The 72,089-nt window shown below is 35.5% G+C and overlaps 1 long non-coding RNA gene across 1 annotated transcript; it reads right to left on the reverse strand.

Annotated features, from left to right (window-relative positions):
• Positions 1-29,878: 29,878 nt before the first annotated feature.
• Positions 29,879-43,441, reverse strand: LOC118978256 (uncharacterized). Its single transcript, XR_005064677.1, has 3 exons — positions 43,354-43,441; positions 35,482-35,492; positions 29,879-29,889 (listed from the first exon to the last, which is right to left on the reverse strand). It is a non-coding gene; the product is annotated as an uncharacterized LOC118978256 (long non-coding RNA).
• Positions 43,442-72,089: the final 28,648 nt, after the last annotated feature.

Genomic DNA, 72,089 nt, shown 5'->3' on the forward strand with positions numbered 1-72,089 from the left:
GTTTCTCCTTCATGATGTATTGGTTCTAGGCCCATGGTCCTTAGATTTTGGCACCTTTGTCCACAAGGCTTTATTGAACCACCTGTGCTTCCTCTCCAACTTGCCATGGCAAGATGCCAACCCAGAGCCATAAAGCCATTCTGAAAGTGAACCTTGAGTCCACTGTTCCAGGGAAGTGATAGCACATCCCACCATCCATGCAGACACTAGCATTCTTAAGCCCCCTGCCTTCCTTTCAGCAGAAATGAGCACACATTGATCTCTACATCATCATTTGAAATCATCGTTCAGTAGTACATGGGCTGGTGGATGGAACCCTTCTTAAGAAAAGAAAGATGCACTTGGGGACTTTAAAAACCAGGAAGGTAGATATTAGAGCTTCCTTGGACAGTTGAGAGAAACAAGAGGCTTTTTTTTTTTTTGGATTCACTGAATTTCTTAGAAAGTAAGACCATTTCTGGATGCTGTGATAATTTTGTTAGAGTACCAAGATCCAGGATCAGATATGTGAAACTTTTACATGCTAAATAGATCAAGAAGAAAAAAAATTGAGTCATACAATATTCTTTCTAGTGGATAGAACTAGGGCTTTCTATCTCATTAACCTCAGTCTGAGCAAGTTTTTCAATGTTTGAATCTAATACTCCATCTGGAAATGGGATGGTACTTACCTTGAAGAATTGTGAGCATTAGTAATGAGATAGGTTTGTTAGCCACGGGCTGCTGAAATTGGTGATGCTTGTTTTCTTCCTTCCTCTCTCCCTTCCTTCTTTCTTTTCTTTCTCTTCCTCCCTCCTTCCCTCTCTCTCTCTTTCTGTTACTAATACGAACTGGGTGAAGTGATGGGAAAATAAACTATGCTGGATGTAGAGGTTCCCAGATTTTAGAAATACCAGCTTTAAGGCTTCTTTCTTTGTTACTTTGGAAAAAAAATTAAGAGGACCTTAATATTGAACTTTTTAAAAAGATTTTATTTATTTATCTTTAGAGGGGAAGGGAAGGAGAGAGGGAAAGAAATATCAATGTATGGTTGCCTCTGGTGTGTCCCCTGCTGGGAACTGGCCTGCAACCCAGGCATGTGCCCTGACTGGGAATTGAACCGCGATTATGTGGTTCCCAGGCCCGCGCTCAATCCACTGAGCTACACCAGCCAGGGCTCGAACTTTTATTTTTGTTGATACAGAGATTGTATGACAACATCCTGGCTCCAGAAAAACATATGGATTAGGGGTTGGTCAAGAAAATATATGGCATCTGTTTTTATATTTCCTATAAATTCAGAAAATCAACAGTTTATATTTTGAAGGTGGAACACTCAATATGGATCTGCTTTTTCTGAATTTGTTATTTTTCCTTCCCCATCCCATAGTTACATTCCCTCTCATGAATGTAATACATTCTACATTTGGAGTGCTGCTTCATTTCTACTCAGAGCTAGAGTCCTTGAGCTGGAACAATGAATAAAAAAATATATAATATAGAATCACAGATGGTGCAAATATTTGAAAATAAGTAAATACAGTCTAGGATTAGCTGCCTGGGCTCTGAAATGTCAGCTTTGCATTGCTTATTGGTCACACCAAACGATTTTAGTTAAGGGAAAACCCAGAACAAAAGCATCATTGTATAAAATTGCTGCTTTGGAGTCTGCGGCATAAGCCCATAATTGTTGCATAAACTCCGATGTGAGCCACTCTATAACAAGTCAAGGTGCTTCAGAGAGGTCACAAAGTACCAAGAGGTTATATAGGGAATAAAAAGTAAATAGTTATCATAACATGGAACTGTGGTATAGTACCATCTGCTGACTTCCATTTAAAATTTTAAGGATAAAATGTCCATTCTTAAGCATGTGCTGCAGGTAGGCACATATTAAATGACCTGAGCATCAGAAATAATGGTCAATTTGCTAGCATAAAATCCGTAGATGGTGATTATTAGTAATGTGCATTGTTTCCCTTTTTCCAACTGAGAGATTTAATAACAATAGAATCTAATCTTCTTTCAGTTTTGCCCTTTAAAAGATGCCATTCTTTTCAGGCTGACAGCTGTTGGGGTGGATTTGGAGGGTGGAGTGATCCAGCAAAAAAGAAAACAAACCCATGGGCAGAGATAATAATGTGGTGATTGCTGGGGGGTGGTAGAGGGGCGTGGGTGGAGGTGGAAGAGGTTTTAGGGATAAATGCTAATGGAAGAAATAGAACAAAAAATGAACTATTAAAAAACTTGTAAAAAAGGATCTTAGAAATAACCGTAGTGATCAAGTCAACTGCTTTACTGATAAGACATCTGAGAATGATAAATACTGACTTACCCCAGGTTATAAAGCTAATTAATTTGGTAAATCGGAAACCAGAGCTCGTTGTCCCTAGGATGGGGTTGGTGGAAGGAGCCTCACTCAGTGGGCTCACAGAAACCCATTTTTTGCTGTTGTCGTTGGTATTGATGTTACAAAAAGGAAAAGTGGTTGAGTGTTACAATGGGAAGATTCTAGCTGGTTTAAAAGATGTTTTTCTTGTTTTTAGGTTTAGTTTTTAAATTTTTTTTGTAGGCAGTAGGTTTAATGGGATTAGAACTATTATGTGGATCCTGCCTGGAATCATCAAGGAGCAAGTTTTCCCGTGTGTAATGGTTGGGGTGAAGCCTAAATTTCCTGAAGTTTTTTATTCATCTAAGGAGGTGGCAGAGAATAGGAAGACCTGCTGCAGATCATATATGAAGTTCCGCAAGACCTCAACTGATGACTATCAAATCGTGTTTATAAATGAAAAATCCTGGCTCTCACATGGATATATAGTGAACGTATGTCAAGGACTTACCTTAGTAGCCAGGTTACAATCATCAAGACGGTAGAGTCTGTTTTTTAGAGCACTTGAGGGAGATGGATTTTTTGTAATCAGGACAGGAACAGCATACAATATTTTCAAAATTGGGTATAACCTGGCGAATATCCAACATTCGACCTTCAAGATTATTTCTTATAGCAAACAGAAAATTTTTGTGATATATCTATATTATACAATTTACATCTAATTTTACAGACTGTGGGCCCATGTAAATTGTAAATGGTAGATCCAAGAAAGGTACAATCTCCAAGGAGAGTCTGATGCTTGTATGGGCCGATTAGACAAGCCCCTCAGTGTGACACTGAAAAAGATGGATAGGTGGTCGTACTTAAGTTTTATTTCCAAGTTCTTAAAAACCTTCTTAAACTCCTCAACCTCACAAAAATTGTGCCGTCTAGGCCTACATTTGATGTCACAGCCATCTTCTTAAGCAGTTTTATCAGAGCTTTCTGTGGAGCTCCCAGTGTCACGTCTGTTTCTCCAGCAGTGAGATTCTGGAATGCAGCCAGTCAGCCAACTCTGCCTGTCAGGCTCCTTTCCACAAATTGGTCCAGATGTGTTTGAATGACAGAAAAGAACGACTTGGTAATCTCAGATGGCTCTTTGTGGAGAAGATGAAATGGAGTAATTGCACAGAAGGAGGTGAAAAGCTGTTCCCCAGGACCTAGCAAAATAAGGTTTCAGATCCAGATTCATGGTAGCTGTCCCTGGAATTGGTTCTGTCACAGCTGCCTATAGAAGGGAGGTGGTGCAGCCTCCCTCACAGCCTCATTTAAGACATGTCATAGGTTTTCCTTTGGTTGTCACTCAGTTTTTTGACTGCCACTCAAGAAATAGCTCATTGCATCTGTCATGGAGTGTATATCTGCATATAATTGAAATTGCACCACTGTTTGACTTGGGATATTAAGAGAAGAATGGGACACAAGCTAGGGGTTACATTAATAGAAATCAAGTACAGTTTTCAGTTTCCTTTACTTGATGTCGTCAAATGACCTAGATAGAAAAGATATATGAAATGACACCTGAAGAATTCCTGATTTTATATTATAAATACTGAGTGACTATGAATTAAAATGAGTTTTAACTTTATACTTACATATTCACCCATAAAGGCACTATTTGATTTTATGAGTAGAAATCAGCCCTCCTGTGTATTCTAATCCAGTGTCTTTTAGGTTAGAGTTATTGCTTTCCCAAATTAACTGGAAATCTCAGGTCAGTGATTGTGAGACGGAGCACTTGATTAGGAAGTCAGGATTCCCCTCCCCCCTGGAATGCTCCTGTGTGCTGTAGCACTGCAGACCTTTGTTCCCCAGTACTATTTGAGTCTCATGATGAAATGGATGAATTATAAGTTTGCTCCAGAAAAATCTAACTTTATGATTCTGTTAATAAAAATAGGTATATATATGCACACACACATTCAGGCTTATGCTTCAAAAATCCTTTCTAAATTCTTCCCTATCATCTTGGTATTTGCAGAGGTAAGTGTTTACGTTAGAAAGAGAAGGGTAGCTCCAGGCACTCTTTATTACCATTTTCTTCCTCCTTCCTTCCCCTCCTCCCTCCCTCCTGTCCTCCCTCCCTTCCCCCTCCTTCTCTCCTTCCTTCATTCTCTCATTTTCTTTCTTTTCAATTAGGGAAACAGAGGAAATGAATAAGTGAAAATCTTTTTATTTTTCCTAAAAATGTGTATCAATTAACAAAAAACATCTGTTTTGTTTTGACTTGTGAATAATGAATATTTAAAAGACAGGTTTTAACATGACACTACACTGCATTACACTAAGACCTTGCAAAGCAAATCTGTTCCTTTTATCTTGAACCTTGAAAATGATTTTAACACCGATTTTGCACAAAAATGCTTAAAATGAGCAGCTTGCATTGCTTTTAAGAAGCTACAAGGGGACGTCTGGTAAATTATCATGCTAACCTGTAGCTCTTCAGAAGGCATCTTAGGTAGACTGTTTCAACTATTACTTCATAACCCATTATTCCATAATTTGATGTCTTAAGACAATGACTGTTTTATTTTCTCATGATTTTCTTGGCCAGGATTCAGGCAGAGCTTTGTAGCAGCTCTTCTGTTCCATGTGGTGCATTAATTCAGCTGCATTCAGTAGTAGCTAAGCTAGGCTGAAAGGCCAGGAGATCTTCATTCATGTCGGGTTGGACATACGGCTTTTCACTGCCTTTCACCCTCTCCACACAGGTAGGTTGGCTTCTTCATAACATGATTCTTAGGACTTCTTATCATGCACTTGCCTTCTAAATGGAAACATTCAAAACTGTGAGGGGATAATTGCAGATCTCTTAGGAATCGGCCTTAGAATGTATAGAATGTCTCTTCTGTCACATTTTTTGGCTAAAGCAAAACACAACTCGGCCTAATCACAAAACAAGGGAAAAGGGACTCCTTGTCTGCATAAAACATGTGGTAAATAATTTTTAATCACTCAAATCCACCACAGACTCAAACAGCAGACCTATATCTGGGTATAAATATTCCCCAAATGAGCATGTGGAGAATTCCAAGGTGTTTTTGATGATGAAAATATTGTGAGGATAAAAGTAGTGCCATTGGCTCTACTCCATCAACATATGCCCCTTTGGAAAGTGAAGGCAAGTTGTAATTGACAGATAATAGTCCTTCAAGTGCAATGATGTTTAACAGACAAGAATTTTTATTTTTATTGTAAAATAGAAATAGATATAAGACAATCACTTTTATCTAGGCATAGTAATGAGACTCGATTATTTATGAATAAATTTAATATATTGTCTAGTTGAAAATATGTTCTAAATAAACCCTTTTTTAAAATATTTTATTTATTTATTTTTAGAGAGAGGGGAAGGGGAGGAGAAAGAGTGGAAGAGAAATGTCAATGTGCAGTTGCCTCTCATGTGTCCCCTATTGGGGCCCTGGCCTGTAATCCAGGCATGTACCCTGACTGGGAGTTCAACCGGTAACCTTTGCTTCACGGGCCTGTGCTCAATCCACTGAGCTACACCAGCCAGGGCCTAAACTCTTAACTTCAGAAAATTATGACCACCCAGAGTCATGTGGTGCCATGAAGGAAGACATAGAGTTAGTCTTCTGAGAAGGTATTCATTCATTGTAAAGTAAGGGACAATATGGTACTCAGAATTTGGTTATTATGGCTACAAGGATACTTAATTCTAAGGTATAATTACTTAATGAATCCTGCCACTATGAAATATTTTATGTGGTCATGTCTCATGCCGTAATAAACTACTATGCTGGGATTGGTGAGGTTCCAAAGATTTCACATAAAGTCTGCTTTTTCAGATGGGGGGAAAATTATCTCAAAAAGAGCTTTGGGTTTCTCAGGAATGTAGTATATTCTCATTCTCTGTGAGATATCTTTTAAGATTGATCTTGTCCCTTCTTAGACATCAACAGTGCATGGAAAGTACCCCACTGTCACTGATACAACCTTTTAAAGTGGACTGCAGTACAAAATGTAGGTAATGCTGTCCATCCTGTATGTCCCCATTTACAATAATTTTCTCCTTCATTTACCCTCTGGGTAAGCAAACATTTTTAACTAAGTGGGGAGTAGGGAACCATCTCAGAATGAAGACCCCTGTATAAACTGAGTGATGGGATGTCCCTTTCTTGTGCTCCCCAGGCCTCCGTATTGTCTTCTCTGATTAAAATACTGCATCATACCTCAATCTTCACTCATTTCCATGGTTTATGGGTGTATAGAAACTATGATGTCCCGAGTGGTAAACTGTGCTCTACCACCTCAGAAGACCGGTGTGCCGTACACATACACCACATGCATCACGCCACCAGCTCTTTTTGGAACATGGAAAACTTACACACAGTCACAAACACATGTGCACACATCAACTAAGGAAAACATAATAATTTACTTGAAGATGTCTCTTGGTACAATAACTAAGTTCTGCAGAACTAGTTGTGACCATAGTTTAATTTACTTTCCCTTACTCAAAGCACAAAAGAAGACAGAGGGGGATTATTCACCGCTATCATATGGTCTCATTGTACCCTAAAATGGCACATAAATAAGAATTGTATTTCATTAGTTAGAGATGGGTACTTCTATTAACATTCCAAACTCTATGAAAAACAATCCCATGATTCCAAATTGACTCTGATTTGTGATACTTGGCTATAAAGTCCTCTGTAGTGTTTTAAGCATCCCCAACTTGGGGGTTTGGGCCAAGTGCCCTCCAACGTAATCCTATACCAGGTCCCTTTTCTCAGCTCCATCATACTTTGTAATTGCCTGTTTTCTGTTCTCTCTTTAAATCAGGGTACCTTGTTCAGGGCAGCTGTATCTCAGACAGGGCTTTGTTAAATTTGGATTATCAACGAAGGTACTTTAAATAAATATTTATAAATTTGTGTTTGTAGTAGAAATAATTTGAATAAATAGGAGTCCAGCATTTTGGAGAAGGATCCATCAAAACCTTTGTTAAGTTGATTAGTATTTAGAATGGGCCCTGACTGGTGTGGCTCAGTGGATTCAGTGCCCACCTGCAAACCAAAGTGTTGCCAGTTCAATTCCCAGTCAAGGCACATGCCGGGGTTGCAGGCCAGGTTCCCAGTTGGCAAGTACACATTGATGTTTCTCTCTCTTTCACCTTCCCTTTTCCTCCTCTCTAAAAATAAATAAATACATTTTTTAAAAAAATATAAAATAAAGTGGCTTTCAGTCTGTGGATTAGTTTATGGGTGCTAGGCAAGCTGAACTGATAAAGCCTGGGTTAATTAATTTTGACAGGCGGAATAAATATTTAGCCTTTTGGCATATAACCTTACAGAAAAAAAATCTAGAATGAGTTGATGCACAGTGTAAGGACAAGAATTCCAAAAGCTAGATCAAATGGGTTTTAAAGAAAGCTGGGGTCTGGCCAAGATGGAGGCCTAGGTAGAAACCCTTCACTTCCTCACATAACCAGAAGGAGGATAATAACAAATCTAAAATTGATAAATAGCCAAAAGTTCTAGAAAATCAAACTGCATGGAACTCTGACAACCACGGAATTAAAGAATCAGTCAATCAGAACAATCAGACCAGTAAGGCAGGGGACAAAGAGAAACAAGAACCGGAGGCAAGGTGGTAGACCATGTAGACAGGGGTAGGTGTAGCGAGGTGACAGGCTGCATGGGTGGGGCTCAATTAAGGGGAAACTGAGATTAAGGGCTGATCATGGACTATGGTTGTTGCTGCACTGGGAGAAACTCCCAGTCTCACATGAGAGTTCATTGAAATGTGGGCTAGAGATAAACAGGGGAACTGCATTGTTCCCTCTCTGGCCTCTCTCCCACAGGTAGTGCTACAGCACAGCAAAAAGGGTTGCCCTGCCCTGGTGAATACCTAAGGCCCCACCCCCTTAACAGGTGCCCTGGACAAGGAAACAAGGCCCAAATGAAAGAACAGAGCAAAACTTCAAAAAGAGATCTAAGTGATGAGGAAATAGGCAACCTTTCTGATGGAGAATTTAAAGCCCTGGTAATCAAAATGCTCACAGAGCTGATTGAGCTTGGTTGAAGAATGAAAGAATAAATGAAAGTTACCCGAAATGAAATAAAGTGAAATATTTGGGGAACCAACAGTGACAGGAAGAAAACCAGGACTCAAATCAATGCTTTGGAACAAAAGAAAGAAATAAACATCCAAACAGAACAGAAAGGAATAACAAGAATTTAAAAAAGTGAAGGGGGTCTTACAAACCTCTGGGATGAGTTGAAATATTTCAATATCCAAATTATAGGGGTGCCAGAAGGAGAAGAACAACAGCAAAAAATTGAAAGCGTATTTGAACAACTAATGAAGGAAGCCTTCCCCAATCTGGTGAAGGAAATAGACTTCCAGGAAGTCCAGGAAGCCCAGAGAGTCCCAAAGAAGTTGGACCCAAAGGGGAATACACCAAGGCACATCATCATTACATTAGCCAAGATTAAAATGCAGGAGAGAATCCTAGAAGCAGCAAGAGATAAGGGGACAATCACCTACAAAGGAGTTCCCATAAGACTATCATTTGATTTCTCAAAAGAGAACATGCAGGCAAGAAGGGGCTGCAAAGAAGTATTCCAAGTCATGAAAGGCAAGGACCTACATCCAAGATTGCTCTATCCAGCAAAGCTATCATTTAAAATGGAAGGCCAGATAAAGTGCTTCCCAGATAAGGTCAAGTTAAAGGAATTCATCATTACCAAACCCTTATTACATAAAATATTAAAGGGACTTATTTAAGAAAAGGAAGATAACAAATATGAACAGTAAAATGACAACAAATTCACATCAACAAATGAACATAAATAATAAAGAAAACAAAAACTAAGCAAGCAAGATGAACAGGAACAGAGTCAGAGAAATGGACATCACATGGAGGATTTTCAGTGAGGATGTGGAGGGGAGGATGTGGGGAAAGTATAGGGAAGGAGAAGCATAATTGGTAGGCATGAAATAGATGGGGAGAGGTAAAAACTGGTATAGGAAACAGAGAACTCAAAGAACTCGTATGTACAACCCATGGACATGAACTAAGTAGGGACAGCTGGAAGGTTGGGCAGTCCAGGGTGGAGGGGGATAAAGGGGGAAAAATTGGGAAAACTGTAATTGCATAATCAATAAAATACACTAAAAAAAGAAAGAAGAACAAACAGAAGAAGCAGAATCCCAAAGGTGATAGCCTTGATGGGGACTGTGTTTCCTGTCAGTCTCTAACATGGTCTGTGGAGTATTGCCAGCTGGAGACTTCCTGTGGGGACAGGCAGCGATGAGCACAAGCTAAACTGATAGCCTTAGTTTTAACTTCAAATCTATTCAATATCTTTGGACTTGAGGCCCAGGCAGGGGAAGGAATAGACCGCTCAATTACTTTTTTGAATTAACAATTTCAAGGAAGTCTATAAAACCTAAGGAGAAGAGTAATGCCCCAAGGGTAGTAGCAGTTGTCCTAAGAGGCATCATGGGTCAAAAAGAACACAGTACTTTAAACTCATGTGCAGTCATGTGAATGATGTGAGCTTTGGCCGTTTTGTTTTTAACCATAATATAGTTTGCTGGCAGGAATTCTGTGCTGCCTAATGAGGGTTAACTGCACCTGAGCTGCCTATGCTTAGCCTGCATTGGGTAGGGTAGAAGAAGAGGACATTTCCAAAGGGACGAAGGAGATAAAGCCTTCATAAGCACCTTGAGATTTCTTCTGTTTCTTGGACTTTTACAAGATGATGGCAGCAGCAACCAGGGATTTGACAACAGTAGCATTCCCTTTGGACACTGCCCTGGAGAAATGTTTCCATTTATCACCACTGTACAGAGGTCATATATGGGAGAGCTAGAACTGGCAAAGCCGAGTCAACTGTAATTAATGGCCCCGGCCAATGTTGGTCTTTGAAGTAGTTGGTCATTGATAAACGTTAGATAAGAAAGTCAGCTATTTATCTCTTTGCTCAGTACACTTCAAGCATTTGTACAAGTGGTAGCTATCCTAATGTAAATATTTGCAACCTCATATATTGTTGGGATTTCTGAATTGTGACTGGTGACAGAAGATTGCCTAGAGTAATTGCAGTGAAACAATAATCTAGTAGAAGCCATTGTTACCTAAAATAATAGTATTCTGCTAAACATAGCTAAGAAAAATAAATACCAGTTTTTAGTAATGCATAATATGAAAGTCAAAGAGGACATTGAAAACCTTAAAGGATACTTCATTGCCAAGTTTGATCATTGCTTTACAAAAACATTGTAGCAGTCTTTTTTATGTTCATAAAATAATGAAATGTTATTGTATGAAAATAGCATTGCTTGATATTTTTATTTTTAGAATTATATCTGGACTATAAAATGAGGTAGACCACAGTTGGATTATGACTTTTGAGTTCTCAACTTTTATAAATGCTGTGACATTGTTTTGAAAGTATCTTATGCTTAGAATTCACAGCAGGTCAGCTGCCTTGTTCCAAGAGTTAGATTTTATTAATATGAATTTTTTAAAACTTTTAGACTAAGCATACAATGAGTTACAGGAGCCTCTGACCTTCTAAAAAGTTTTGTAGGCTGAACTGCAATGTATAATGAGGGAGAAGTTAAAGTCAGGTACTTAAAATTTCAATGACCATTAACATATACTTTGGACATTTCAGTAAGAAAATAAATGCACTGACAAAAGTTTAAAAGTATTATGATGGAGTCTGTACTAAAAAAGAACTCAGGTAGTATTAACTAGGCATTTTACCAAATTTAATATGCAGCAAAATTATCTGAATTTTGCAGCAAAAATTACGCAGCAAAAATTTATCAATTTTTTGGTAAAATAAAATATTTTACCAAAATTATTATGCAGGATACTAGTGTGCTAAAATGATGAATATTTTAAAATAAAATATATGTAATATTTACATAATTAATCAGAAATATTTTTATTTTGTGTCAATTTGTATTAAAACTGTGAATGTGCTAATTTATGAAGAAAATTGTGCTAATACTGTATGGACATTTTAGAGTTATGATTCACAAACCAAGAGGAAAATGTGATAAATATATATTTAATGTTATCAAATTGGGGATAGACAGATAAAGTGAATGTGGATCTAACTCAGTGTAGTGGAAACTCTAGGAAGCTGATTTTAGCAAAACAATGTAATCTAGACAATATTGCATATGAAGGGCACTATATTTAGAGGTAATTACTATAATTATCAACCTGTTAGTATAGACTGTAATGCAAGTGTGTCATACTGGATTTCTCCAGGAATTATCTTCTTTTCTGTGGTGAGAAATATTAAAACCACTAAAAAGAATAAAGCTGATTAAAATACAACAGAGTGATTCCCCACCGCCTCTGCCTTACAATAAATATACCTTATTGTGTTAGTTATACATTTCACAAAATTGTGAAATTGTATTACGAATTTAACAAAATTCATTAATTGGCTGAATTTTTTAAAAGTGTTTTATATGAACTTAATTATTTCAACTCTTTTGCAATTGAATGTTTCTTTTATTTCTTCCCGTATTCTCTTTCTACTTCTCACCACTCAGTCACTCCATTGTTTTTATTATTTTCTTTTTTTTTAAGATTTTATTTATTTATCTTTAGAGGGGAAGGAAAGGAGAGAAGGAGAGAAATATCAATGTATGGTTGCCACTCATGAGTCCCCTGCTGGGAACTGGCCTGCAACCCAGGCATGTGCCCTGACTGGGAATTGAACCACGATCCTGTGGTTTGCAGGCCCATGCTCAATCCACTGAGCTACACCAGCCAGGACATACTTTCTTTATTACTGGATTTAGTTCTCTTTTCTTGGTTCTATTGTATTTTTATTATGAACATATTTTACATGGAAGTTTTTCTATGTAGAGAGAATACGAGTGTATTTTATATGCTTGAAGCAACAAACATTTACAGATTGAAAGTAATGCCATGCACCAGGACTTCTGCTATTTACTGGGTTTATATTGCTGAACAAGGCATGATACAGCTCTCACAGCCTAAAGGGGAATATAGGCAGAAAGAGATCAGTGCAGTGCTTTGGTGAATGTAGTGTTTGCAATGAATACTATAGGTCTCTTGTTTACTACAGGGGCCTTGCTTAGCTTATCCTTGGTAGTAGAAGTAAGGGAGTCAAAGGAGGCTTCCTGGAGGAGGTGACCTTTGAGTGAAACTTGAAACATGGGCAGGAAGCAGGATAAATAAGGTATGATGGTAGTCATTTCAAGGCAGTATGATACACACGTTGTATAGACCTAGTCATTTGATATTGACAATGGTATTACAAGCAAATTTGTGTGAATGTCATATAAAGTTCAATAAAGTGGTGTGTGATGAGTTTGAGGAAACAATGCCGTACAAATCATTGTCCTTGTAGAATATTTATGGCAGCTTGGGCTCTCTATGCTGGAAGATGAGAAGCCTATTGGAAGGCTTTAAACAGGTGACTGACATGATGAATTATGTTTCATGTTGGCTTCAGTTTGTATGATAAACTTAAAATTGTAATACATTATCGTAAAGAGTCTAGCCAGAGGCTGACAGCAAAGTTCAGATGAGATAACAATGTACCTAGACTAAAATTGTGGTTTTAAGGAAAGGATAGAAGTAAAAACAATGAAAATGCAGCTTCAATTCATCCAGGCTTGCTAATCAAGATGGACAATTCATCATCAGGGCTGGGTATTTGACTACAGATCTATTTTGAGGGAGTAGCATGAGTCCAGAATACCTCTATATTTCCAGCTCTGTTGATTTATGGTGATAGTGTGAAACTCCTAAAATATATAAGGAGCAATAAATCCAGCTGAAGAGAAGTTGGTTTTTGATATATAAAGTTTGAAATGAAAACATTGTGGGTCTGAGACTCAATCTTAAAAAGAGACGGAAGATGACATGAATTTGTGAGCCATCAGCATAAGAGGGAGAACCCCCCAAATGGAATTTATTTATTAAAAACTGTGTATTTATTCTAATATGTTTAAACTTCAGTCACCTTCAAAGTACTCTGCATTTGATGCAATACCATTATTGAGGCATTTTTTTCTACTGCTCAGACCAGTTTTTGAACTCGCTGATTTTGATGCCTTTTAGTGCTTCTGCTGGTTTTTTTTTGTTGTTGTTGTTTCAACTCTTCAACATAAGCAAAGCATTTCCCTTAGTGTACCTTTTTCATCCAGGGAAACAAAAAAAAAAATGTTTTGGGTGGTATGTGGTGAACAGGAAGGGTGGGACGCAAGGGTCATGCCCATTTGGGTAAAAAAACTGCTGCATACCCAGCACAGTGTAGGCAGGTGTGCTCTTAAAACACCCATCATGAGATAGGCAAATATGTTGAAAAAATCTTTTGAAAATTCACTGAAGCCCAAGGCAATCTCTGACAACACCACCACTTGGTACACTGATACAGATGGGTTTCTAGAACATTCACCTAGTGGTGCAAGCCCATACTACAGAGGGTCCACCTTCCAGAAGATATATATATTTTTTACTTTGGGTCCCCTGTATATATTTGTGAAGACAATGAAAGTAGATATACTTTTTAGACTTAATGTGTATGATGGAAAAGTGGTGGTCAATGAAACAGGCTTAAGGAAAATAAAACAACTAATGAGCATATGGGGAAAGAGAAGTCCATGAAGACCACAGACTTCAAATGGGCAGAGCAGTAAAAGGAAAATCAAGATAAAGGCATCAAGCAACCCAAGGAAATATGGGATTTCAAGGGGGAAACTGGACCAGTATGGCTCAGTTGGTTGGATGTCCTCCTGCAAGGCAACATTTTGGTGGGTTAATTCCCGGTCAGGGCACATGCCTGGTTCGTGGGTTTGGTCCCCATTTGGGGTGTATTTGAGAGGCAGCAAGCAGATTAATGTTTCTTTTCCTCTCTTTCTCCTTTGCTTCCCCTCTCTCTACAAAGAAATAAATAAAATATTTAAAAATTACAAAGAAAAAAATTCAAGGAGGTATTTCAATGAAGCAGCAGAAATGCTTTGAATTGGAATCAGTATATTTTTGTAGCATTCTGGGAACTAAAAAGCAATTCAGTGGGTTGAAGCATGGAAAAGAGCAGATGGGAAGTAAAATTTCAAGAGTTCTGTTTAGCAAGGGAGGAGAAAGGCTAAGAGTGGAAGTGGCACAGAACTCAGAAGACTTCCCATTTTCTCAATTTTATTTTACATTATTTGTGAGTTTTCCCTTCTTATTTTTAAGACAAAAAGAATTGAAAAATGTTTATAGGCTGCAGGCAAAGAGCATTGAGATTATGATTGGAGATATAGGAGAAGAGAGATATAGGAATAATTAAGGAAGCAGGGTTTGGGGGGAAAGTCAGGGACTGGGTCTTTATATAAAATTTGGTCTAATAACTATGCAATTATGGCTGTTACAACTTCATTGAATTTAACCATGATTAAAATAATTTTAAGTCTACAGAGTTACATTGAAAGAACAAGTACTTTAATGTCTCTTTAGAAAATTTATGCCTTGGCTGGATAGCTCAGTGGTTTAGAACATTCCCCTGATATGCCAAGGTTGCAGATTTGATCCCCTGTCAGAGCACATACAAAAATCAGCCAATGAATGCATAAATAAGTGGAACAACAAATTGATGTCTGTCCATCTGTCTCTTTCTCTCTTCTTTCTTTCCCCTTCTCTCTTTCTCTCTTTCTAAAATCGATAAAATATTTAAAAATTTATAGACAGGGTTATAAAATGTAGGAAACCCAAGAAATGTCAATAATAGAAAATTGGTTGGAAAAGCAAATGCAAGTACTTTCTAACCATACATGAAGATGTTCATATTTTCTCATAAAAAGAGAAACAAATTTAATCTATATACTTTAATACCAATTATCACCTATTGCATCAACAAAAATAAAAAACTTTGGTAATATACAATGTTGATGTGTCTGTGAGAATTGCTGGTGGAAATGCAAAATGGTGCAATTCCATATCAAGAAAAAATTGTCTGTGCCTAGTAAAATTATGTATTATTTTACCCTTTGACCTAGCAAGTACATTCTTAGAAACCTGTTTCAAACTTAGGTTGGCAGAATATGAAAAAAAAAGTACACCCAAGGCTGTTCACCATATGTCTATTTATAACAAAGATTAGAAATAATCCAAATTTCTTTTAATAATATTGTGAATAAATGTTTTCAAAGTTTCTGGTAGATACCCAGAAGAGGGTTTGCTGAATCATATGCTAACTCAAACTTAATTTTTTGAAGAACCACCATACTATTTCTATAGTGGTTGTACCAGTTTACATTTTTACCGGCAGTGAGTGAGGGTTCCTTTTCCTCTAGAACCTTTCCAACATTTGTTATTACCTGTCTTGTTGATAACAGCCATTGTAAAAGGTGCGGGGTGCAATCTCATTGTAGCTTTGATTTGCATTTCCGTAATAGCTAGTGAATTTGAGCATCTTTTCACATATCTGTTGGCCATTATTTATGTCTTCTTGGGAGAAGTGTCTCTTCAGGTCTTCTGCCAAATTTTAAATTGGATTGTTTGTTTATTTAGTGTTGAGTTGTATGAATTCTTTATGTATTTTGACTATCAACCCCTTGTCAGAGCTATTGTTTGCAAAAATCAGAGCTATTGTTTGGTTGGTTGCCATTTTGTTTTGTTGGCATGTATTTTTTTTCCCTGTACAAAGGCTTTTTAGTTTGATATATCCCCATTAATTTATTTTTGCCTTTACTTTGCTTGCCTTTGGGATCAAATTCATAAAATCCTCTTAGAGGCGTAGGTACATAGATTTAGTACCTACATTTTTCTCTAAGTACTTTGTTGTTTCAGGTCTTATATTTAGGTCTTTGATTCATATTGAGTTAATTTTTATATATGGGGACAAACAGTAGTCTATTTTCTTTTCTTTTTTTTTCTAGTGTGGCTTTCCAATTTTCCCACAGCATTTATAGAAAAGGCTTTCTTTTCTCCGTTGAATGTTTTTGGCTCCTTTGTCAAAAATTATTTGTCCACATACATGTGGGTTTATTTCTGGGATCTCAGTTATGTTCTGTTGGTTTGCGTTATCTGTTTTTCTGCCAATATCATGCTGATTTCATTATTGTAACTTTGTAGTATAATTTTAATTCAGAGAGTGTGGTAACTTCAGGTTTGTTCTTTTTTTTCAGGATTGCTTTGGCTATTTGGTGTCTTTCGTGGTTCCATAAAATTCTGATTAATTTTTGTTTATTTCTTTAAAAATCTCATTGGGATCTTTATGGGAATTGCATTAAATTTGTATATTGCTTTGGGAAATGTAGACATTTTGACAATGTTGCTTCTTCTAATACATGCACACAAATATCTTTTCATTTTATTGTGTTTTTAAAATCTCTTTTAATAATGCTATTTAGTTTTTAGTATATATGTTCTTCACATTCTTCAATTTATTCATAAGTATTTTACTCTTTTCATTACAATTGCAAAATGATTTCTTTTTATTTTTTCTGACGTTTTATTTGTTAGTGTATAGAGATGAAGTGAAATTTTGTACATTAATTTTGTATTCTGCCACTTTATTGTATTTGTTTATTGTTTTTAATAGTTTTATGGTGGAGTCTTTAGTATTTTCCATATAAAGAATCATGTCATTTGCAAAAAGTGACACTTTTACTTTTTCATTTTCATAGCATTTGAAAATATTTACCAGTAACAAGAAGAGGAAAATACAGCCACTGATAAGATATTACATTATATTGCAATATACCAAGAATATACATTATATTGTGTAAGTGATTTTGGACATCTATAACTAATTTACATAATTTAATCATGACAAACTAAATTAATAAAGGAATCCCTAAACATTAAAAATAAGAGATACAAATAGACTAAACATGTATTTAGTAGGTAACATAGTCACACAGAAAGGAGCTATTTCAAGTAACTTTTAAAAACTTAATTTGAATATTATATGCCTAGTAGAATATTGTTACATTGAAAAAAGAACTTTCAGAAAAATAACTTACTTTAATTGTCATATATTTGAGTATTGCTCTTGTTATTCTGGGACTCTGTGTGTAATATGAACCAGACATTGCAATTTCTCATGTATGGATGAGAAAACAAGGCTTGGGGAAGTTTGTAAACCTGTTGATTATGACACACTGGTAAAGTCCACCTTCAAATGGTAGTCTGATTTTCTGACTAGTACTCTTCATTCTTCGTACTGCTCTTGTAAGAGGCTGGACTGATTTTCAAGTCATTGTAACCTACCTTGCAACAGTCTAGATCACTTGCTGTGATCTAGATGTCAGGGGACCAGAAAGAGTATTTATGTGTGAAGTTTAATATACCAATACAAGATGTGAATTCAACAGGAAATTGCTCGGTGCTTCATATGCTTGTCAGTCTTGGTAGACACAGTATCTCAGGTCCCCTCAGTGACACAGCACTAACTGAATAATTTTCCCTGTGCTATGCATTGGAGAACTGTGTTGGTCAGCTTCTTAATGTTACATTTTGACTGATAATTCTAAATTGTGACAGTGCCTGTTGAAGATTTAGGGGTATAGTTTGGACATTAATACATGTTAATCACCATCATTGATTGGGCAGGCTTATATTGGAGAGCAGCATGTAATTTTAAGATGAAGGATGCCCTTTTTTATACTCATGAGACAGAAGATTCTAATTCTGCTTCATGGTGGCTTTCAAGAAAGATGTAACTTTAAGATGATGTGGTTATTGTCCCTCTTATGTTTTATCATGGTTGTGTACTCCTAATGATGCTAAGTGTAAATTTATTTATGTTCTACTATGATAAAAACACCATACATATATATGCTTGCACACCTGTAAAGATGAATAGATGGATATTTTGTTGGTTTGGCAAATGCAGAGGGAAGAGGCTTACCTTAGACATTTGTCCTGTAAAGTGTGTATGTATTTTCAGATGTTAGTATGAGCTTTTGCTTTAAAATCTACCCATTTATTTACTTCTGCATTCAAGGTGTCTGCATATGTTCACACTCTCATGTCTACTTGTATTAATAAGTTTATATGATTGTTTTGTCACAATTGGTACTACTTTGGCTGTGTGTTCCCAGAAGTTACTGCTGTTGTTGCTGTTGTTATACTATAAGTTAGATCAACAGTCCTCAACCTCTTTTGCACCAGAGACCAGTTTCACAGAAGACAATTTTTTCATGGATTGGAGTTGGGGTGGGGAGACAGGAAGTGGAACTCAGGCCAGGGAGGGGTGATACAAGGCGGAGGCAGTAATGCAAGATGTGTCCACAGTTGGGGAGGAGGGAGGTTGGGGACCCCTGCATTAGATAACAATCCAGAACTGTGGGACTTTGGTCATTTAGAAGTGGTAGAATCTTTCTGATACTTTTCCAGAATTCTTTGCACCAGATTCTCTTCTAGTGTAGCTGCACAGTATTCCTTCATCTAACGCCCATGGCAGTATAATTTGTGGCACTCCACCCTCAACAAGGCAAAAGGGCAACTCTTAAATAAATACTTTGATTTTCTCTCACATCTTTTCCATGTTCATTTGTATACCAACACACAGTACAGCACTTACTTTATTACTTACAGTTTGGTGAAAAACTAGATTTGCCATAACATCCAAGTATTTAATGGAATAAGAGCATAGATAAAGAATACATTGTAAGAGGAATACACAGGAGCAATGCTTCATGTCAATCCAAGGTGTTTTTAGTATTGAGGAAAAATGTGTGTCATTGAAGCACCATTTTTTAGGGAACCTGATGTTCATTTTATTTATTAATTGTGGAAAATTCATAAAGCACATCAATATTTCTGAGAGATTTTCCCCATATGGGTTTCTAATTTATTTGAAATAGAAAAGATTTCAGCTGGAGGAGAAGAATCAGTGTTCATCTTACATACATTTGATCATTGGAGCATATTCTTCCCTCAGGTCTCAGATATTTAATGGAACATAATGACATCTGCCTTACTGGACTCAGACCTACCTGCTTCTCCTAGCTGGGCTTTGTATGTCAGCAGACCTACCCAAGTAGTTATTCCTCTATTCTCTCTTCTGAATTTATATTTTAAAATTATTTCTAGAAAGTTTTATCTACTTTAGACACTTTCCAAATACTTGGGGTTTTAAAGTTTCCTGTTTTGAAATATATAATAATTTTGTTTTAATTGTGTTAATCTACAATAGCTAAAACTGAAGCTATGTTTAAAAACTTATATTTTCCTTTCTTTTAGTGGGTAGCTATTCCTATGAAATAGAACACTTTTTAAAAGATTGAATTATACATTTATTATACTGTAAGCAAAATCAGACAATACTTCTGACCATGTCCTCTTGGACATTGTCGAGGTATCTATGAATCTTTATTGAGCTCTCCTTTCACCTCTCACTTTTTAAGGAGGTGTGAGTGTGGCATGCACGGCAACTGTCCTGAAGGAGTTTGTCAGAGAACATTTGGATGACAATGATGAAACACAGTCAAAGTGAAGCATAACTTTGTATAGAATCACATACTATGACCAAATATGTGAAGTTGTAAGAGAGAGCTTCCTCTCAGAAGCTGCCTTATATCAACATTGGACCTTAAGTCACATCTTTAACATAGATTGATAAGGTTTAACCTGATAGTGGTGAGATGGTGGGCAGTTCTGACAGGTCAGTGTGACAGGGACAAAGGTTTAATTATGAAGTACTGAGAAACAGAGGAGACTTGAAAAAGTGAAGTTGGTAATATGGATTTATAAACTTACCTTCAGGAGTTACCAAAACAGTTTCTTATCAAAAGTGGTATAGTCAAGATACTCCCACTGGTAGTCAATTAACTTTAACCAGGTTTGGTCACTAATTCAGCTCAGAATTCAAATTTTAGGGTAAGAGATCTTATGACTCTGTTTTCAGGTTCTTTGGGTATTAATATCTTATTTTTATACTGCCTTTAAAAATATACCATAAACCCTAATAGATGATCAAGTTCATTATCAGAATTTGGGATGCTGGAAAATCTTGGCCATAAAACTTGAGAGTTGGGTTCATCCAACTCTCCACATGCCATTTGGATGAAGCAGCAGATTAGGTTCTCTAAGAATGTTTAAGAAAATGAATATACTACAACATATTTAGTTAGTGTAATTCAGAATTCAGCTGGGTGAATTGCATAGTATGTGTCTATATTCTTTAAGATCTTATCACCAAATTTTGTAGCAGTCCTAAAATGGTAATTTTCATAATAGTCATGACAGATGCTATTCTATCTCTCTAATGTACAGGGTTTGGCAGGAGTAAGGCCTTCTTAAGTGTGGTTGGTAGGGTGATAATATGGGTGTAATAATTTATAGATTTAATTTGAGCATTTCACCTAAAATGTCATAAGGTGTGCTTGTGTGTGATACTGTTATGTGACCGAATTACTTGGTTGTGATTTTTAATAAAAATTTTTATAATTAAAAGGGGTGATATTTTTATTATTAGTGACTAAAAATGGTTGGAATTGACTGACTTTCAGTGAGAGTATCTTGACTATACCACTTTTGATATACCTTGTATAGTAGCTCCTCTATGCAATGCGTTTTTCTTGGAAATATTTACTGAGGTTTGCTAATTTAGTGCATTTCCTCTCAACATCTTTTCCTGTATTTCTCATTTATTACTTTTTCATCACAACTTAGTGATCTTATCACCCTTGTTTTTCTTGGAAATTATTTATATAACTGCATCAAGACTAATATAAACAGTATATCTGTCCTATATGATTAGGCTGAGACTTAAAAGAGCAATTCTCAGCTTAAAATTCTCCATATTTTTCTTATTTCTCTTAGAGTAGAAGTCAAAGTTCTTTTAATGATTTACAAAAACCTATAAAATATGCATCCCTGAAATCATCTTCTCAAACCCTGTTACTCATGCCAGTCAGCCCTACGGTACTACTGTGGATTGTGGCAAAGTTATCCAAATAAACGTCTTCAGTCTGGATTGCGTGTGTGTGTATGTGTGTGTGTGTGTATGTGTATGTGTGTGTGTGTAACTGTGTAGTCTCACATCTGGAAACTATTGATATATTTATTGCTTATATAACTATATATCACCCTGTATGTACACTCTGAAATTCTTGCTTGTTCCTCACACGTCTTTTCCCTTACTGTTCAGTTAGTCTAGAATTATTGTCTCTCAAATATCTTCATGTAATATTCCTTCAGTTTCTTAAACACTTAGATCAAATTACTTCTTACTAATTCTTTCTCTAGAAGAATTTACCTAAAATTTATACCACCGTATTTCCAAGTACTCTTTATTTTTCTCTACAGCCGTATCACCCTCTAGTATGCTCTGTTTTTTTTTTTTTATTCACTGCCTTTGTTATTTTGCATCTTCTCCCATGCACTGCAGAATGTAAGTTTAGTGAGGACAAGGAGTTTTCTTGTTGCTTTTCATTACTAAATCTATGGCATCTACCTTAGAAAGTCTGGAGTGGAATAGGTATTTAATAAATGCCTGTGAAATGAATGAATGGAAGCTTCTTCTAAGCAAGAGCCTACAGTATTTATTACCTCTGTAATATTTGTTACCTCTGTAATAAATACTGTAATATTTATTACAGTATTTATTCCATATTTATTACCTCTTAAGAAGTAGATTTTATGATAGAGAAATAAAGAAAAGATCTCCTTACTTTTTTCTTTCTTTTTTTTCTCCTTGCTAAAGATTTTTCATATTTGAAATATTAAGTGGAACCTATTTACATCACTCAGCAACATTTGCAATCTGTATTAAAATATACCAGAGGCTACTTATGATGTAGATAATAATATTAACAGTAGTAGAAATAATAGCTTATGCTTATTGAAGTGTTATTAAAACTCAGGCACAATTTTTATTAAAGTTCTTATTATTTTTATTAAAATTAATAAAATATTGAATTTTTAACAAACTTAAAACTTTAATAAGCAATTTAGTTGATAATCTTATCATGCCCTTTTTCAATATGATAGAAATCAGCCATAGAGACTGAAAGTAACTGGCCTAAGGCTAGACAGTTTCCAGATACCAGACTAGGAGCCCACACTTTAACCAACATGCTGTACACCCTTGTGCCATGGCACACTGTTGTGCCACAAGAATTTTGTTTTTAAATTTTTTTATTGTTCAATTACAGCTGTCCTCATTTCCCCCCATTGCCATCTGACTATTTGGTCGGGGGCACTGATCTCTTTGCCCTTAGATGGTCGAATAAAAAAAATGACAGCAGCTAACACAACAATAGCTGCCTGGTGTGAATGAATCAAAATTATACCTATGACTTTTTGTCAAATTGACAAAAAGTAAATTTTTTGTGTGTGTGCTGCAGAATTTTAGTAATTAGTTTATGTGTGTCATGAGATAAAAATGGTTGGAAATCGCTGCTATAGACCACTGTTAACCACTGCTGTGTTTAATGGAGTCTAGCAGTGAAGTTAGTTGCACAGAACTCTTTAATATTTTATGTATTTATATATTTATGTATGTATTTATTTATTTGCTTATATGTAGAGATGTAGTTTTTCTACTCAGGATTTGTTGGATATTTGTATGTGGCTTTTACAGTAGCCCCAGGTAATGTGGAGAGTATCAGGATCAGGTGAATCCTGTTATTTCTTTTGGAGTCTCTTGTTTTTTAAGCACTGGGACTCAAAATTGTTTATAAATCACTATTAAGTTGTTATCAGCTGATTTATATTTTCTGTTTCTACACTAAGAATCTTTCTTCAGGTATTTGAATGTTTAGACCTTCCATTTGAATGCAGCATATACCCAAGAGGATCTTTTTGTCTCCCCAGAGCCACGTTGCTCGATTTTTATTTTAGTTTCGTATTTAATTCCCAAGTGTATTTGAGAGGAAATCTGTGATTCATTTAGGATTTGATATTTTTTGTTTTGGTATTTTGTTGCTGTTCTCCTTTGACACTTTCTAATTCATTATTTTTATTCATAGCACCATATTATTTTAAGTTTCTATTTATACTGAACGATACTTTAAAGATGATAGTCATTATGTTATGATTTCTCTTTTATTCATTGTCTTCATGGGATGGCTAAAATCTCTTGATTTTATACGTTATAATTTACAGGTTGTAGATTTGTGTTTGAGAGCATGCCAAACAATATCTGAAATTTTCTAGTTGACACTTTTTAGATCAAACATTGTCAGAGTACAAAATACACAGCACATAATATGTATTTAAATACGCACAGTGTTTTAAAATGAGGCAGGAAGCCAGCCTCCTACATAGTTGACCTTTATTCAACAGGAAGCATATAATAAAATGTCTCTAGAGGGGAACAATTTATATTTAGATTTTATAGAAATTACACCAACTCTGAGTCCCATCACTATTTCTGTCCACCAATGTGTTGCATCTGAGAACAGAGTACTTTGTGTTCCCCCACAGTTCATCTAGTTTGAAGCAAGAAGTATAAGAGTGCAGCAAAACAAACGGCCTTTTCCAGCTGAACTCTATCTTCTCTGACAGATGGTTTGGTTCGGCATTTTTTCCACCTACAGCATGCTATATTTGAAGAATGAAAGCACTGAGAGAGATCATTTGTTGTATAGAAGCAGTTTCAAATAACCATTCCTTCTGCCAATCTCTGCTGTAGTTCTTGCATTTTCACATAGGTATACAAGAAGCCCTGTGGTGAGATAAAATATTCCGCTAATAGTTTTTTCCAAAGTCATTAAGCACATAGCATTTAATCTTTTCCATATGCATATTAAAAATTAAGGTTGATTAACAACAAAGGAAGGATCATTTAGAAGAAAACTGTGTCAATCTCATTGGTGTCTTTGGTGGAAATAATTAATTTATTTTACAGAAAAGTAAGACTTTATAAGACTGTTACTTCCCTGAGCAGGTACAGCACTTACGAAGGTTATGAAATATCTGTTTACACTGGTAGCCTAATTCTCTGCCCATTTTTCTTGTCAATGCTTTTTGAAATTTGGCATAGAACACTCTATCTAGGACTACCCTGGTGAGTAGAGGTCACAGTCTAGAGTCTTCCAAATCCTATTCTCATGTACCATGACTTCATTATTCTTTATATCTGTCTACCTGAGCCATTCCACATAATATGAGCTTACTTTTTATACTAATTTAAACTAAAATGCTACTGACTGACTTGCCTAAGATACTGCATTTTCCTAAGGATTTCAGAGTTTTATCCCTAAGAAATAACCCTAAGAGAGGGTAAGTAGACATACTTGTCATTCATTAAGAAAGATAGAAAGCAGGACATTGATATTTGGAAACAAACAAAAAAAACCTTATTTGTCCCTCAATTCATAGTACTTGCCCTTTCCTTGTTCTATTTTAATTTATTCTATTAATCATATTAAGAAAATAATGGGCCCTGACTGGTGCGACTCAATTGGTTGGGAATCATCCAGAAAAGTGAAAGATTGCCTCTTTGATTCTCAGTCGGGGCCCATGCCTGCATTTCGAATTTGGACCCTGGTTGGGGCATATTCAAGAGGCAACCAATTGATGTTTCTCTTTCACATCAGTGTTTCTCTCCCTTTCTTCTTCTGTCTCTAGACATAAAACACCAAAATATTTAAATAAAATAATGGGACCTCAGCTATTTTCGAAGTAATCATTGCTTATAATGTAGGTGTTGAGGGATCATTGATGAGAAAATTATGCAAAGTTTCTCAGAAACTATGACTATGCTTGGAGATTTTGTGAATATGTTGAATATTAATGATTCTGTGAATCATTAATCCAACTATGTTTGTAAGAACTGCATTATTGGGTGCTGTTGGAATGGCCTTTCTGTTAATGACAGCAAAAGTTGTATTCATAGAAATTCCTAAACAATGGAAAGAGCCTGAGATAGGTGGGGTGAGTGGAATGGGAGGTGATGTGTTCTAATCTCAGAACAATGCTTTACCCTTATTAATGAGAACTGTGAGAGGAAGCTCAAGGTAGTGCTTCTAACCTATAACTTCAGAGAAGTCAGTTAAAGAAAGTGACTGAAGAAGAGAGTGCCTGATGTTTAAGAAAAATCACTATAATGGTCAGTTGCTGGTTTCAGATGACAACGTATGATGGTATACTGCTGTCATTGTCCATGCCTACAGATAATTTATTTTGTATTTTTGAATAAATAAATCTATACATTTCTGATAAGTAAAAATACATTTGTATGTTTCAAATAAGTGCAAGAGCCATGTACAAATGTACTGTTTTCAGCTTAAACCACTGAGACATTTTTATTACTATTCTGTTAAAATCAGGATTTTAGTGTTTGCCATCACCTGATAAGAAGCAGCCTTTCTGTAGACAGTAAGGATAATTGTGTAGAAAGTAAAAAAAAAAATATTATGCAACCTTTGTGTAGTAAAATTTTGTTTAAAGTAAAAAAATCTAAAAGAATAAAAAAATCTAGCCCTGGCTGGTATAGCTCTGTGGGTTGAGCGTGGGCTTTGAACCAAAGGATCGCCGGTTTGATTCCCAGTCAGGGCACATGCCTGGGCTGTGGGCCTGGTCCCCAGTGGAGACCATGTGAGAGGCAACCATACATTGATGTTTCTCTCCCTTTTCTCCCTTCCTTCCCCTCTCTCTAACAATAAATAATTTAAAAACTTTAAATAAATAAATCTAGTGGAAAATTATCTCCTAAAGGAAACAGTTAATTCTGAACCAGTTACATCAATTTAAAAAAAATCTAAAAGATTTTTGAAGATAGTTCAGATTTTTTTCATACACACCTAAATTAATAAAGTCTTAAAGTAGGATTTACTAATTACATCTATGCATAAACAGCATAGGAGGGCACTCCAAGAAAATGAAACAAGAATGATTCTTTGTCAAGTAGACCATTTCTTCTGGAGAAACCATCTATCCTCGAGATGTGTGGAAATTCTCTTTTTTTAAAAATGTTGATTTAATGCTTCCACCTTCCAGTATGTACTCAGTCCCAGCCCCATCCCTCACAGTGGAGCAATAAGAAGAGAGTGGGAGCTTGATGTGTTCTCAGGAGCAATATTTCTACATACTCATAGTTTCCACTCCAACAGGAAAACTAAAGGTTAAGAAATCTTCATTTGAAGAAGAAAACCATTAAGGAATTATAGTATGTGAATGTCCTTCACATCCTCGTACATTAGTATTATTCTTTAAAATGTAGTGCCCTTATGTTTTTGGATGCAGCTTCTGTGTTTGTAAGGATTCTAAATTTTGACCAGAGAGACTTGGGTTTATTTCTGGGCTCTCTATTCTGTTCCATTGATCTATGTGTCTGTTCTTATGCCAGTATCAGCCTTTTATATATAAAAGTATAGTTTGTAGTATAGTTTTTTTTAATTCTTATTCAAGTACAGTTTTCTGTCTTATATTCCCAGCCCTGCCCCCTCCAGTGCTCCTCACCTCCCTCCCATCTCTGCCCCCCACCTTAGTTATTGTCCATGTGTCCTTTATATTGTTCATGTGAATCCTTCCCCTTTTCCCCTGTGATTCTCTCCCCTCTGGTCCCTGTCAGCCTATTCTGTATTTTAGTGTTTGGTCATATTTTGCTTGCTTATTTGTTTTGTTGTTTAGATTCCTGTTAACGGTGAGATCATATGGTAGATATCAGGTCCTGTGATCCCTCCAAATTTGTTCTTTCTCAAGATTGCTGAGGCTAATTGGGGTCTTTTGGGGTTCCATATAAATTTTTGAAATATTTGTTCTAGATCTGTGAAATACATTGGTATTTTAACAGGAATCATGTTGAATTTATAGACTGCCTTACTTTGGGTTAATATCATTAATATCATTTTAATGATATTAATTATTCCAATCCATTGACATAGTATATGGTTCCATTTGTCTGTATCTTTCTTAATTTCTTCAGTGTTCTATAGTTTTCTCAGTACAGGTCTGTAACCTCCTTGGTTAAATGTGTTCTCAGGTATTTTATTTTTCTTGTTGCTATGATGAATGTGATTTCCCCCTCCCCATTTCCCTTTCTAATTTTTCATTGTTGGTGTATAAATTTCTGAATATTGACTTTGTATCCCATTGTTTTGCCAAATTCACTTCTTAGATTGAGTAGTCTTTTGGTGGAGACTATAGGGTTTTCTATTTACACTATCATGTTGCTTGTAAGTAATGAGAGTAATATTTGATAAAGGAGGTGTGAATATACAGTAGAGTAAAAATCCCCTCTTTAATAAATGGTGTTTGGAGAACTGGACTGGTACATGAAAAAAAATGGAACTAGACCACCAACTTAGATTATGTACCAGAATAAACTAAAAATGAATAAACAACTTAAATATAAGCTGTGTCACTCTAAAAATCCTCAAGGGAAACATAGGCAGGAAAATTTCAGATATCCCACATAGCAATATTTTTGGCAATATATTTCCTAGGCCAAAGGAAATAAAGGAAAAAATAAACAAATGGGACTACATCAAATGAAAAAGCTTCTGCATGGCTAAAAAAAGCCACCATCAAAATGAAAAGGGAACTGACTGTATGGGAGAACATATTTGACAATACATCAGACAAAGGTTTGATCACCAAACCATATTAAAAACTCACCCGACTCAACACCAGGAAGGCAAATAATCCAATTAAAAATGGACAAAGGACCTGAATAGATACTTTTCCAAGGAGGACATGCAGAGGGTCCATAGACATGTGAAAAGATACTCAACATCACTAGCCATCAGAAAGATACCAATTAAAACCACAACAATATATCACCTCACCTGTCAGAAGGGCTATCATTAATATATCAACAAACAACAAGTGCTGGCTAGGATGTGGAGAAAAGGGAACCCTAGTTTACTGTAGGTGGGAATGCGGACTGGTGCAGCCCCTGTGGAAAACAGTATGGAATTTCCTCAAAAACCTAAAAGTGCAACTGCCTTTTGACCCAATGGTTCAAATGTTGTAATTATTCCCCAGAATACCAAAATACCAATTCAATAGAACATATGCACCCCTATTCATAGCAGCATTATTTACAATAGCCAAGTACTGGAAACAGCCTAAGTGCCCATCAGTAAATGAGTGGATTGAAAAACTGTGGTACAGTTACATGATGGAATACTATGCAGCAGAAAGAGAGAAAAAATGACCTTTTGTGACAGCATGGATGGGACTAGAGAGCATTATGCTAAGTGAAATAAGCCTGTCAGTGAAAGACAAATACCATATAACCTCACCTATAAGAAGAAACCAATGAACAAAAATAAACTAACAAGCAAAATAGAACCAGATGCATAGAACATGGAACAGACTGACAGCAGACAAAAGGGAGTGGGATAATGGTGGAAAGAAGGGGAAGGGACTAGTTGAAGAACGTGTATGAAAGACAACAGTATGGGGATAGTCTGTGGGAGCAGGGGTGGGATGGGTTGGGTGGAGGAGAGTAAAGGGGGACAAAATGGGACAACTATAATAGAATAACAATAAAAATTAAAGATTTTTAACTTTATGTTAAATTGGTGTTTGTGCAATCTTAAAATGTTAATTGCCAAGATTATTTAACATTTGATCAAAACCCAGCCATAGATTCATAATCCATTCCCATTCTTTACTTAATTAAAAATAAAAACTGCTGATTTTAAGCCTGAGAAATTTTCTATGACCTAGCAACTTAAAGTCCAACCTTCTCTGGTTTGTAACTAAATGAAAAATACCTGCTAATTAAGAAGGGGGAAATGGTAGTTTTGTGGAATTGAACTGAACTCATTTTTTTCTGATTAAATGCCTTTAGGATTGTAAACTCATTTAATTCAGCTTCTTGTAGAGGATTTTTAAAAATTGCATAGCTTTGGTTTAAATACTTCTCAATGGTCCTATTTGCCTCTTTATTTTTTTTTTCCTGGAAAATGCATATCTCTGACAGCTGCATTTATTTAGGAAGGTTTTGTAATTTTAAATCTAAATTGGAATACTTATAATTTTGCTTACATTTTTATTTCTCTAATTAGAGCAAGGCTTTTTTCAACACTACAACAGCAGTGTATATCAGCACTTTCTCTGATGATGAAAAATTCTCTGTCTCTCCAGTATTGACATGTGGTGATTGAGCAGTTTTAATGTGGCTTGTGTAACTGAATAACTAAAATTTTAAGTCAACTTTTTAACATTTTGCAATTTTTGTTTATTTTTATTTTTCTTCTACAGTTGTCTCACTGTCCTTCCATTGTTCTTCCCTGACCATCCTCTACTCTCCCAGTGAATCCCCAGCCTGTTGTCCATGCCCATGGGTCATGTATATTTGTTCTTTAACTAGGCCCTTCCCCTTCTTTCTTCCTTTATCCACGGCTCCTCCTCTCTGGTCCCTGTCAGTTTGTTCTTTGTTTACTTTCTTCTGGTTCTATTTTGCTCATTCGATTTGTTGATTAGGTTACTATTATAGGTGAGATCATATCATGTTTGTCTTTTGCCACCTGTCTTAATTCACTTAGCATAATGATCTCTAGTTCTATCCATGCTGTTGCAAAAGGTAAGAGCTCCTTTCTTTTTGGTGTGTATCATTCCATTGTGTAATGTACCACAGTTTTTTAATCCATTCATTTACTGATGGGCACTTAGGCTGTTTTCTGCACTTGACTATTATAAATAATGCTGCTTTGAACATAAGGGTATATGGTTTCTTGTGAATTAGCATTTCAGGATTCTTAGAGAATATTTCCAACTTTGGAACCACTGGGTCAAAAGGCAGTTGCGTTTTTAGTTTTTTGAAGAAATTTCATACTATTTTTTAAAAAATAGTCACACATTGACAATAACCAGAGGGGAGGGGGAGGGAGATAACAAGGGATAGAAGGGAAAAGATCATAACAAGAACATGGATAAAGGACCCACGGACAAAGCAAAAGGAGGGAAGGATGGAGGGTGGGAGGTGGTTGTGGGTGGGGTGGGGGAAAGTGGTGGGGGGAAAATGGAGACAACTGTACTCAAGCAACAATAAAAACTTATTAAAAAACAAAAAAAAGAAAAAATCAATGGTCACACAGGGCTAGTGGCTGTCACATTAGAGTAGTATGGTTGTAGAAATACTGTCACCCATAAAGGGTAGAGAGAAGAAAATATTTTCCTGTTTTACTACCTCACAAAATTTTCTTTTACAAACTTTTGAGGAAAAAATTATGTTAATGATTCTTTCTGCATAGAAATTAAAGCATAAGGAAAATTGCAGAATTTGGTCAAGTCGAGTGTAGAAAATAGGTAGTCCTGTGTGGTAATTGATCAAGGGAAAGATCGGAAGGGATGGTATGGAACATGGGGGATGGAGAGGGCATTAGGACTACCAAACAGTAGCAATAATTGGACTGCAGTGACCAAGTTCATATTTTCTTCGAGAATGGATGGGTCTTCAGTACAAGAAATAAGATTGGCTTGCAGTCTAATCTTAATTTTCTTCGAGTCATTCTTATTTTTTTCCCTGACATTATTTCTACTGTGTGTAGATTTAAAGGATCTTTGGCATTTTTCAAATCTCTAGAGAAGAGTTAACTTGTAAATCTAGAAATGTTATTAAGATGAGGAAGTAAAGGGTCATGCACATACATGCTTGTTTTTTATAGTTATGTGGTTTTTCTCCAGTTCATTATTCTGAGGTGAATAGAACAGGGAGGGAGATGCTGACCCACATTATATTTGGCTGAGCTGAATTGGTGAAAGCTAGAGAGTGTTCTCAAACTTCTTAGTGTTAGTTTCTCAAACTTGTCTTGTCTACCTGTCTTTAATACAGAGCTACACATAAGTGGGTGGCCTCTTAAAACACAACACAACTACTTCTAATGTAGGCAAAACACAAGATATAAAACACAAGAAGCAAAGAAGTTAATTTAACTTGCTCTGGGCCACACATCAGACATCGGCCTCAGCAATCACCAAATGAAAAAGACAAAGCCTCTAACTCTTAGAGCTCAGAGGAGCAATAGCTACTATGCAGAATGTGTAAACCCAGCATGCAATTGTGGTGAATTTTATGATAATGGCAGAAAAATCTGATGAGCTTTTTTTAGACAATGCCAGGAATTTCCCCCCCTCACATAAACTCTAATCTGTAAGTAACCCACAAAGCAGGTATTACGTACAGTTTTCAAATGTGGACAGTGAGGCTCAGGAAAGTGGCCTATCTGCATGAAGCCTTAGACCCTGACCCTGGGTGCATGAACAGAGAACATAGTATCCACACTCGCAGGGCAAAGACCTCATAAAAGAAAGAGGAAGCAGTTTGGTTTCTTCTCCCTCCCTCCCCTGTCAGAGACTGACAGCGCCCCTGTGGGGGAACAGTGACTAAGGCAGTGAGAGGAATTGGAAAAAAGAAGGAGCAGTTTATCTTTCCTGCAGACACCAGGCTACAGACTTTCTTAAGGCAATATGAGGATGAGCAAGTGTTTCCCCCTCACAGGTGACTTGTGCTGCTTACTGGGTGAATTAGTTAGGGAAATATGTTACTGTGAGTATTTCAGTAGACACTAAGGAAACCAGTTCATTTTTTCCCCTTGGGCCATAAAATTTTACTGACTTGAAAGACTTTGTGACAACTCAAATTGACATTTTTAAATAAAAAAACCCTCCAGTACATTTATACAATAGGATACTATGTGGATGTAAATAGAAAGAAATCTTACGTTTTGTGATGACATGGATGAATATAGAGACTATTATGCTAATTGAAATAAGCCAGTTAGACTGATACCATATAATCTCACTTATATGTGAAATCTAATTAACAAAATCAATTGACAAAATGGAAACAGGTGAGACACATGGAACAGATTGACATCTGGCAGAGCGGAGATAGGGAATGGATGTAAGAAGGTGAAGGGATTAGTCAAAGAACAGATATGCATAACCCATAGACACAGACAACAGTGTAGTGACAGCCAGAGAGAAGGAGGACTGGGGGATGGGTAAAAATGGGCAAAAATATGTCTTCCACATGTTGTTAATGAGTATTGTCTGAATGAGAATTTCATAAACAAAGTGTTCTATTTACAATTACCTGAAGGAGAAATTGCCTACTAGATCATTCTTGCTCAGTGCTCTGAGAAGTATTTCAGTAGAGAAATACTTCTCTACTGACATTTTTAAATAAAAAAACCCCTCCAGTACTCTGTTTTCAGTAGAGAAAACATGTAATTTTGTTTAAAACCATTCTTCCTGCACTTAAAATGCAACTATTGTTTTCCTCTTCCAAAGTTAAGACCTGTTCTGCAGAATGCATTTGCAAAAGTGTCATTAAACTTAATAAATATGAGTGATTTAGAAAATTCAGGCAATTCACGCATGATAGTGGGATTAGGGAAACAATTTTGGAGGAGAGTTGGGCTGTACAGAACCATTTTATTACACTCTTTAGCTAGGTTCACACTTCTGTTTAGTGGTGGTCTGGTACTGAGAGGGTATAAATATTTAGTTTTCTGTGGTCATGGAACCAATTTTTTAAATTTATACTCTAGTAGTAACCAATGTTAATAATGCTAAGTTTAAGCATGTGCATGCTATTTGCTCAATCTATATACAAGTTAGGCTCAAAGGATTTTGCACCATGAGCCAGCTTGAACGTGCTATCAAAGATGTAATCATAAGGTTTGTAGAATTAGAAAGAGAAGATGACCGAACAAATACAACTACGGGAAATTTTTCCAGCTGCCAACAAGTGTTTTGTTGATGGTTCCAGACTTTTAAAAGTGCTGTAACTTCAACATTCGAACCTCCTTTTTGTGTGCATAACAAACATTCTTGCTCTGTTTAATTTTAACTAGACTGAATGGTGCTTACACTTTCCAGATACCAGCTGTTGAAGCAGCAACTTTCAAATGATTTTGCAGATCGGCGAACACATTATATCATTGTGTGTTTTGCAGCTGTCTCTTCAGTTAGCCTTGCTTTGCTTTTTGCAGAGTAACTTGTGTACAGTTACAGAAGAGGATTTGTTTTCCTTCAACAGTCTTGGCAATTAGTGCTTTTCTAGCTCCAGTTTTTCCTCAGTGCAGTAGGTACCCTGTATTGTGGACCATTTACAAACCAGGGAATTACTTGTCCTGGCTTAAGTCACTTTAAAATTATTTACTCAACATATACTTGAGTGCCTATTGTGTTTGCAACATCATGGATGGAACTGGAAAGCATTATGCTGAGTGAAATAAGCCAGGTGTTGAAGGACAAATACCATATGATCTCACCTTTAACAGGAAGCTAAACAACAAAACAAACAAGCAAGCAAAATATAACCAAAGACACTGAAATAGAGAACAGGCTGACAGTGACCAGAGGGGACAGGGGAGGGAATTTCAGGGGGAAATAGGGGAGGGATTTAGAGGAACATATATAAAGGATACATGGACAACAACTGAGAAGGGTGGAAATGGGAGGGAGGGGGGAGCACGAGGGTGGGATGTGATGGGAGTAATAGACAGAAAATTGTACTTGAAAAATAATTAAATAAAAAAATTGGAAAAAAAAAGAATACTCTGCTAAATGTTTTTAGCCATGGAACAGTAAATAGTATAAAAATAGTATAAGTTAGTTGAATGAAGTTGAGAAAGGAAGGTTGTTCTAAGAAACACCAAAGTTCTGGAGAGGAAAGATAGCACATTACTTTAACACATTTGAAGGAAACCCAGTGAGGCCAGAGCAATGAGTCCAAAATCAGAATATCGTAAGGTAGAACTTGAAACATAGCAGGTAGACTGTGGCAGGCCATGGTCTTGGAATTGAGCCCGAGGTAATGAAAAGACTTTAGAGGTTTTCAGCAGGGAGTACCAAGGTCAGATTTGTGTTTCTGATAGGAAAAGATGACTCGGTATAATATGGAGAATAAATTAGAGTCAGACTGGATGCAGTGAAACTGTAGTATGTTATTTCCTATTATTCAAAGCTAAATTATCAAAATATAGTAAATAACTTATAAATAAGGTCATTTATTTAACACTATTATTTGAAATAGTAAAATACCAGAGATAACTTAAATGCACTTTAAGTCAAATGTTTGAAAAAAAGTATGTTGCTTAGCAAACTTGTTAACTACAAAAAATTGCCCAGAAAAATGTTATGTCAATGGAAAGTTGAATAAAGTATGCTATAATTTGTTAAGAATTTATCTCTGAAGAACAGTGTTAAATAAAGAATGCAATGTGGCTAAAAGTATATGTAGTGTGCTATCAGTTTAGTGTCAAATAGGAAAAATATGACTATTTGTTAGCATTTTAAAAGGAAACAATGGAAAGACAAATGCCATCTCAATAAAAATGACTTCTAGGGGCAGAGAGAAAATGAATAGTAGGAAACCGGTCAATGATATTCTTTCAAAATATTATTTCCTTTAGCACAATTTCATATATTTGTATATGAAATATACAAATATGTGTTAATATCATTTAGAAACAAGATTGTCAGCATGTCTTATATGCATTTTATATATGTTTGTTTGTATGTATATAATAAAAGAAGTTAAGTAATGATCTTCAAAAGTTAAAAAAAACAATAGGCAAGAAAGGGGCAGTGGAAGTGGAGAGTCCCAGTTGTTGTCTGATGCACACCTTAACTGATGTATACAATTGCAAGCTAGAGGGTGGATGATAGAATTTTAGGACTGGAAGATTCACTAATTTAAGCCCTTGGTTTAAGATGTGGAAACTAACTTTCATGATAATTAAACCACTGTGCTAAAACTTTTAAAGCTAGTTAATGGTGAAACTATTTAGTGGCAAAACTGGGATTAGAATCCAGGTCTCTAGGGAAACTGCTTTAAATTGTGTCTCCAAATTTTAACATTTTTCCTGATTTATTTATTTATTTTTCTATTCCTCCTTATTTTATTTTTTTCTTACTGTTGTTGAAGTACAGTTGCCTCCATTTCCCCCTACCACTCGCCCTGCACCACTCATCACTACCTCCCACCCTAATCATACCTGGCTTGGGTTTTGTCCATGTGTTCCTTGATCACCCTTCCCCTTTTTCCCATTATCCCCCCGCCCCACCATAGCCTCTGGTTACTGTCAATTTGTTTTTTATTTCCATGTCTCTGGTTCTATTTTGCTTGCTTGTTTGTTTTGTTAATTAGGTTTCACTTATAGGTGAGATCATATGGTTTTTGTCTTTCACTGCCTGGCTTATTTCACTTAGCATAGATGCCTCTCCATTTTTACTTTGTTTTCCATTTTATTACCTTCATTTAACCTTAGCAATATAGTAATCAATAAAAGATTAATGTCTTTTAATATGATTACAAATTGCTAAAATAAGGTCCTAGAGCATAGGAGAACTGTTTAATGGTGGCTGCGTCTATCTCTTGCTACCTGACTTTGTCCAGTGCATGCATTGAGCCCAACAATCTGCTGTGTATATTTACCCCATCAGTCTCACTTTTCTCCATTACTCAGTGAGCAAGTATTGATCACCACCTGTGTTCCCGGGACTGTAATTAGTGTCAGGTGTACATTTGAGTAAAGTTCTGTGCTTGAGCTCATAAAGTGTGGGAGTAATGGGAGCAGTACACAGGGCAGCAGGCAATGGGAGCACAGGCCGTCCACAGCCTCAGCTGTAGGGCATCCAGCCCTTTCTGGGAGTTAGGGATGGCTCCCTGGGCTTGAAATTTGATTAAAGGCAGTGCTGACATTGTAGTCTTAAATTTTCAGGAAGTGGAAGTTTAGGGAAACCTTTACCAAGCTATAAAACTAATATTCATATTTCGTATTTGTCTTTGATCCTTCTGATTTGCTTTGATATGTTTATTCTGAAACTTTTTCTAGGGTTGGCCTTGAGTGCCGACTGCAGGTCAGTTCTGTAACCAGAGAGTCACTGTAAACTGGTACTGTGTTCAATCTTAGGCCAGCCCTCACCTTATGGTAGTAATGACAAGGGTACTCACCTCTGCGGCAGTCTTTTCTGTTTTTAGACTATAACATCCGATCCCAAAGAGATGTCGTTGGTCTTTAACACCTTTAATTTTTAATAACTCTAATTTTAGTGACAAAACTATAAAAGTCTAATATTCTCGTTGTAGGGAATATGTTATTGCCCTCATTATACCCTCATTCTGTCCGAGTGCCCAAATTTTGGCAGACAATGGTGTTTACACATTTTATGTTCTGTAATAACTCATTTCTTCACTGCTTTCACTGGACAAATTTACTTTGCAAAATTTAAGATATGCTCTTCTGTGTGTGTGTTTAAACATGAAAATAGGCATGTAAAATGGTAGTAATCTCATTTACTTGCCTTCTTGATAAAATCAACTTTGTTCTCTGTGTTTTCCTTCTCAGCCTTTGCTTTCTTATCACTTTTCTTGGTCTGGTTTAACTTTCTTCTTTTATTCCTTGCTTTTATCATCATGCTTTTGCTCTTGCTCATCTTCTGAGCAAGCAAACAGACCTCTGGGCAATGAAGTCTAGCAGCTCAGAACAACAAAGAAAAAAATAAATAACACACTAACTGTAAAGAAGAAACTGTGTTTCCTGGAGATGAATTCGTGCCAAAGCAGATGCAAGAAGAAGCTGCTCTGGCAGAGACAGGGAAGAACTACAGATGCCTCACAGTGTATACTTCCTAGATTTAGTGACATGATAGAAACAAAGAGAAAAGGCACTGAATTTCTGTAGCAGGTTTATCACAGATACTAACAATAGAGAGAGAAGATTAAATAAATCCAAGCAACACAAAAAAGACATATTTAAAACATTTATATTTTGTGGCAGTTTGCTTATTTTGCAAATAGCAATCCACAACCATTTGAGCAGTGATACAAATCTGATACTATTTTTGTACTATAAGGGTTAATATGTACCTTGCCGTGAATAGTACTATTCATTAAATTGAGCATTGTTTTGCTAAATTTCTGTGTGCTTTTCAGAAAGATGAGTTATTTGCTTAGTTTCTTTTGTTTATCTTATTAATGTTTTGTCGCCCTTTTGTTTTGCTGTGAGAATGAACTTTTGAAATGACAATTTATTAATGAGCCACAAAACACTCAATTTGCCAACATATTAAAAATATTTGACTAAAAAAACAGTACCTCTATTTCTGTTTATTTGGCATGGGAAATTTAACATCGTATTTGATGTTACTTTTTCTACAGCAGTAATATTTCCTCACATTATTAGTATTATTATTATTTTTAGAATTCATTATTATCCTTTACATTTGAGTAACATATCTATAATGGAACAATGAAACAATAACTGCAGTGGAATAATTTGAGCCAATCCATTGTTTTCTTAAAGTGGTCTTATTTGTTTTAAACTTTGAATGTACGTGGATATATCAGGCAGAAAAAACCAGGTTGAACAAGAAAAAGAAAGATTTCTGTGGGTGTGTTCTGGAATTTTTCTAAATTGCTCCTAACACCACAGATTTGCTGGAACAAAGAACGACCAGGGGTGGTGACTGAGAGGAGAGGCTTTCCTGTATGCCAGGCAAGACCTAGGGGCCCGGTCAGCCCTTTCCTAAGTGTGTGGCATTAGATTGGTAAGAATAATGATAACAGACAAGTAGGTATCAGGCTCCTTATATGTAAAATGGCCCCAAACTGGTGCCCACCTGAGAAGGCAATTGTGAGACAACACATGAAAATCATTTAGCATTGTCAGCCCTTAGGAAGGACTGAATAAATTGCCATTGGCTAATGATATCACTATTATTTCTCTAAGTTTTACTAGTTTCTGCCTATGAGATTAGCCATACAGCATCATCAATGCAGATGGATTTTAGATTTAATAACATTGGCTTGTTTTGTCTACTGAATTAGATTTAATATTTAAATTTATATAACATATAATTCAAGGAACTCCTTCATAGGTTTTTCTTTTCTTTTTAGAATATTGACACATGAATATATATTATTTTATTTAATACAGTAGTAATAGGCAATTAATAGTCATGTATGTCATCAGAAGCAAAAAATAATACTTTAATGCATTCATATATTGAAATATTTAATCCACATATTGTCTATAATATCTTTATGAAACAAATAGTGCCAATATTAAATGGAGTTAGAGAGAAACTACTAGGGATTTTTGTGTGTGTGTAGGAGGCAACAATACTTCATTTCAATAGCTGACATATTTGCTTAGTCAATTTATATTTAAAAATATTTTATTTTATTTTTATTTTGGAGAGAGAAAGAGGGGGGGAGAAAGAGACAGAGACAAACATCTATGTGAGAAATGAACATCAACTGATTGCCTTTTCCTGTATGCCTTGAATGAGAACTGAACCCACACCTAGGCATGCGCCCTGACTGGGAATTCAACTGGTGACCTCTTGCTTTGCTGGATGACACCCAATCAACTGAGACACACTGGCCAGAGCTTATTATTTTTTCTTGATTAACAATTAAGTGCTAGTGAAAGTTATTGGATGCTATGACTGTTTAGCTCCTTAAGCAAAAGATAGGTCAAAACCATTTGATTTGTTAACTGTGCAATCAGCATTACGCAAAAGTAATAACCAATGATGCATGGCTTAGCTCTGACCTTAACCTGCAATTACTTCTCCATAAAGCTCTGCTGCTGCCTTTGTACTTTATCCGCAAATTAGCTAATTTTCAAGTTGTGAGGTTAATTTTTATCTATGTTACCTTTAAACTAAATACTTATTGTTCCCTTAGCACTTTAATACTTAGAAAACATACTGGAGTGAATTTCCTTGCCTGAATCTGTGATGTCATGACCCTTTATTACAGACCCTTTGGAAGATGTGAAACAGTTTTACATTAAGCAAAGATAGCCAAGGCAGCCTGCTTTATTACAGAAAGAGTCAGCCCAGCAAATATCACAAGCACCAGTGTTTTCCTTTGCCAGAAAACACACTCTAATCATTCAGATCAGAGACTGCCTGTAGTTGTTAAAACCAAAATCCTCACTTTGATCTGCATTTAATTAGATTTGACATAAACTTTTGCAAAGCGTGCCTTTAAAAAGTCCGTGCTGACTCAGGGGTCACTATATGGTTGCATGTTCTTTTAACTTATGAGATGAAATTATCTCTTTGTGTTTGGGGGAATGGTCTATGTGACAATACCGTCAAACCAATTTCTTCAATTGCTATCTACCTGAAGCACACACAAGTATGCTAAAATGCCTTTTACATTCTCATATTCTTACTGCAATGTAACTTATATCAATGTGTATATACATATTTGGGTTTATTTGCCTATAAGTTCTTAAAATAACACGATCATAGATGCTCTGTCTTAAGTGAGTTCAATATTTCATTATGAAAGGTCCTTAAGTTATTTACATTGGGCTTATTACGCATGAAATTGAAAGAGTCTATTTTCCTTTTTTTTTCTGAATCAGTAAATAGTTCATTTACATAAGCATAAAATACAGACTCAATGACATGACTAGCCATGACCATTAATATTTAATTTTCATCACTCTGTTATCCTTTAAATGAGTTTTTAAAAATAACCCTGGTAAATAGAGCACAGTAAAAGGGATCATCAGAGATTACGGAAGAGTAGAATTTCCCAGAGGATGATGAGAGGGCCTTCACTGAAGACTCATTTTAGGTAGCTGGGGCGGGGTATGTCCACCCTGCCCCAGTCAGAGGCAGTACTGCTTTTATTTCATATATTTTGTCTCAGAGTCGGTGAGATATCTTGGAGTGGGAAGTGGTGTTCTTGACTAGCGTTAATTTAGAACAGATGGAGATTGTACATTCAAGCATATTATAGACCTATTGTACAAATCTCTTGCTCTTAAGAAACTCCCCACAGTTTTACCCTGCCTCACCTGCCCACACCATGAAGGGGTGACAAGTGTGCTCAGTATTCGTCGTTAAGGCTTCATTGTTTATATCAGATCTTCATTGATCTTTTATGTTTAATCTGTTCTCCTCCTGACCCATAATACATTGCTTATCTTTCCTGTTTTAAAAGTTATTTACTTATTTACTTACTTATTAACTTATTTAATACTTGTTGTTCAAAACTGCTTCTTCTGACATTCTTGTTCCATGCAATATTGTTGTTGGATGATTTTTAGGAGGAGAGATAAGTTATACATTTCTGTTTATAATCTTTTCCTGATTATTCCTTGATTTATTTTTATTGTATTGCCACAGTTAATATTTTTGTTTGCTAACATACATATGCTTAATTCTAAGTGGACACTAATATGATGCATTCCAGTGTGCCAATATGATCCGCAGATCTTGAGTCCTAGGTTCTATAAAATTTAGATCTGTACCACCTATACTGCTATTATTTCAGTACTTACTAGAATCAATACATTTTGGGGCATATTTATGTGTTTAATATATTGACTCAGGTTCTTAAGTTACTTTTTACATGGTGGGGAAAAAGTAGGTTTACAGTGTTCATATGAAAAATAATATAGTAATTAATAAATAACAATGCAAGAATTAACTGTGTTTTACATACTTACATCTATACATGATCATACTTTTGCCCCATCCTACATTATACTGAAATGAAGGCAGGATTTACAAATTTAAAAAATCACAAAATATTTTTTAATAAAAAATTAGAGTTATTTTTTCAAACAGCATTTAAAACATAGGCATTAGCTGTGTAGAGAAATTCTTGTCAGAAGCAAGCTTTCCATGGACTGGAGGTGGGAAGCAGACTTGGGAATATAACATAATGTCCTGGCAAATGTGGCCAGTGGGCTGAAGAGTGCCATGCAAATTGAGAACATTTGTGGATGTGGAATGAATGGGGGTTTGGTCTGGGTGCCAAGTCAATGTAAGGAATGAAAGCTACATCCCATGAAGATGGTTTAGTGACAACCCTGGCTTTCAGCAAGTTGATGAAAAGCTTTATTATTCCAATTCTGCAGCGGGGGCAGGAATCTTTGGGTTTAAGCTCACCCAAGAGTATTACCTCATTTCCAAGTCTAAGTACCAGGTTCTGATGGACGGTATGAAATTGTTAAACCCTGTGGATTTTGAAAGGCCTTTTGAAATCATCTCTGTCAACAGGAGTGATTTTAAGATACACTAAGAGGTTTTTAAAAATTAATTTTACTTCACCCTACTTTAAAAGGAAGCAGAGAGACATATTGATCAGTATTGTCATGTGGTGTGCATTTTCTATATGAAATAATTATTTGTGTCACTGGACATGTTATGTGAGAGCATCACAATCTGCCCTTCCTTGACTTCCCTCTGCTTGCTTTATTCAGTAACAATCAGTGGGCCTACCTTGGCCTTAAAGTGAGGTTGTCCTCCAGCTCTGGAGAAATGTAAGAGGTTTGCCTGATTTGCTGTCAGCTCACCACTAGAACTGTCATTCCCATACCCACCTCCTGACTGTAGTCTTGCTTGACAGAATTGTGACCACCCTTGCTTCCCTGTGACCTCAGTTTCCAATCCACTCTGTCTGACTGTTTCCCTACCTGGCCCTTATTTGTTTTCTCTGTACTCTTGTCCTCTTACCAATATCACTGCCCTGTTGATAGCCAACTGCTGCCTGTGGTGTGGACATGACACAGATTGGAAAATGGAGTAAAAATTTTAACCTGCTTAATTACCCAGTAGGTTTGGTTTTAAAAACCTGTGCTTTATTCCATATGAGACAGTTTGTGTTATGATATACATATATGGTAAGAATTTCGTTGATGTTTCTGGTGTTGTCTATTCAGTTTTGCCTCAGAACAAAAGTGTTGGTGTTGTTTTCTGGTCTGGTACATACACTCTGCCCCTACCTATGTGTTATCAAAGAGTGACTTATTATTATATTGGTGCAAATTAAGAAACATCTTTATTCCCATTTAATAGGAACTCATATAATTTCTTCAAATAGTGAAAATTTTAAATTATTAGACCAATGTGGCTAACCAATTAAGTTTTGATTTTAACCCTAAAAAGGAGAAGTATTTTATAAAGTATTTTATACTTTTATAAAATATACCATATGACTTTATATCTGAGCAGTTCAGGGAAGAATCATTTTTTAAAAGAATATTTTTTTATTTATTTTTAGAGAGAGTGGAAGGGAAGGAGAAAGAATGGGAGAGAAACATCAATGTGTGGTTGCCTCTCATGTGTCCCCTGCTGGGAACTGGCCTGCAACCCAGGCATGTGCCCTGACTGGGAATCGAACCAGCGACCCTCTGCTTCACAGGCCTGCACTCAATCCACTGAGCTACACCAGCCAGGAGAATCTTAAATTTTAAAATGGGCCACATGGATATGGAAAAATATCCATATGGAAAAATTTAAATCCTGCAATTTTATGGAGAGACCATGGAAGTTAGAACTTTCAAAAGTGATTTTGTAAATACACACATGGCTAATTTAGCATAATCAAAAACATTATATATTTGAATTTAATTGCAATATACCTTTCAAATTTCTATAATGTCATCAGCTGGGATTTATCCCTTTATGTAATACACTTCAATTCATCTTCAGGACCTGATTCACACATTAATTGTCCATCATCTTTCAAGTGAATCATTTTCACTTAAGGGCTTTACTGAGATATTTCATAATTAGGACCAATGAAACAAACAAACAAAATACCCTTTATTTCAAAATCTAGATCTGCTAATTATGAGCTGTTTGACCTTGGAATAATTGTGTATGTTCTTATGTAAACTGGTACAATAGTACCAATTTATTACTAGTAACTGGCTCCATTTTTATTTTTTATTGTTTATTCTATTACAGTTGTCTCAGTTTTCTTCCCTTTTGACCCCCTAAACCCAGTCTATCTCTCTTGCCCATAGTCGATCCACTTTGCATTGTCCATGTCCATGAGCCATTCATACACGTTCTTTGACTACGCCATTCCCCTTTCTTCCACTCTGTACTACCAGTCTGTTCCATGTCTCTGGTTCTACTTTTCTCATTAGTTTATTTTGTTTATTAGATTTGAGTTGTGAGGTCATATGGTATTTGTCTTCATTGACTGGCTTATTATTTCACTTAGCATAATATTCTCCAGTTCCATCCATGCTGTTGAAAGTGGTAGGACCTCTTTCTTTATGCAGTGTATTATTCCATTGTGTAAATGTACACAGTGTTTTAATCCACTCTTCTACTGATGGGCACTTGATCTGTTTCCTACACTTGGCTATTATAGGTAGTACTGCTATGAACGTTGGGGTGCATATGTTCTTTTGAATTCATGTTTCAGGATTCTTAGGGTAAATTCCAAGCAGTGAAATAGCTGGTTCATAAGGCAGTTCCATTTTTAATTTCTTGAGGAAATTCTATACAACTTCCTACAGTGGCCTCACTAGTCTTCATTCCCACCAAAAGTGCACCAGTGTTCCCTTTTCTCCATATCCTCTCCAACACTGTTGTTTGTTGATTTATTAATGTTAGCCATTCTGACAGGTGTGGCGTGATATCTCATTGTGGTTTTAATTTGCATCTCTGAGATGTTGAGCATCTTTTCATATGTCTATGGACTATTTATATGTCCTCCTTGGAGAAGTGTCTATTCAAGTCCTTTGCCCATTTTTAATAGGATTGTTTGTCTTTCTGTTGTTGAGTCCTATGACTTCTTTATTTATTTTGGATATTACTGTATTTTGGTATGTATAATGTACATCCATATTTTTATGCACATTATACAAGGTATTAGTATACCCATGTTATGTAATCATAGTATGTAATAATACCCATTTATAATGTGCATCCTTATCTTTCCCTCAAAAATGTGGGCAAGTAAGTATGCACTATACATTTCAAAATACAGTAAACCCTTGTCTAATATATTGTTTATAAATATATTCTCCCATATAGTTGGTTCCCTTTCATTTTGGTGGTTTCTTTAACCCTGCAGAAACTTTTTAATTTGAAGTATTCCCATTTGTTTATTTATGCCTTTATTTTCCTTACTACAGGAGAAATATTGGCAAAAAATATTGGTATGTGGGATATTTGAAATTTTACTAACTGTGTTTTCTGCTGAGGATTTTTATGGTATCATACTTATGTTTAAGTCATTTATCCATTTTGGGTTTATTTTGTTGTATGGTTANCCCTTTCATTTTGGTGGTTTCTTTAACCCTGCAGAAACTTTTTAATTTGAAGTATTCCCATTTGTTTATTTATGCCTTTATTTTCCTTACTACAGGAGAAATATTGGCAAAAAATATTGGTATGTGGGATATTTGAAATTTTACTGACTGTGTTTTCTGCTGAGGATTTTTATGGTATCATACTTATGTCTAAGTCATTTATCCATTTTGGGTTTATTTTGTTGTATGGTTAAGTTGGTGTCTAGTTTCTTTTTTTTTTTTTTTACATGTACCAATCCAGTTCTCCCAACACCACTAATCAAATACGGTATTTTTACTTCATTGTATGTTCATGATCTCTCTGTCAAAGTGTTACTTGACCATAGAGACATGGATTTATTTCTGGGCTCTCTATTGTATTCCACTTAATCCCTGTGTCTAATCTTATGCCAACCAGACTGTCTTAATAACAGTGGCCTTGTGGTATAGTTTGACATCAGGTAGTGTGATTCCCCCAACTTTCTTCTTCTTTTTCCAATTGCTGAGGTGATTTGAGTTCTTGTTGGGTTTCAGATAAATTTTTGGAATATTTGCTCTAGATCTGTAAAATATGCCATATGTATTTTATTTTTATTTAATTAATTTTATTTTGGGGGTTTGGACATTTATTTATTTATTTAAAATCTATTTTATTGATTCTGCTATTACAGTTGTCCTATTTTCACCCTTTATTTCCCTCTGCCCTGAACACCCCCTCCCTCCCACATCTTCCCCCACCCTTTAGTTCATGTCCATGGGTGGTACATATAAGTTCTTTGGCTTCTACATTTCCTATACTATTTTTAACCTCCCCCCGTCTATTTTCTATCTACCATTTATGCTACTTAGTCCCTATACCTTTTTCTTCCTCTCTCTCCATCCCACTCTCCTGCTGATAACCCTCCATGTGATCTCCATTTCTGTGGTTCTGTTTCTGTAGTTGTTTGCTTAGTTGTTGTTGTTGTTGTTGTTTTTAGATTTAGTTGTTAATAATTGTGAGTTTGTTGTCATTTTACTGTTCATAGTTTTGATCTTCTTTGTCTTAGATAAGTCCCTTCAACATTTCATATAATATGGGCTTGGTCATGATGAACTCTTTTAACTTGACCTTATCTGGGAAGCACTTTATCTGCGCTTCCATTCTAAATGACAGTTTTGCTGGGTAGAGTAATCTTGGATGTAGGTCCTTGCCTTTCATGACTTTGAATACATCTTTCCATACCCTTCTTGCCTGTAAGTTTTCTTTTGAGAAATCAGCTTATAGTCTTATGGGAATTCCTTTGCAGGTGACTGTCTCCTTTTGCTGCTTTCAAGATTCTCTCCTTATCTTTAATCTTGGGTAATGTAATTATGATGTGCCTTAGTGTGTGCTTCCTTGGGTCCAACTTCTTTGGGACTTTCTGAGCTTATAGACACCGTATGTATTTTAATAGAAATTGCATTGAATGTATAGATTGTTTGAGGTAGTATCAACATTTTAATAATGTTAACCTTTCCAATCCATGAACATGTTACATGCTTCCATTTATATGTATCTTCCTCAATTTCTTCCTCAGTATTCTGTAGTTTTCCAAGTACATGTCTTATATATCCTTGGCTAAATTTATTCCTTGGTGTTTTATTTTAGTTGTTGTTGCTATAGTAAAGGGGATTTTTTTCTTTTTAGTTTCTCTTTCTGACAATTTATTGCTGGTGTACAAAAATGCAGTCCATTTCTGAATATTGACTGTATATCCTGCTAGTTTTCTGAATATACTTATTATTTTTTGGTAGAGATTATAGGATTTTCTAGATATACTATCACATTGTCTGTGATAGTATATCTAGAATTTTACTTCCTCCTTTCCAAATTGGGTGCCTTTATTTTTGCCCCTGTTCAAATCACTGTGGCTAGAACTTCAAGTGCTATCTTGAATAAGAGTAGTGAAAGTGACCATCGTTGTCTGGTCCTGCTCTTAAAAGACATGTTTTTCATTTTCATCCATTGAGTATGATATTGGAGGCACATTTCTCATATATGGAATTTATTATATTGAGAAATGCTCCAGCTATTCCCACTTTGCTCAGTGTTTTTATTATAAATGGGTGCTGGATTTCGTCAAATGCTTTTCAGCGTCTCTTGATGTGATCATGTGATTTTTGTCTTTCATTTTGTGTGTGTGATGTATTAGTTTAATGATTCATGGATATTATACCATTCTTGTATTCCTGGAATTAATCCAACTTGATTGTGGTGTATGATCTATTTATTGTATTGCTGGATCTGGATTGCTAATATTTTGTTGGCAATTTTAGCATCTAGGTTGTTCAGAGACATTAGCTTGTAATTTTTTTCTTTGTTTTGTCTTTCCCTGGTTTTGGAATTAGGATAATACTGACCTCATTAAAAGAGTTTGGGAGTCTTCTCTCTTCATGAATTTTTTTGAATAGTTTGAGAAGAATAGGTGTTGGATCTTCTTTGAATGTTTGGTAAAATTCCCTTGTGAAGCCACTCAGTCCAGGACATTTGTGTGCTGGGAGATTTTGATTACTGCCTCAATTTTGCTAGTTGTTATTGTCTGTTCAGGCTTTCTGCTGCTTCTTGATTCAGTTTTGGGAGATTGTTTGTTTCCAGAAATTTGTCTGTTTTGTCTAGGTTGTTCAGTTTCTTGGCATATAGTTGTTTGTAGTGATTTCTTGCAGTGTTGTAGTTCTGTGATATTGGTTTTTACTTCTCTTTTGTTTCTGAATTATTTGGTTCTTCTCTCTTTTTTCTTCATGAGTCTGGTTAAAACTTTGTCAATTTTGTTTATCTTTTCAAAGAACCAGCTCCTGAATTCATTGATTCTTTGGGTGCATTTTTAATTTTTATGTCATTTAATTCTACTCTGATCTCAATTATTTCCTTCCTTCTAATCACTCTGGGCTTTGTTTGCTGGTGTTCTAGTTTTTCTGCATGTAGGGTTAGGCTGTTTATTTGAGATTTTTCTGTCTTCTTTTGGTAGGCTTGTATTGTTATGAACTTCCATCTCAGGACTGCCTTCTCTGTGTCCCATAGGTTTCATGTTGTTCTGTGTTTATTTTCATTTGTTTATAGGTACTTTTTGGTTTCTTCCTTGATATCATTGTTAACCCATTCATTATTTAATAACATGTTATTCAGTCTCCAGGTATTTGAATGTTTTTGAGTATTTCTCTTTTAGGTTTGTTTCTAGTTTCAAGCCACTGTAATCCAAGTTGGTGCTTGATATCACTTCAATTTTTGCGAATTTTTAAAAGTTTGTTTTGTGTCCTACCATTTGGTCTATCTTTGAAAATGATCCATGTGTGTGTAAAAAAAGAATGTCTACTTAGCTTCTTTGGGGTGAAATGTTGTGTGTGTGTGTGTGTGTGTGTGTGTGTGTATAATCCTTTTGATCTAGAATGTGTTCAGTTCCACAATATTCTTGTTGATTCTGTGCTTGGAAGCTCTATCCATTGTTGATTGTGCTGCATTAAAATCCCCTACATGACTTTATTGCTATTAATGTCTGTTTTAATGTACTCTAAGATTTTCCTTATGTATTTAGGTGCTGCTATGTTGGGTGCATATACATTTACAAAGATTATATCCTCTTGCTTAACAACTCCCTTAAGTATTATGTAGTGATTTTTTGGTCTCTTTTAAGGCCTTTTTTGAAAAAAATCTGTTTTGTCTGTGATATAAGTGCTGCTACCCCAGCTTTTTTTCATGTCCATTTCCTTGGAACATGTTTTTCATCCTTTCACTTTCAGCCTTTGTAGATCTGTTGTTCTGAGGTGTGTCTCTTATAGACAGCATATATGAGGATTGGGTTTTCTTATGCACTTAGCTACCCTATGCCTTTTGATTGGAGCATTGATCCATTTACATTTAAGGTTATTACTGATAGGTACTTGTTCATTGCCATTTTTTCTTTTGTACTATGTTCTTCTATCTCTCCCTTCTCTCTCTATTTCTTCTTCTTACAGTAGCCCCTTTAGCATCTTTTGCAGTACTGGCTTGGTGATGTACTCTTTTAGCTTCCTTTTGTCTGAGAAGCTCTTTATTTTGCCTTCCATTTTAAGTGAAGCCTTGCTGGATAGAGTAGTCTTGATTGTAGGTCCTAGCTTTCCATTACGTGGAACATTTCTTGACAATTCTTTCTGGCTTATAATGTTTTCGTTGAGATATCAGATGATAGCCTTTATGGAGCTACCTTGTATGCTACTAGCTGTTTCTCCTTTGCTGCCTTTGCCTTTAAACTTTGCCATTTTAATACCATGTGTCTTAGAGTGGGCCCCTTTGGGTTCATCTTGATTGGGATCCCTTTTGCTTCATGGATTTGCATGACTTTTTCTCTTATCAGGTTAGGGAAGTTTTCTGTCATTACTTTTTCAAAGAGGTTTTCTATCCCTTGCTTCTGTTCTCTTCCTCTGGTATCCCTATGATATAGATATTATTATGTTTCTTATTGTTCTGACGTTCCCTTAAACTCTCTACATTATTTGAGTCTTTTTTTGTTTTGTTGCTCTGCCTGAAAATTTTTTCTGCCTTGTCTTCCAGTTCATTGATTTGATCCTCTGCTTCATCTAGACTGATTTTAATTACTTCTAGTGTATTTTTCATTTAGATATTGTATTCTCCATTGCTATCTTGTCCTTATTCATGGTTTCTATGCCTTTTTCATGTTGCTGTAGTTCTGACTAAGTTCCTTGTAGCTCTCATAAAGTTCTTTGTCCTCACTGAGTGCTTTGAGCATTCTTCTAACCATTTTCTTTTTTGAACTCTATGTGTCTTATAGATTGCTTACCTCAATTTCATTTAGCTTTTTATTCTGGAGACTCTTCCTTTCTTTTTAGTTGGAGTTGTTTCTTTGTTTTCCAAGTTCTGGTGACTCTTTTTTATTGTTTCTGCATCTCATTTTGCTATGCTTTGACTGTCTCTCTTTGTAGCATGGCCTTCTGTGGTAGGAGTTATGTGGGACTTAGTGGTACAGGCTCTTTGATCTTCTGATCTGGGTGCTCTAGGGATGAATTTTATTCAGTTTATGTGGGCTCTCTTGTTGTACTTAGATTTTGATTATCGACGGCTCATTTATTGGTGGATTTTCCTGTCCAGCTGGATGACTGAGAATCCCAGCCCCCACCATATCTTGTATGCTGTTGCACAGTGCTGACAAAACAAAGCAAAACTACCCAGAAAACCAATCCCAGGCCAGCAAAAATAGCCCCTGACCACATCAGCAATATCAAAAACAAATGAGCAAAGATTAATAAAGGTGCAAAGAAATTAAGAATATTATGCAATAGAAAAAAGAATATGAGATGACTAAAGGAGAGAAAATGATTTTGTGAGGCAAGAGTGAGGAGAAATAGAAATAGTAGGAAATAGAAACAAGGTGAAGAAATGGAGAAAATAAAATTTAAAATGTAAGTAAAACAAGGAAGGTCAATGGCAAAATGGAGTAATAAAAGGAAATATTTTATTATGAGGTTTGAAATATAATAAAAACATAGTGAACCAATAGGAACAAAGTTGAAGAAAAATCACAACAAACTCAGTAACAGCACTAGACGAACAATGATTAATAAAGGTGGAAAGGGAATAACAATATTATAAGAAGGAGAATATGAGATATCTATATTAAAGAAAAATATTTTGAGAGGATAGAGGGAAGAGAAATAGTAATAGTTAGGAATGAAATCCATAGTAAGAAAGGCAAAAAATTAAATTCCTAACTCTAATAAGGAAGGGCAGGAGGAAATCAAAATGGAGTAAGACAAGGGGAGAGTAACCTATGACGTTTGAAATTTTAAAAAGTAAACAAGTAGGAATAAAGTTGTAGAAAAACAGCAATAACTGCAACATCCAAGCCAAACAAGCAGCAATTAATAAATGTAGAAATAAAATAAGAATATTACAAGAAAGGCAAAAAAAAGTGAGCTGACTAAAGGAAAGGATTATGATTTTGAGAAGATAGAGGAGAAATAGTAAGAATAAGAAATAGTAACAAGACATAGAAGGGGGGATAAAATTTAAAACAAAAATATAAAAGGGCAGGAAGAAGGCAAAATGGCATAAGATAAGAGAAGGGTACAATGTGAGATTTGAAATAATAATTAAAAAGTATAACGATGTAAATAAAAAGAATAAACGATTAGACAAAAATAGTGAATTAGTTGAAATACAATAGAAGGAAAAAATAAATGTTAAAAGGCTATGTGAGAGAAAAAATAACACAAATTCTGAAGAATAATGAGGTAGAATTCATCTCAGAAGAGTTTGGTATTTTCCTTAAGTCTTCTCCTTCTGGATCTGCCTCTGGCTTTTTACCAGCTCAATGTCCAGGGGTTGGTTATCCAACTTCTGGCAGCACTGCATGTACCTCCTTCACATACCTCTAGAGGGTGCTTCTATTGCTATTGAGGGGGTGGTGGGAGCCCTGGGTTTCTCCTGGGAGGCACTGATCAGTCTCCTGGGAACATTGTGGGTGTATTTTCCTGACTCTGTACCACCTATCCTGGTCTGTCCCATCTTATTTCCAATAGTGTATAGTTTCTGATGAACTAGGTGTCTGTTTCATGAGAAGGGTCAATCTGTGTGTGTAGTTCAGTTCTTTCCTGCTTGGTGCTGATAACAGCTCTGTGTTTGAGCCGAGGCTGGGTGGGGCTCTGATTCCCCTTTTCTGCACTAATTTCTGATCTCCCTGCCTTACTGGCCTCAGTGGAATAGGGCCCTAGGAAACTATGCATTTTGTCTCTCTGAGAGAAGTACAAAATGGGCTGTTTTGATATTTTTCTTCCTGTCTTTCTTCTGCATATTTCCCCCCTGCAGGGCGTTCTTGAGCCTGTCCTGACTGCAGAGATTCCCAGTTGGATGCAGTGCTTGCTTTTTTGCAGAGGGTGGAGATTGGGTACATCCTTCCCTTCCCAGAGTTTTCAACTTTTCTGGGGCAGGGGCTTCTGCCTGACTGTAAATAATCTCAGGTGAACCACTCTTGCCCATCTAATTCCCAGCCCACTGCCCTCTCAGTAGACACAGTTCAGAATTCTGTTTTTGCAGCCCTCAGCTTGCTAGCTGTGCTGGGCTGGAGCCAGAGATCCTTTTGCTGTGCAACTTTCTGATCTCCCTTCCCAGTTGAATTCAGTGGGAGCAAACTTTACTTTCAGTCTTTTCCCTTTGCTGATAGGACAGCTGCACTTGGGGTCCCTGCCAAGCACACTTCAGCTCCCCTTTTAAAAAGTTTCTCTGTGGAATACTCCCTGCAGTACCAAGTCACTGTCAAGATTTCTGCACACACTACCTCTCCAAAAAGCCAGAAGTCTCTCAAGGTCATGGCTGGCTGTGGCCTGCCTTTGCCTGTCCCAGGTGAGGCCCCCTATCCTTTTGGGAGATAGAATCCCCTCTCTCTCTCTGGCACTCTCCCAGTTGGCATTTGGCACTGCAGCTGTGGATGTGCTGCTTGCTGTGTGTGTGTATAGCCTGAATCTCCCTGACTTCATGTATCTTCCCAAGTCACTCCTGGCCCAGGCCTGGGGGTTCTCTGCCTTGAGAGGGGAGGGAGCCACAAAGCTGTGATTTCTGATCATCTCTCCACTATGGCACTGTGCAAGGGATATTTTCCCTTTCAACTTATAAAACCTCCTTACTGCCCATTGTGAAATATATTCTGTACTCCTTGGCTTGCAAAGTTCATATCAGCTAAGATTCCACTGATCGGGTTATTTGTTGGAAGATCAACCCCAATTTGTTGGAAGATTGTCCCCCAATTTGAGTTGGGGACAAGAGCAAGTGGACTCAGCTTCCAGCTGCTTGGCCTCCATTTTCTCCCCTGGATCCCTTTTTTGAATGATAAAATATATTTGCATGGTAGGCAATGTCAACTAAACAACTTTTGGCTGTAATAAACTTTAAGAACTATTTATTTGAACAAAACAATTATAATGCAAGAAATGCAGATTCAGGTAGCTGCCCAAACTGGGCGTTGGGGAAAACAAAGGAAGGCAGAGTTTATAAAGGCAAAAACCACAAAATGCAGTCCTTTCATGCAAACAAAAGATTGTTGGATAGGTTAACAGGAATTTGCTAGTTCCAGTATGCAAATGGGGTGATAAAAACTACAGGAAGGGAAATCAAGTCTATATTTGTCCATACAGCAGTTCCAGAATGTTTATGTCTAGGTCTTAAGCTGAGTGTAGTTACAGATTTACCCACTTGATAGCAGCTGTGAGAGCTGAGGCATAAGATGTGCACAGACCGCACTTCCTTCATAGCCCCCTGACTCTCTTTACACAGTCTCTGAGCAACGCTTCTTTCATTTTATGTTCTCCATTATCAGCACATATAGAGACTTGGTCATGTAAGACTCATTTAAGAATTCTGTTTTTTCTGTGAATGGTGGTTATTATTATTATTTATATAAGTCTATGACATTTTAATTTATTTATTCTATTATTACTACTTCCCTTATTATACTAGAACTCTTTCCAGATATAAGTGACCTGTTGAGTATTGGTCTTTCCTCAGTAGTTTAACATGTATCCTAAATATTATATATACTTAATTAATTTAATGTGAATAAAGAAAGTTATTCCTTTACAAAGTGTGGCCAGAAGTTACTTACCAGATACACCTTTGATCTTATTTTATTTTAGTGCTGTCCATCACCCATCCTAAAGTATCTAATCTCTTGCCCACAAAAATCAAGCATTTCTGAGAACTGCATCACCAAGGTTGGCTCTGGATTATTTTGCCAATAGTTTTTATACTGAAGTAATTGGTCTCCTAAAATGCACTACTGATTCAAATGTGTTTTCGCCTTTGCTTGGACAATTACTGGTTACTTATGTCTACAAGTGTCCTTGCCTTATTTATTTGTTTAGCCTACTTACTTCAAGATTCTAGTATCGCTTTCTCTTATACCTTCTCCTCGGCTTAGTTATACTTCCTCTGTGCTCTGCTTTGCCTACTTGCCTTATGTCACTTAATGTTTATTATTATTATTGTCTTTGTTTCCCATGAGACTGGACAGTCACAATTTCAGTGTTATAATTAATTATGAATGTTTTATCAGAGATTTAGCTTTTATTTCTTCTAAAGGACTTAGTAAACGTGTATTGAGCTGAATTGAATATTTTATATAGAGTTTTACTTCTTAATACAGCATCTTGACTTGCTTGCATTCAAAAGGACATAATTCATATTTTTGCACTTGGCTGTGTAAAAGATTGCATCAAGGCCTTTGTATATTATCTGTTAAATGTATGTAAATTATTGAACTCAAGAGGTAAGATTTGAGGTTTGGGGAAAGGAGAGAGAAAAAGATTTGGTTCTTCTTGAAGTGTGATCTTTAGCTTTACATAGCTTTCCTGTGAGTTCAGTCAGTATGCAGCAAGAAAATTCTGTTGGTTCCTTGCATTTTCCAGAAAAAAAAACCCAACTTTTAATTTCTTCCACTTATACATGGCTTTCTTAGAGTATGACATTTGAATTAAATGCATACCCTAAGAAAAATATATTTCTTGAACTATATAATTTCCAGTTATTGTTCTGGCATAACAGTCAAACAGTAGCCATATCAAATTTTGTAAAGACTGACAAGTACTTTAATAAACCAAGAAAGAAATTTATTTCTTTCTTAGAAGATTTTCCCAGTTACTCTGGGAAGACTCTTCCAGTTACTCTGCTCCCAAAAATTAGCATAAAATAAACAATTTTAATAGTATAAAGATTCTAGTTTCTTTTAATTTTAATTTGAGACAGCAGTATTTTGTTTCTTTCCAGTCCATATATGTCCCAGCTAAGTTTTTTCTTTGAGAATGCTGTTAAGTAAAATTTCCTTGGCTTTTTTTCCATTCTAAGAAAATCCTCTGTAGAGTAGTATATACTAGAAATAATTGTAATAAAGTATGAACTGATTTCTCATATGCAATATTTGTTCCTCTAGTGATTATGAGCTAAAAATCATTTTTTGTGATGATTGTGTTTTTGACCACAATTACAATGGAATACTACTCAGCCATAAGAAAGGACAAAATACCATTTGCATCACCATGGATGGACATTGAGAATATTATGCTAAAAGAAATAAGTCAGTCAGAAGAAGCTAAAAGTCACATAGTTTCACTCATGTGGGATATAAAACTGAATCTCAGGGACACAGACAGCAATGTGGTTGTTACTTGAAGGAAGAGGGAGGTGGTGGAGGTGGTAGAGGTAGGTAGAGGGTGTCTAACATATTTGGGTGGTAGCCACACAGTGCAGTACACAGATCTTGTGGCATAGAAATGTATGTTTGAAACCTGTATGATAACATTAACCAATGTCACCCCAATACATTTAATAAAATAAATACATACTACTGATTTAAATTATGTTGTAATTGAGGGAAACACATGTAGTTTTTAAAATGTGTTTTATTTTAAAACATATTTTAAATGTTGGCCTACAGAAGGCCAACATTGTGTGTTAACATATATTAGTGTTAGAAGCGTTAATATGGCACATCCTAGTATCCATGATCATTGTAAACCAAATCACATTGTGTACTTATTACAAACTAGGCTCTGTGTTTAGTGAGAATATACACTGTCTTACTTATCAATGTATCTAAGAAACTATTATTATTCCTGTTTTATAGATGATAATCAAGGCCACAGGCTACAGAGTTACATAGCTTGAGATAATAGAGGTGGATGAATACTTTAGCCTAAGATAATAAACACTCATAACATAGGCTTTCATTTACCTGTTTGTATGAGATTTTATATTGAGTAATTTTGGTTTCTAAACTATGTACTTCCTTGAGCACAAGGAAGCACAATTTTAAATGAGCACAATTTTAAATGAGCACAATTTTATTGCATTTATTTCTCCACTATTTATCACATAATAGGGATGCAATTAATTTTTGTAAATGATTATTGAAAACGTGGTCATATTTTTATGGTTTAAGATTTTCATCTTGGATTCTAAGTACTTTTCCATATTCCTTTTACTTTTATTTCAGGCTACAAATACACACTTTTTGTTCTTATTACTGATCTGTCTCTGACCGTGGTCCTGAAGTTAAGAAACTGTTCCATAAAAAGAGTAATACCAACAATAATAACAACAAAAAGATGCTGTATTCACCACCCATGAAGATGATTGATGTTTATCATAAAAGACAAATAACAAAGGGCTGTAAGCATTTTTTAAACCTAACCTTAAACTCTTAAAATAGAAGTTGTGAAAACTTAGTATAGCGAACATAACCTTAAAAGTTAGGAAACTGGTCAAAGTCTCACAGTTAACTTGCAATTGATCTTGTAGGAAAATACAAAGGCACTGCCTTACTCTGATGGCCTTTAATGGTGCTACTTTGCCTTTACTCTTATGTTAATATAGAGATATTTTTTCAGGAAAATATTAATGTTTGAATTTTGTATTATAATACATTATCAGACATCAGCAATTAGAAACATGTGAACTAGTTAGCCTATCTGCTAGCCATGGAAGAGTGACAACAGTGACAATAACACCATTAATGATCAGGACTCGCTGATTGTTCACCATGCTTTTTGTAAGCATCATCCAATTTAATCTCTACCTCAGCCCTGTAAGAACTAAAATTCCTGCTGTGAAGTTGGGGATCCTGATACTCAAGGAGGTTTAATCAAACATTTTCCTTAGCCTTGTTGCAAGGTAGATGCTTGACGCCAAGTTACCTAGCACCAAAGTCTATATTTTAATAATTTTTATTGTCTGCTTTTTAATAGATCCCTGAATCCACTGGTAGCCATCAAAATCGTAGGTATCACTACTACCATATACTGCCTTTACTAGGTTGTTGTGATGGTGATAGGAAAAATATAGTATATTTCCAATTTGTTACCTTGTATAGATTTCCCATGTGATCCTATAAAGGATACCTTGAGTTTAATACTATTCTGAGAAAAATGAATTCAGGAAGAATTGTGCTATAAATTCGCCTGTTTTCAAATGATCGTATATGGTTAGACATACCAACACTTGATAGGGGGGGCGATATACCACCATATGTCACCAACACACATGAGCTTGGGATATGCTTTAACTGAGAGTTCATTTCATTGATATTTCCGCAAACAAAACAAAGCAAACAGTGTGTTTTTCATGATTCTTGAGAAGGTTAAAAAGTAAATAATAACAACAGGCCATTATTGATGTACCTGGCACTGCTCTATGTAGTTGATATAATTTACTTTTAGTTATCTTGTTCATTCTTCAAGCAAGATAGCTAGATAGAAAATTATCTATATATTTATATCTATATTTACCTATCTATAAAAGAATGAATATGATAATTAGAAGTAAATTATATGAAATACATATTGTACTGTCTGGTATGCATGTATGTATGTGTATACATGTATATGTGTGTACATATGTATATATCATAGCTATATACACATATAATTTAGTTATTTATGTACAACTAAAATATCAGTCAATAAATGGTAGAGCCAAAATTGCAGTATTTAATTTGTTTCCAACACCTCAAAATTATTTACTCTGTCAAAAGATTTCAATGTCTGATCTAGTTCAAATACATTACATGTTGCAATTGTATTCTAGCATGTGTGTTTTGTTGTCCAGAAATGTAGATTCTGTGGTTGTTAGAATTTTGTTGTGAACAGTTAAAAATCAGGAGATACAACAAATAAACCTAGATATGTAATCTTTTGAAGTAACAGTAATCTATCAATAGTGGGCTGCATACTAACAACAGTGTGTGTGTGTTCCTTGGAATGCTTTCAGCTTTGTGGAAAAATAATGAATTAATCAGTGATTTTTTAATAAAAACATGGTGGCTCAGTGGCCTTAAAAATCAAATACATTCATTAAAATTAAAGTGTTTGATGTGCATATAATATCTATCTCTGGTATATGTAAGTTTGTGTATATTTTTTAACAAGTAGAATTAGGATAAGATACACATGTTAACTTTGTCACAGAGTACAGGGGAGAGAAACAAGTCCCAGTGAAAGAGCTAAAAACCATGGATTTAATCAGTGCTGTGGTAATTGCTTGTTTGGAGGCTTTCAGAAGTACTTTAAGTTTAAAACCCAGCTAGACTCAATAAAATGGATAAACTAGCGGTCCTAAGTATATTCCACCATGTATATGGGAAACTAATAATTAGACAATTCATAAAATACCATTTTGAGAAATCAAAAAGAGTAGTTGTAAAAGACTACATTCAAGATGATAACTGAGCACTGAGTGGCAAAAAAAAATATTAAGTGAAAAAAAAATTTTAAATGCTGGTAAATAATAATGTTTTTTAGCAGCAGCAATATACTTAGAAAGTGTGAGGAAATGCTTAGAAAGAGAAAATTGTTGGGGTTAGACTGATGGGTAAAAATGCTGAAGGGAAAACTAATATTTCTTTAAGAAAATATTTAATAACATCGCAGAGTTGTTCCAAATGTTAGTCATAGAATTCGGAACCAACCATCACTTTCATCTAAGTGTGTTGTTTAATAAACCATGCCATTTAAATACTTTGGGACATTATGAAACCATTCTTGTAGAATTGTAACAATGTGAAAGCTAAAAAAGTCACATTTAATTTATTCAATGAGCATTTATTTAGCTCCTACTATACATAGATAGTATTTATCCAATGATGAACCCAGACTAGCATGATTCCAGCTCCCTTTTGATGTATAGTTTACTAATGAAAGACATCAATTAAGTAAACATGCAACTGAAGTAATTATATTCAAAATCACAGTTGTAAAAAATGCTATGAAAATAAAAGTGTGGTCTTAGGAAAGTATGCAAAAAGGGAATCTAATCTAACTGGGAGTTTGAGTGGGCTTTCCTGAAATCTAAAGGAGAGAATTAAGAGTTAACTATATGCTCCCCTCAGAGGGGAGGGGGTGGAAGGATGAGTAAAAAAGGGGGAAAGAATTAAGTAGTTCAAATTGGTAGTTACAGAATAGTCACAGAGATGTAGATTGCAGCATAGGGGATACAGTCTATGATATAGTGATAAATATAAGATGGAAAAAAGTAAACATATAAGTAATACAATACTTACTAAACAATAAAACCCAAATAAACTGTTCTGTGTACTCACAACTGTAAACCTACTTTTGCCTACCCTTGTATATAATGGGCCGGGTGAGTACTTGAAGTGTCAGGCAGACCAATTTGTAGAGTACATGATTTTCTTACTACTTTGTTATATGTCTCAAACTAATACAGAGTAATATTGAATGTAAACTGTATTGAAGAAGAAAATAGTTAACCATGTGCAAGTCAGCAGAGAGGAATTTAGGAGAGAAGAAAGGAAAATTGTCATACAGCTTTGTTTTCACTTAGAAGCAGAAATACGACACGTGGCAAAAGTTTAGAAGGTAACAGAGAAGTTGAATTAGAAGAGTAATATGAAAAATACTAGGTAACACGTATTGAATGCCTTGTATGTATCAAGCACTCTACAATCGTATGAAAAACTCTCAGTATCTTTTGATATGGTAATCATTTGCATTTCTACAGATGACAACATTAAAATAAAGAAATGTGTATTAGGTCACACAATCCTGGCAGAACTAGGATTTGAATTCAGACTAAATTTTTAATAGTTCATTTTCATTGTATTTTTCCATTATCATTTACTTCCCCATACCATCTTCCATTTCCACTCATCCCCTTCACTACCTGCAGTTACCACACGGGGTATCAATGTCCATGAATTCTTTCTCTTTGTTGTTCAGTCACTTTACCCCCATCCCCGTAACCCCAGAGCTAATCACTGTGTTACATCAGACTTTAGGTAAAAGGCAGATCCCAAGTCTATTTATGATATTCTAGACTTTGAACTTTATCCTAAAAGATAAAACCCATTGGTATGTTAGCATTTTGGACAAATTCCTCTGGCATTTGTGGGGAGGAATCTTCGAGAGGAGCAAGAGAGACAGGAGGGAAGAAGTTAGAAGGCTACAAAGTAGTGCAGAAGACAGATCTTGTTAGTGTGAATTGAGGTGAGCATAGTAGAGATGGAGAAAAGGAAACAGATTTCAGAGATGCTTACCATGCAAATGAGATAGTCCAATATGTGGATCTTTTGAAGAGAGAAGAGAAAGATGTGTTTAGGAGGTCTCAGATTTTGACTGATCAACTATGTGGAAGCTGATATCCCTCCCTAAAGGTGGGTGACACTGAACAAGGACCAAAGTGGGGATAATGACCATGAGTTTCATTGTTGTCTTGTTGAGTACTTTCAAAATATGTACATGTTGAAAACAAAGCAAATGAATATATAGATCTGAAAATCAAAGAGGATTACTGGGTTGGAGATACAGATTCATTAGTCAACTGTCAAAATAATTGGCAATTCACACTTTGGACATGAATTAAATTACTTGAGGGAAATACAACAATAGATCTGATTGAATGTAAATCAAATACTAATAGTAATTACTTTTATGTTTCTTTATTATAAGTATTCTACATGCTTTTCTTCTTACCTGTGTGTATTTTTTTAAATTTAAGCAGCACGTATTGCTTTATATGGGACAAAATTTAATATTTTCTTCAGCTTTATTTAGATGTAGTTGATGAATAAAATTGTAATATACGTATTTGAAGTGTACCATGTACAACATGATGATGTTACATTGATGATGTTATGTTATACATATACATATACATATACATATACATATACATGATGTTATGTGACATCATATGTTACATGATGTCACATATATATATACATTATGTGAAGGATTTTCTCCATCATGTTAGTGAGTGCAGATTTCTGTACAATTATACAATTATAATTGTATAACTATACAATTCAGAGTGATCAACTATATTCCCTGTGTTATGCCTCAGGTACTCAGACCTTATTTATTTAATCACTTAAAGTTTGTACCCTCTTATCAACTTCCTATTTTCCCTACCCTTTGGACTCTGGGAAGCAATATTCTACCATCTGTTTCTGTGAAATTGACTTTTAAATTTTTTTTCGATTTTGCACGGAAGTGAGACTATACTGATATGGATGCTGGCCCACAGTGTCCACGTCATTATGGATGAAATGAGACATTCACACAGACTACTGAGTCTGGTGGAGGAAAGGGGACAGCATGGCTTTTCTCTCAAGGGGAGTGAAAGCCTTGGCCCTTGATGTGACTGGTCTTTATTGGATTTCTCGGCACATTACCTGATGGTCCTCATTTACTATGCACAGGTTGTTTTAGGTGGTTTCCTTTTACAGACAAGAAAGGAGCCTGATGCCACTAATCACATCACAGAAGAGGGATATTTGCAGATGAAAAGGCAAAAGTGGTTGAACCGGTTACACTCATCCTTGGAAGGTTTAGCATGGATTTTCGGAAGTTATTTTGCAGTAAATGTTTGCCACAAATCTGGGTGAGGGAGTTTTTAGCAAAAAGCAACACTCAAAGAGGCCTAGGCACACTGCACGCCTGATTCCCCATGGGAGAACCTATCCATGGGTGTGGGTCCTGTGCATCTCCGAGTGGGAGCTGGGCCCATGCCATGCAGAACAGTCTCCTACACTATACAACATATGTCTTTCTCTGACTTATTTCCACTTAACATAATACCTTCCAGGTTCACCCATGTTGTCATAAATAGATTTCCTTTTCTAATGCTAAATACCATTCCATTGTGCATATATACATATATACATGTTTATATATATATATATATATATATATATATATATATATATACACACACACACACACACACACATATATATATATACACAAATGCACCATGTTTTCTTTATCCCTTCATGTATCAGTGTACACATAGGTTTTTTTCATACCTTGGCTATTGTGAATAATACTGCAGTGAACATGATGGTATAAATATCTCTTTTAGATGATTTAGTTTCTTTTGTTTATGTACCCAGAATTGGGATTTCTGGATCCTATAGTAGCTCTATTTTTTAAAATGGTTCCCTTTTCTTCACATCCTCACCAGCATTTGTTATCTCCTGTCTTTTTATTTTTTGAAGAGTTTACATATTTATTTTTAGAAAGGGGAAGTGTAGGAGAAAGAGAGGGAGAGAAACGTAAATTTGTGGTTGCCTCTTGAGCACCCCATACTGGAGACCTGGCCCACAACCTGGCAATGTGCCCTGACTGGGAATCAAACCAGAGACTCTTGGTTTACAGTCTGGTGCTCAGTCCACTGAGCCACACCAGCCGGGGCTTTCCTGTGTTTTTGATAATAGCCATTCTGACAAGGTTTTGTATTTTTGTATTTTGTATTTTAAGGAGAAGTCTCATTGTGGTTTTGATTTGCATTTCATCTTTTCATGTACCTGTTCGCCATTTACATGTCTTTGCAAAAATGTCTGTCTACTTTTTAGTTTTTTTTGCTATTGAGCTCCATGTGTTTCTTATTTTTCTTATTTTTTGATATTAACACTTTATTGTATATATGTTTCACAAATATATTCGTCCATCTCCATAAGGATGGGGCATCAGTTTGTTCATAGTTTCATTTGCTGTGTAGTTAGATGTAGTCCTACTTATTTATTTTTTCTTTTGGTGTTTTTTGGTGTCAAATGTCAAAATTCATTGCTAAGACCAATGTCAAGGACCTTACCCCGTAAGTTTCTTTCTAGGAGTTTTAGGTTTCAGGTCTTATGTTTAGTATTTAATCCATTTGAATTTGCTTTTTGTATACGGTGTAAAATAGGGGTCTAGCTGCATTCACTTTCACACGAGCATCCCATTTTTCCAACACCATTTATTTCCTCCTTTTTACATTTTTGGTTTCTTTGTTAAAATTAATTGAGCATGTAGGCATGGGTTTATTTTGAGTCCCTTTATTCTGTTCCATTGATTTATGTATCTATTTTTATTGCTAGTATCATACTGTTTTGATTACTATAGCTGTGTGATATAGTTTGAAATCAGGAAGTGTGATATATCCAATTGTATTCTTTTCAAGATTTCTATAATTATTTATAGTCTTATGTGACTCCATATGAGTTTTAGGGTTGTTTGTTTTGTTTTTGTGAAAAATGCATTGCAATTTTGATGGAGAGTGCATTGAATCTGTAGATCACTTTGTGTAGCATAGACATTTTAGCTATCTTTATTCTTTTAATCCATGAATATGGAATAACTTTTCATTTATATGTATTTTTCTGTTTTTCTCATCAGTCTTATGATTTTCATTGTGTAGATCCTTCACCTCTTTGGCAAAATGTATTCCAAGATTTTATTATTTTGATACTACTCTAAATGGGATTTTTTAAAAATTCTGTTTCTGATAGTTCACTGTCAGTATGTACAAATGCAGCTGATCTACGTATGTAGATTTTGTATCCTGCAAATTTACTGAACTTGTATATTCTAATAATTTCTGGTAGGATGTTTAGGGTTTTCTGTATATAGCAACATGTCATCTGCAAACAAAGACAATATTACATTTTTATTTCTGATTTAGTTGCCTTTTATTTTGTCATCTCGTCTAATTGCTCTGGCTGAGACTGACAGTACCCTGTTGAATAGAAGTGGTGACAGTAGAAATCCTTGTCTTAATCTGGATCTTAGAGGAACAGTGTACAGTTTTCATCAATGAATATAATCTTAGCAGTTAATTTGTCATATGTGGCCTTTATTGTGCTGAGGCATATCCCTTTTACATGCAATTCATTTTAGTGCTTTTATCATGAAAGTTTACTGAATTTTGTCTAATGCTTTTTAGCATCTATTGAAATGGTCATATAATTTTTATCCTTTTGCTTATGCCATGTATCACATTTATTTATTTTTGTATGTTGAAGCATATATCTCAGGAATAAATCCCAATTGATCATGGTATACGATTCTTTTAATTTACTGTTGAATTTGGTTTGCTAATTTTTGTTGAGATATTTTGCTCCTATGCTCATCAGAGATGTTGGCCTGAGGGTTTTGTTGTACCATTAATGTTTTCATCTGGCTTTGGCATCAGGGTAATAATAGCTTCATAAAATTAGTTTGGGAATGATACCTTCTCTTCTATTTTTTGGAAGATTCAGAGAATACTTGTTATTGATTCTTCTTTAAATGTCTGGTAGAATTCACCAATTAAGCCATTCAATCCTGGACTTTTCATTGTTTGGAGGTTTTTGATTACTGATTTCACATATTTAATAGTAATTGGTCTTTTCATATTTTGTGTTTCTTCATGATTTACTCTTGGTAGTTTATATGTTTCCAGTGATTTATACAATGTATCCAGGTAAATACATTTATTCTAGGTAAGTAAATTTAAAAATATTGGGAAAAGCTTTAAATTTGTAATAATAGAATAGATAAAATTGTACATATTGTAGATAGAAGAGATGAAAGATCAAAGCTGGACCCAGGATGGGTCCAGGATAAAGATGCCTTTTCATCATATTCCTTTATGCTGCTTGTGCCAAAAAGGTGATGGTCACTTTCTCTTATGTTCTCTGGTAGTATCATCATAACTGGAATTTTGTTTGTCAGTTATTTCATCTGACAGCAATGTAAGCTGTTGTCAGAAGTTGTCAACAAAGCTTGAATTCAATTTTACTAGTATGTAAAATTTACACTGAAAAGAGTGTAAATGCTAAATATCTCATCACTTAAAATATTGTTGTCATTTGTCTGCAGATTTTCTTGTCATGATGTGTTGAACAAATTCTGGCAGTGGATGAGCTAGACTCTCCAAGTATTATTTCCCTTTTTAGTGTATTTTATTGATTATGCTATTATAGTCACCCAAAGTCATTAATAGAACAATCTTAGCAACTTTATTAATATTTACCATCAGTAGCTTAATCTTGATTGTACAATGTATTTTCAATGTATTTTTAAAGTGCAATGCAAATAGGTGACAACTTTGTCATATTTCAAAGGTTTACAATAACAGAACTTCTTTTGTTGTACAGATTGAAGGTGATCATTCAACCAATTTAGAGAAGTTTTGTAGTTGTGCCTGTTAGCTGTGCATGTCTACGGGTGTGTTTCTGTTTGTGTTTACATGCAGTTCAGTTGAAGCTAGGTAGGTGGCATTACCTTCTCCAGTAACTGCTTCCACTGCTTTCTGAAAGGAAAGTCTGATTACATATTTTAGGCACTTTTTGTTATTTAAAGAATATTATCTATTTTGTATATTTATTGATTTTAGAGAGAAAACAAAAGGGACAAGAAGGAAAGGGGGAGTGAGAGAGAGAGAGAGAGAGAGAGAGAGAGAGAGAGAGATTGATTTGTTGTTCCATTCATTTTTGTATTTATTGGTTGATTCTTTTATATACCCTGACCAGGAATCAAACCCACAACCTTGGCATATCAGTAAGACACTATAACCAACTGAGCTACCGGGCCAGGATCCCATCTGTTATTAATTTTTTTAAGACCTGGCTCCGAAATGTAGACTAAAGATGCAGTCTCATGTGTGATTATTAGTGATTATTAGTTGTCTTTCCTTCTAACCTTCTCAGTACAGGCTGGACTTGACCCCACTGTCAACTTTGGGATCTGAGGTCTATTATGTGCCTACCCTCTTCCTTTGTTCCCTACTTTTCCCTCTTGTGGGAAAAGTAGGAAACGGATATGGGAATTCTTGTCACAAATGGGAACTCCTCCTCCAGTTAGCTGTTCTCTTGTGGGTTTGCACCAGGTGTCAATCCCTACTTAACGCTTACAACATCCACTGACTCACCCAAAACTCACTTATCTGCTACACCAGATGAGGAATCCAGGCTCTGTCTCCTACACCCACACATACACCTCATCGCTGCTGTCTCTCTCTTGACTCTTCTCCTGCCCCACCAGTATCAAGTGACTTTAGAATAGAACATTCCAGATGGGAGATATAAACTAATCCTCAAATCAGTAGGGATTTGAGAAACAAGAGTAGGGGGAATGCTTTTCAGGACACTTGGGTCTTAAAGAAAGGAGAATTCTAGTAAGTGATGGGATGAAGAAAATGCTGGTTTCTATTAATTCCAATTATTCCCAACTTTTATTATCCAAATCATTTTTCATTTTTCCTCCAATTCACAATAAGAAATACATTTTGTATCATAGTCAAGTTCTCTGTCTTCCCCTCCCTCTCCTCTCCCCGTTCTCCCCCTTCTCTCTCCCTCTCTTCCTCCCCTCCCTCTCCTCTCACACACATCCCTGAAAAAAACAATACTTTTCCATACCACATACTCTAATTTCTATTTCATCCGTTCAGTCCTATCAATTTTTAAGACTTTTGTTTCACAACCCACTAAACTATTACCTAACCTATGGAGGGATCAAGTATCACAGCTAATCAAACACTGTTACAGAGGATAAAGACTAATAAATCTGTTGGCCTTTTCCCCCCAGTACAATGGATTCTTAGATCAATAGATGGATTCTCCTAAAGTTGGCCCTGAAAATTTTAGAATCTTTATTCTCAACAGGAATTTTCTCTGCTATAATTCTTGCATTGCTGGGGAATGTTTGGAGGCAAGAAAAATAGCAGTCAATATGTCATGCCAACTGCTCATTGTGTATGCTTTGAATAGTTGTGTGTGTGCACATATGCACTTATATTTATTAGACCGATTTTACTGCTTTCACTAAATATGAAAATAGCATATGCTATTCTGAAATACATAAGTAAAAAAATTACCCACTCTTTCTCCCTCCTGCAGAGTGATCTCTATTTCTGATTTTTTTCAGGCCCTACATAGTACACATACATACTCATGCATACTTATATTTTAGTAGCTTTTTTATTTCTGCCAGGCCTTTAGAAGTTGATCGTCATAGCCAGTATGACCTTGGCATGGAAATCAGCTCTTGCTTGAAAGTTTAAATTGATGCCTCCCTCTTTCCTTAAAGGGTAAATTTATGATCTCTATGGGATGAGAACATGATCTTTAGAAACTGTCAGCTTTTATCTATCTACTCATTTAACATGAGAATACTTCGGTTTTTCTCTTTGGGGGGGCGGTTATTTTATACTTGCTAATTTTATTCTCTGTGTAACCTCTCAGGTTTCTACAGGGAAAGACAAATTACTTAGGAAAAGGTCTGGGGAAGAAAGTTAAAAAAATAGACTTCTTTTCGTAAAAATAATGTGGGGTGTAAATGCCATCTGAATTATTGGGCTATAGGCTACTTGCTTGAATCTGCATCATGGGCAGTTTCTCAGTGAAATGCTTTAATTGCTCTTTAAGTCCCAACTCTTGTTCCTTATCTTATGGCTAATATTAAAGCTTTATACTCACCTTTATCTATACCCCTCCCCCCCACACTTTATCTATACCTTTATCTATACCCCTCCCACACACACACTCAGAGCTGTCTTGGAATGTTCCTGGGGACACATCAATCACTTCATGTGTATGTGAGTCGGATGCTATGCTAAATATTGTTAAATTCTCAAAACAAAACTTTGAGGTAAATATTATCTACATTTTAAATGTAAAATACAAAGGGTTTATGAAGTTTCTAACTGATTTAATGTCATGCTTTTATTCCATGCTTTTACATGGTTGCCAGACATGTGCGCAAGCATAGAGTTGCCCTTTTTAGTTCTTGGGAGTGTTCCTTTCATACATCTAATGGAAATCCAGTAGATGTCTTGTCTACTAATCATAAATATCGAAGTGGGGAGAAGAGTATGTTTGTCTCTCTATTTCCAAACAACATTTTTTATATTACTAATAAGCTCCCAAATCAAACGTCAAGACGTTGCTAACTGATCATAACATTCTTTTCAGTGGAACAAAAGCAGTGAACAAAATGCCTCACCAGCAGCACTCTACCCAGCCACCACCAATCAATTGTGTGTGTGTGTGTTTTAACATTTTATATTCATTTATTTTTAGAGGAGGGAAGGGAGAGACATAGAGGGACAGATATATCTCAGTGTGGTTGCCTCTGGAGTGCCCCCCTACTGGGGACCTGGCACACAACGCAGGCATGTCCCCTGACTGGGAATTGGACAGGTGACCCTGTGGTTTGCAGGCCAGCACTTAATTCACTGAGCCATACCAGTGAGGGCTAGTTAGTTGTTGATGGCATCAAAATTAAAACGCTTGTGCCATTCTGGGCTTCTTCCATTCTTCTACTGTGATGAGTGAAAAGACAATTTTAATTTTTTTTAACTTGGGTTGGTAAAAAATAATGTAGTACCTAGTTGTTGATTTGTTCTGGAATTCATGACAAGTGCCAAAACCTATGAGTAACGAATGATGAAGGATTTTCTCTTGCAGAGCAGTGTCCTAACTCACACATATTCTAGGAAGTGCAACGAGTCCCAAGCAAGCATGGAGTGCTGAAACATTTTTTTCCTCATCAAAATGCTATGCATACAGGGTTTGAGAAGTTCTGAAGCCAAGGAGTACTGAGATATGACTGTGTGTTGATATGCAAGAGGCACTTAGTATGCACTATATAGATTAAACTAGTTAATGCATAGGGTGCTCTGCCTTGGAGCTGAGTGAGCTGGCTTTCCCTATCAAGAACAACTTTAACATCTCAGTGTTACAGTGAGTTAAGAATTTCAGGGAAAGGCATTACATTTTCACACTAGATTTTAGAATTTGATAGGGACAACTTATATTCAAGATAAGAATTTTAAAATATTGTTTTCCTTGAAGCCCCTTGATATATAGCAAACCACCACGATAATAATAAAAATTTTCTCACTCCTACTTTGAAGCCCAGCTCTGTGTCAGGTGCTTCCGCTGAAATGTGGTTTCTACAAAAAATTGTAAAACAGTACCCTCTATAAATAGAAACAAAATATCTATGGTTCACCCTTCAGTAACTTGAGAATCAACAATGCAGCTATTAACTGTCAAACCCTGCACTGAATACCAGGTTTGTCTCTCCATTTTAAAATCTTGTGTTACAACAGAAAACTTAATGATAACTACAGCTTGTCACAGAAAACATAAAAATAAGCAGTGTTTCTAGTATTCCTAAGACTAACCTTTCACAAAATGCCTCTTTATATGTTTTGCTAAACTAATATATTTTAAATGTTTTATGTATTTATTTTAGAGAGGAGAGGGCAGGGAGAAAAAGAGGGAGAGAAACATCAGTGTGTGATTGCTTCTCCTGCACCCCCAGTGGGTACCTGGCCCGCAACCCAGTCGTGTGCCCTGGAGTGGGCATTGAGCCAGTGACCCTTTGTTTTGGGCACTCAATACACTGAACCACACCAGATAGGGCTAGACTAATATTTGGATTTTTCTTGGTGGTTGTTAAGTTTTCTACATCTTCCTTCTTTACTCTTTCTCTCAAAAATACAATCCATCTTACTTCCCTCATCCTTAGATTTGTTTTAGACAGATTATTGATGTAAAACAGTAGTGAATTTACACATAAGATGTACTCTTAGACATTGGAATCTGCAATGAGTCAGTAGTAGCACATTGATCTTCTTCCCTCTCCACTGGCCTTGACGATGTCTGTGCTGGGAATTCGTAAGCCATGGGCATCACAAAGACAGATATGTGAGGAGGTCTTCTGCTGCCAATCAAGCCACTTACAATTAGTACTGAGTTTTCATTAGATTCATTTTGGCTTCATGTAATGCAGAAATACCTTCTAATTTGAAGTAGAACTGTACTGACTAGAGTTTATTCTTCACTGTTAACTATTTGACTTTGGTCAAATCAGTCAACCCTTCTGTGCTTGAGAATTTTACCTTGAAAACAGGGATAAATTCATGTCAGAGGGTTGTCATAAATATTTTAATATACTCATAAGCAATTCCTTTGAAATTATGAGTGTTCTGACTGTTAATAATACTTCAGGGACTACTTTGAAGTAGACAACTCTTGTATCTACACTTTTTAAATAGTTGTTTATGAAGAAGCCACGCTATATCAATACTATAGCCCCATATATTGAAAATAAGCTTTAAGAGAAAATATTTAATAAAAAAGTGAATAGTAATGTTATATAAATCTTAATGATATTTGGTAATGTTTCTAGCACCCCACATAAACTTCCCTTATTTCTCAAATAAATTATGATAATGGTTATATATAAATATGTATATTTCCATATTTGCACATGTGTGTGTCTGCATAATGTTTCTTATGTTTTATTTACTAAGTACTGGGCATATGTTTTAACTTCCAATTTAGAGCACATTAAGAATTTTCCCAAATTTTGCCTTGGCATAATATGGAGAATCATTTTGCCAGCTTCCAATCATAGTGTCTTGGCACCAGCTGGCTAAGGCCAGAACACTGTTCGTATTTAATTTTGGTGATATCCCACTTTTGGTAACAGTTTCATTATAAGGTCATTATGGTGTGCTCATTCACCCTAGTGGCAGAACATTTATTTCAGTGGTTGTACCCACAAAGGTTGGACCTTTTTTCAAAGTCTAAAACTAAAATGATGCTTATGTTTTAAAACAGGGTCTGCAAAAAGTCTATTTTTCTGTGTTTTTATTTCCTTCACATTTTTGTCTAATTATATATTTGTAAGAATTGTAAAAAAACTATAAAACTAGCCACTGCTAAAACTAGCAAAAATAAGTGAATGGAAAATCTTAACATGGTCTTTGACTTAGTTAATGTTAAGTATGGAAAATGATTTATGTAGATTAAAAGACCTTAGACCAGGCAACCAAGTATTGATTTACTCAAATTTGTATAATAATGTCCATTGACTCAAGGTGTTGATTTCTCTTCTTTTTTCCTTCTTGTTATTTTTATTTTAACCATTTCTCTCCTCCTAGCCATCAGATAATGCTTATGGGCAGTTAAAGTATTATTATATGAAATGTTAAAGGGACTTATATAAGAAAAAGAAGATGAAAAATATGAACAGTGAAAAGACAGCAAACTCACAGTTATTAACAACCGCACCTAAAACAAAAGCAAACCAAGAAGACAGCTAGATCAGGAGCAGAACCATAGAAATGAAGATCACATGGAGGGTTAGCAACAGGGGAGTGGGAGGAGGGGAAGGAGGGAGAAGGTACAGAAAATAAGTAGCATAGATGGTAGGTAAAAAATAGATGGGGGAGGGCAAGAATAGTAGGGAAAATATAGAATCTAATGAACTTGAGACACATGGTCATAAACTAAAGGGGGAGAATGGTGGGGGAGGGGGTGTGCAGGGTGGAGGGGAATGAAGGGGGGAATAGAACAACTGTAATGGTGTAATCAATAAAATATATATAAAAATAAAATATTACACAATATTTTTAAATAATACATAAGCTTAGTAGAATGATTTGTACAAAACATAGTGAAATATTTTGGCTGAAATGGGTATTCTGTAGTTCAAAATAATATTCAAGTTTGGTAGACTACCTACAGAATCTGTCTTATTATTTTGAAATAGAAAAATATTTTATGTCATCTATATCATCTTTTAAAATATTGGCTATTTACTAATCTAGAGAAAGTACCAAATTAAAATGAGAAAGTAAATGCCCATCACAGTAAATAAATCAAGAAATCATTTGACTATAAAAGAAAGCTGTGTGACATTTATTTTTGCGTACATTAGTATCATATTGGAAAACAAAGCCATAACAATCTATTAATGTGTAACTATGGTGTGTATATGAATATTCAGTATGATACACTGGCTTTTTAAAATGAGTTCTACGATTGTTCTAAGTAAGCCATAGGCATAGCAAAATATTTCAGTAAGATAAAAGAAATATAAAAATGTTTTTGGCAATTGCAATGGAAAAGTCAGAATTTAAAGCCAAAATAAATAGCTTTCATAATTAAAACAAAGCTTTGTGATAAATATTTGGCCTGGTACAGTATTTCTTAATCTTAAAAGTAATAGTTGCAAACACTTCATAAAATGATACTATGGGAGATATATTATACGTAAAATCTGAAGGAGTAAATAGAAAAATTTTCTCAGAATAAATTTTTGTTTTGGCACTACTGTATGCATTTTAATGGAATAAAATAAAATGAAAGTATTAGCATAATTATATATATGCTCTTTTCTTTAGTCTATTTCCTCAGACTGCCTGTCTGTACCATTGCTTTCAGATTTTATTGTACAGAGTTGTAAACCTTCTGTGATGTAATAGAAATAGTTGCCATAATAAAACATGGTAGCTTTCCTCTTATGTTAAAGTCAGTCACAAAAGTGTTGATTCTTATGAACTTATATGTATCTTAATTAGATCAACGATAGAATTTCAGTGATGAATGTGAGGTCTAAAATATATTAACTATTAATATATAGCTTATAAGTCTTTCTTTTTTAAAATTTATACTGATGTTATTTTTATCAGGAAAGCATTCATTGAAACTAAAAGTTATGCTTATATGTCTTGTGAGAAAAATCTGGATATTAAATATAGAATATTGAAAAGAAATATATGCACTTAAAGTAAACCCGTTTTGGAATAGAGATCCATTTTTTTTTACATTGATAGCTCTCAAAGCCCACCTTTCATTGGATATTTTGTTTAGGTTAATAGCTGTGTGGGTCACAATTCCTAGTCAATTATCCACAGAACTGATAAGATTTGTAGCAATTCATTACATAGTTAGGGAGCCTTCCCTATATGACACACATTATGCTACATATTAGCTGTGTAAAGATAATAAAGTTTATTTACAGTATAATTAGGGACATAGATAGTTTGCTGAACAATTTACCAGTAGAATTACTGAAGTGTTGCAATAGTAAGGAGAAATACAGATTTTATTATGCCTGGAGAGATCAGCAGGGTTTTCAAGAATAGGTAACTCTTGGTCTAAGGTTTGAAAAACTTGGTGAATTTTTCCAAGTACAGATTTTGCTGAGAACTTTCTAAACTGAGTGATCAGTGTGAAAAAATGCATGA

This window comes from Sturnira hondurensis, unplaced genomic scaffold (genome assembly GCF_014824575.4).
Source record: "Sturnira hondurensis isolate 20B ecotype Veracruz unplaced genomic scaffold, ASM1482457v3 Scaffold0021639, whole genome shotgun sequence".
Taxonomy (NCBI): domain Eukaryota; kingdom Metazoa; phylum Chordata; class Mammalia; order Chiroptera; family Phyllostomidae; genus Sturnira; species Sturnira hondurensis.